A 71,343-nucleotide genomic window follows, 5' to 3' on the forward strand; every position below is an offset into this window, starting at 1 on the left:
GAAAAATTTATTCTAAGATCTTAAATTGAAAGTTTAATACTATAACCATATTAACTTATTTATAATTTACCAATCTTAATTGTCAACTACCATAACAAATTGGAAAGAACCCTGTAAATTAATACGATTCAATAATATTAAACAGAATTTAATACGATTCAATAATATTAAACCTCTGAATTTGGAAAGGGATCGAGAGAACCTTTCGAAAGAACCCCGTAAGAACCTCTTCTCAAATCTTTGTAAAGAACCCTGTAAATTACCAAACAAAACTAATGAAATTTAATACGAGTCAATCATATAAAACCTCTAAGTTTGGAAAGGGATGGCGAGAACCTTTGGAAAGAACCCTGTAAGAAAACCTTTGGAAATAACCTGTAAATTTGGAATGAAGAAAAGTTAGGAAAGGGATGGAGAGCTCTGACTTTCTTTGGAAGAAAATATATTTTCTTTCTATATTTTGGGAGAGAAAAAGAAAGAAGAATGGCGCTGAAATTTGGGATGTTCAAATTGAATTTTCAAATTGGCGCTGAAATTGAACAGTGAAGTACTCTGATTTCGTATATATGTGTATATATATAATTTCGTATACGTGTGTATATATATAATATCGTATATTTTCAGAATATCTATTTTTACCAGAACACTGTTTTTCTATTTTTTATAGCCGCTACAATACGAACCGGCCGAAACAGATCTCCTGTTTGAAACAGGAGAGGATTTCAGTCCATCAAACATTAACTAATTTTTTTTTTATATGTGTTTTTTTTTTTTTTTTTCCCGACAATGGTGGTGACCCAAGGATTTCTCTTGCCGAATGAGGGATGGGATTCAATGATCAAATTTGCCGTAGATAAATTTTCAGACAAATGGTTTATTAAAATAAGTTACTTTTAACTAATGTGAATTACCAAGGGTCTTGTAACTTAATGATACTTTTTTTATTTCTTAAAATGAATGGTGATGATTCAAATTCTTATAGGATCAAATGAGTGCGACAATTTCTTGCCAAAAACAAAAAATAAATAAATTTGAATTATTCCAAAGATGGTATGATGGAGAGGTTGAGTGTTTGAGCATGATAGGAACAATGTGTACGCCTTTGCTTAACTTTCCAGAGAGAGAGAGAGAAAATAAATAAATAAAAAAAATAAAATAAAATAAAAAATTGACTTGCTTTTGCTGCTATCCAGAAACCATATTTAATGTGGAAGGAACCCAAGTACTACAATGAATATAAGGCATCATTGCAATATATATGTGTATTTAGAAAATTCAGATACTTGTACGAAATTTCTTCATTAACAAAATTGGGGAGTACAACTATTGAATAAAAATAGCTAAACTTTGATGAAGGATGTGTCATTTAAACCACCATCCTCCTTTCAAATCAGCTGTAATTCAGCGAGTATATTTTGCCTTTAAGCCAGAAAAATAGTCAGGTCAAAGGAAAAGAAAACAAAACAAAATCAAAAGCCTCAACAAAGAACTAAAAAAAAAAAAAAAAAAAAAAAAACCTCTATTCTTGACCTCCACTGTGTGTATGTGTGTGTGTGTGAGAGAGAGAGACTTTGTTGATAATATTCCATGGGATTAGATTGCACATTAGTCATTGATTGATCTTTAAATCTTGTTGAAGCCAGTGAGAAGAGGCTCATCAATCACCGAGCTCCAAATGCAATCGACATTATCGAGCTCATCAACTTGGAACACCGACGAGAGGTCCACATCAAACTTGTCATGATCTTCATGAAAATTCAGAGGAGACTGATACAAGATGGTGTTGTACGTTTCATCATCAGGGTTTATGGAGTACGACGCAATGGTGCTCTCTAATTCCGAGCAGTCCTCTGTTTTGAAGATCATCATACCATCCTTCAGCCATGGAAAATCGAACACTCCTCCATTACCGGACACACAAGGATCGTCGTAATAGCTCATGTTGTTCTCTTTGTTGTCATAGTCCAAGTACTCATCATCAATGTAACTGAGATCTACCTTTTTTGCACTTTTCGCCGCGTCTTGTTTCTCATCTCCTTCTCTTCCTCTCTTCCTGTTTTCCCTCTCCATTTTCCTTTCTTAAGGTTTCTGCCACACAAAGAAAAACTAGGATGAGCTGAGTGTATAAATCAAGAGCAATCCCACAAATGGAAAAACTAGGATGAAACATGAAAAGTGTTTGGAGGAAAGGAATGTAAATTGTTGAGATATATATATATATATATATATATATCAAGACCTGGGCATATCATATAATATATATATGGTAAGAGTTGTGATAGAAATATAAACAAATGGGTGACTAAAAAAAGTTAGAATTTTGATGCGTTTGAAGTTGAAATGCTAATGATTTCCATGCATATTGTATTGAAAAGATGATCTTTTTCTGTTACCTTTTGTTTCCTCTTTTTGTCTTTGGTTGAGCTGTTTTGTTGGTTTCAGAAGATGAAAATGAGCTTTTTTGCTCACACGCTACGCGATTCTAAGCTAAACCGTCTCAACCGCGCACACACTGCAACATATATATATGCACAAAAATACCCTCTTACACGCCTCTCACCAGTCCCTCTCTCTCTCTCTCTCTATATATATGTTTGTGTATGTATATGTGTGAAACAAAGTGATGGGGTTCCTGTTTTGACGCTTGTTTCTCTTCCGATGATCCCTTCCTCTTTCGAAAATTAAGCATTGAAAGGCCACAAAGGTAAGCGCATTTCTCGTTCCAATTCTTCCTCAAAATTTGCTTCGACTTTACCACTCTTACACATTTGTCCAAACCACCAAAGTAGTCATATCTGTGCATATATATATATATAACAACAGCTAATGATATTATCTGACATTATGTGGCTCTGTCAGTGACCGCTAATGTTGTCAGCCTTCCAACCTAAATTTGCCATAAATCAAGCTTTGTTTTTTATCATGGCACCGTGTAGTACTTGCGATCTTTTTACAGACTATGGTGTTGGAAAAACTTTAGTAACTTTGACGTATATCAAATGTACTGCCAAAAACTAACTCATCAAATCAAATCACTATTTTAGGCATGTGATTAGCAAAATGAGCAACACACGGTTTGGAAACGGAATGGGCTATTTGTAATTTCATGTAAACTTCCATTTGTAGGGAGTAAAGAAGAGAGAGGAAGAGAGAGAAAAGAGACGGAACAGAGATCTTCACCAGAGAGGTTAAATAGTCCCGTACAATTTAATAATTTTTCTAACAATTAAAATATCAAATCATAGCACAATTGTGACCAAAAATATCAAAACATACATAATTGTGACCTAAAATATCAAATCATAGCATAATTGTGAATTCTGTATGTGTGTCCATGCGTCTATGAATTTTGGGAGTTTAATGAGAATGACGTGTTGCCAAATTACTATGAACAAATTGGTCAGAAAACCAGTATAGCAAAAAATTGGAAGGAGTTAAAAAACATACCCAACATTTTGAGAAAACAAACTCGCAACAATTAGAGCTATATGTCATCATTCATTTTACATACCCTAAATACAAGCTTTTGCGCCTTCTCCCCCCCGCCCCGAGAGAAATAGCTAAAAAAATCAAAAGAAAACAAAAATATTAGCTTTAAAAAGAATGAACTAATGTGCCTAATCTTCATCTGCACTTTGAATTATCCCATTGACATCGCAGATCTGTTTCCCAGCTTGGTCTAAGGCTTGAAAAGCTATAGAATTCCCCAACACTACGATGACTTCACGTAAACAATCCAAGAATCATTAAAGGTCAACTTCACTTCAGCATGCCACTTCTGCGCTAACTAGAGCTTCAGGAGGAGTCCAGTCTGGCTGCCAGTTTTACACTCTTTGTAATCCTCTCCAAGCTGAATAAAATTAAATTGGCAGCCAATTCAAAAGTTTATGATTTCCTCAAAGGGATCTGCAAGAGGAAATTGCCAAAGAAAAAAAGAAGAAACTAATAAAATAGGCTTAGACGGAAAAGGTGTGCTGGCATTATCTTCTACTTTTCCCACTAAAACACATTAATAGAAGATCTATTATTTTAAAATGCCCTAGCAGCAATATGTTCTTCCTTCATAAAGTTTCTAGTAAAAGACAAAAGACTTGAAGTTGAATGTTTGTAAATCACCCTTGGTCTCTTCTGAAAGAGGAAATTGTATGGTCCCCAAATTTTAACAGTTAATAAGTATCTATAATAGGAGGTCTTTCAAAAGCGCATTTCAGTTAGGGGAAAAAGGACTACAGAACTAAATACTAATGTGTTCCAGAAAAATCAGCTACAACTTTGTCAAGTTTTAGAATATAAAACATTCTAGAATCACAGTTACCTTTAAGCATCTTTCTGAATGCTCAAGGTATCCTTGAACAAATTGGATAGGATTTCAGAAACAACTATAAAAAATTTGGCCATGCAGGTAAAAAAAAATTAAATCAGCGTATCAAGATAGGAGATGCTAAATGCAGGGCCTAAACTCTAACAAGGCCTTGTTACATGCCTAAAAATTCATCTCTCATCGACAACGGGTTGGAGAAAACATAATTTACATCTATACATACATGAACTGGATAAGAGACTCGAAGCAACAACGGGTTTCTGAGTTATATTAGTATGAAGTTTAAAAGTTAAGTGAACTCAATAACATTAGGGAGAGGAGAGAGAAAGCAGGGGCCGCTGCTTGGTGCATGTTAAAAGCTCATGCTTGTCAGAATGAGGATGTGTGAGCAAATCTAAGAGCAACTAAAGTAAAAAGGAACCTCAATTGAAAAGATTTCAAGAATAAAAGTAAAAAGGGAACCCAAATTGAGGTTCTTTGTAGGTTCTGATTCTGAAGGGGCCACAAATCATTTCTTTTTCATCGCTGGATATACTACTTTCTAATAGGAGTATTTTCATTTTCCCAGTTGTGGAAGTCTCCATGTAGATCAGCTTATGGGTCCAACACAAAACACTATTGGAAATTAATTTTTATCAGTCTACCATAGCAAGTGAGATCTAAAAATAACATTACCATGTTGAAGTGGCAAAAGACAAATATGTGAAAATAACAAAGTAAAAGCAACATGGAATATGATGCAAGTATTATCTTCCTCCTAAAATCAGTATCATGTTAATCAACATACCCTCAAAGCAACAGCCAATGGTGAATGCATGGACTCAAAATGCTGCTGAGCAGCATTTGCATGTTTTACAAGACCTTTCTGAAATGTGGCATCAACTTGTTCAAACATGGCTTTGCAAGATGCTTCAAACGCGGGAATAACTGAAGCTTCAAAGCTTGATTTTAATGCATCCTCCACTCTTTAATTATCAGAAAGCCAGTTACCTAAATCCACAGAAGTAGTACATAGGCATTCATTTCATTGTGTGTGTACCAATGAGCAGTAAAATTGTAAAAATGATTCAAATACTGATCTTGCACACATGATGAATTTGAATAATTTACTCACACCAATATTACTGAAGAAGGCAGATGATAAGTAAATTAAATGCAGGATATTGGGCTGGTGTGTGTCAGTTGATTTGCGTGTGCCATCTGTTCAGCATTTATATCCTAAAAAGTTCTACCCCCACAATAGGTATTGACCCATCTGGCCTCAGTCTCAAGTTCGTCCTTCTCGCCCAGAGGCCCTTAGATCGCCGAAAATGCCGTTCAAGAGGTACGTGGAGATCGGCAGGGTCGCTCTCGTCAACTATGGAAAGGAATATGGAAGGCTCGTTGTGATCGTCGATGTTATAGATCAAAACAGAGCCCTTGTTGATGCCCCGGATATGGTGCGGACCCAAATGAATTTCAAGAGGCTTTCACTCACAGATATCAAGATCGACATCAAAAGGGTTCCAAAGAAGAAGACTCTGATTGCAGCCATGGAGGCTGCTGATGTGAAGAACAAATGGGAGAACAGTTCCCGGGGCAGGAAGCTAATTGTGCAGAAGAGAAGGGCCTCACTCAACGATTTTGATAGGTTCAAGCTTATGTTGGCAAAAATTAAGAAGGCTGGTGTCATTAGGCAGGAGCTTGGAAAGCTGAAAAAGGAGACCAAAGCCTAAAATATATTGTCTTAGTGTGTGTGTTAAATCTTTACCAAGAAGTTACATTCGTTCTTGCCTTTTATTACGAAGGGAAGGATGGGGTGAATAAAGAAAGGGGAAGGACTAGAAGTGGGAAGCAGGGAGGAGGGGCACTAATTATCTTTGGTTCTCAATGAAGATACGAATTATTACATGGAACGTCCGTGGATTAAATGATCGGGACAAAAGAAAGGTGGTTAAAGTTGCTTTGAAGAAGTGGAATGCCATGTTATTTGTTTGCAAGAAACCAAGTTGGCTTCTATTTCTGATGCCGTGGTTAGAAGCCTTTGGGGAAGTAGGTTCGTTGATTGGGAAGCTTTGAACGCCTATGGTACATCAGGCGGTATTCTTATTATGTGGGATCGTAGATGGATGTCTAGAACGAATATCTGGAAAGGGCTATTTTCTTTGTCTTGCGTGTTTTAGATGGAAGATGATAACTTCAGTTGGGTATTTTCTAGAGTTTATGGACCCGTTATTGATTGTGTTAGACCTGCTTTTTGGCAAGAACTCAGTTACATTAAGGAATTGTGGCCGTTGCCTTGGTGCTTAGGCGGGGATTTCAATTCTGTTCGGTCTCCATTTGAAATATCCACAAGGGGGAGGTGGTCTTCAGAGATGACCCAGTTCTCTGACTTTATTGATGGTCACCTTCTTATCGACTTGCCTTTGGAAGGGGCAATTTTCACTTGGTCTAGTGGCAGAGACCCAGCTACTTTATCGAGGCTTGATAGATTCCTGATTTCTGGAGATTGGGAGGAGAAGTTTCCGGATGTCACTCAGTCTGCTTTGGTTAGAGTCACGTCTGATCATGTGCCCTTAGTTCTTGATTGTGGAGGCATGAGATCTAGACGGACTCCATTTCGTTTCGAAAATATGTGGTTGAGAGCTGAGGACTTCTAAGGGAAAGTCCAGTCCTGATGGGAAGAACAACGCTAACTGGCTCTAATAGCTATGTGCTTGCTAAGAAGTTTCAGACTCTCAAATCTGAACTTAAGAAATGGAATAAAGAAGTGTTTGGGAATCTTGAATGGAAGAAAAATAGAGTCCTGGCTGATATCGCTAATCTTTATCGTCTTGATGAGACAGGGCAAGATACGGATTCTCTTCGCTTTAGAAGAGCGTCTTGTTAGGCGACTTTTGCTGAGATTGCTACTATGGAGGAGATATCGTGGCGTCAGAAATCTCGGGCTTTGTGGCTTAAAAAAGGTGACCGTAATACTAAATTCTTTCACAGACTTGCTAACGCTCATAGAAGATACAATAATATTGGGCGTATTCGTGTGAATGGTTCAGAGCTGTGGAAAGAAGATGAGGTGTGTGGGGGTATTATTTCTTTTTATCAGCAGCTCTATACTGAGACTTTGGAATGGAGACCAAAACTTGATGGTTTACACTTCAATGTTATTTCTACGCTGGATAGTGATATGCTTGAGGTTCCTTTCTCTGAAGAGGAAGTTCTTAAGGCGTTATCCAGTTGTAATGGTGATAAAGCTCCAGGGCCAGATGGATTCACTATGCGGTTTCTTAAAGAGAGTTGGGAGGTGGTGCGTAATGAGGTAATGGGCACTTTTCAGGAATTTTATTCTCATGGCACATTCGAGAAATCATTAAATGCATCTTTTATTGCTCTTATTCCTAAGAAGAGTAATGCCTCTGACATTAAGGACTTTCGGCCAATCAGTTTAGTGGGGTGTATGTATAAGCTTATTGCCAAGGTCCTTGTTCTTAGAATGCGGAATGTTTTGGATGGAATCATCTCAGTGTCACAAAATGCTTTTGTTGGTGGTAGACAGATTTTAGATTCTGTTCTTATTGCAGGAGAATGTGTCGATTCCAGGTTGAAGAGTGAAGTTCCTGGTGTTTTATACAAACTAGATATCGAGAAAGCTTATGATCATGTGAATTGGAAATTTCTTCTTTATTTGCTTCGGAGAATGGGGTTCGGAGATCGATGGATAAAATGGATTGAATCTTGCATCTCATCAGTTATGTTCTCTGTGCTTGTGAACGGCTCTCCTGCTGGTTTTTTTCCGAGTTCGCGTGGTTTGAGACAAGGAGATCCTTTGTCGTCTTTTCTTTTTCTTATTGTCATGGAGGGATTGAGTAAATTAATGAAAAAGGCAGAGAATCTAGGTTACATAAGGGGGTTCACTGTTGGCAGAGATGTTGCTAACCAGATTGAGATATCCCATTTGTTGTGTGCAGATGATACCCTAGGTTTCTGTGATGCTGATGTTTCCCAACTCAGGTATTTAAGGTGCATTCTTACATGCTTCCAAGCAGTGTCTGGTCTTAAGATTAATGTTGGAAAGAGTGTGCTTGTCCCAATGGGGGAGGTCTCTAATATTTCCACTTTAGCTGTTGTTCTTGGATGTGGAGTGGGTGCCTTTCCACTCCCTTATCTGGGCTTATCTTTGGGAATCTCCTCCAGGATAGTGGGGACTTGGAATCCGGTGATTAACAGGTATGAAAAAAGATTGGCGGGGTGGAAAAAACAGTATCTTTCGAAGGGGGGAAAGGTCACTCTTATTAAGAGTACCCTCTCATCCCTTCCCACATATTTCTTATCTCTGTTTCAGATCCCGTGTTCTGTTGCTGATCGAATTGAAAAAATTCAGAGAGACTTTCTTTGGAGTGGAAAAGGAGAGGAGTTTAAGTATCATCTTGTTAATTGGGAGCAGGTTTGCAAACCATTGAAGTTGGTGGTTTAGGTATCCGGAAGTTAGTCCTTTTCAATAGAGCCTTATTGGGGAAGTGGTTATGGAGATTCAGTAAAGAACGTCATCGACAATGGAGAAGAGTTATCTCGTGTCGTTTTGGGGAAGAGAGTGGAGGTTGGTCCTCTCGTCCTGTTTCTATTACCGGGGGCGTTGGCGTTTGGAAATTTATTCGGAAAGGTTGGGATTTGTTTTCCACCCATATTCGGTTCAAGGTTCGTAATTGTATGTATGTTAGATTTTGGGAAGACTTATGGTGTGGTGATCAGTTGTTGTCTCTTTCTTTTCCTCGTCTCTTTAGCATTGCCGAGAATAAGCATGCTTATGTAATTGACTGTTATCATCTTGATAACAGTGGAGTTACGTGGGATGTGCGTTTTAGGTGTTACTTTCAGGATTGGGAGATAGCTGAAGTTTGTGTCTTTTTGGACCTGTTGTATAGACAGAAGGATGTTGGCAGAGGTTGTGATGATATTTTGTGGACTCCCTCTTTTAATGGTAGATTCGAAGTTCGATCCATGTTCTTGTGTTTGTCTAATTTTATTGGATATGATTTCCCTTGGAAGTGTATTTGGCGCTCTAAAGCTCCTCTTAGAGTTGCCTTCTTTGTTTGGACTGCTACTTGGGAAAAAATTCTAACATTGGATAATCTACGTAAGAGAGGTAATACCATTGTTAATTGGTGCTGTCTTTGTAAAAATGATGGTGAGTCCGCGGACCATCTTCTTATGCATTGTTCAGTTGCATCTGATTGCTGGAATCTCATATTTAGTATTTTTGGCGTTCAGTGGGTAATGCCTAAGCACTCTTTCTAATTAATTAATGCTTGGAGAAGATGCCATGTTTTTGGTCATGCTCGTGATTTTTGGAGGGTCGCCCCACATTGTGTTTGGTGGTGTATTTGGAGAGAGAGAAATAACAGAAACTTTGAAAGGAAGGAATCGTCTTTTGCAAACCTTAAGTCTTTTATCCTATGCTCTCTTTTCTGTTATGTCAGAGGCAGCTCTTGCTCCTCGATCGATAACTTTTTTGTTCTATTGGACTCTGTTGGTCCATAGGTTTGGTTTTTGCTCTTTCATTTTTGTGTATTAGGGACGCGTTCCCATTTAAACGTTTTTCTAATATATTTTTACTTATAAAAAAAAAAGTATTGAGTAAAATTCATATGAAATTACAATCCGAAAAAAAAAAAAAAAAAAAATCATATGAAATTGATAACTTGCATAGTGTAGGTACCCAGTACTATGAACCTCATGCCACCCTGCCACGTAATTGGGGACTCAACAACGAACGTTCTTTAATTTTTTGTAACAAATTTATTGCATGAACGCCCCTCCCCTTCTCTCCCACCGCGGGAACTTGAGGCGATCTTTCATATTGTCCTCACCACAAAGAAGTGGCTAGGAATATTGATGCAAAGGAGATTCTGTGAATATGTGACATGTGAAAAGCCCATTAGCGCCCCATGATGGGGGCGGGGGATAGCCCTAAGTGTAAGCAACAATAGCACCGCCTCTATAAAGTCAGAATAAAAAAAATAAATACTTCACCCAAACTATTTATATATGGAGTAATTGAAGAACTGAACAACCGATGTTCTATCTAATCCGCATTTCCCCCCTTCCTTCCTGAACCAAGCACCTACAGCAAGCATGAGGTGTTTTTCTGAATTTGTGGGGAGAAATTCATTGGTGAGGCAACTCAGGAGAGCGGAAGTTAAGGTCTGCAACGGAGTCATCCTCAACGAAGAGTTCAGGAGCTTCCATGACAAATTCCAAACCCCTACGTTGCTTCCTCAGTGGGGGACCTCAAAGGGTTGCCAATTCTCTCTTTTTGGGAAAAGTTTGGGTCCGGAAAGGAGTCATCCCCAACGAAGAGTTCAGGAGCTTCCATGACAAACTCCAAACCCCTATGTTGCTTCCTCAGTGGTGGACCTAAAAGGGTTGCCAATTATCTCAAGAACATTATTTAGTCATGTTTTCGGGACAATGACGACATCTTAACTCAACATCATAACTCAAAGCCTTACAGATAAATCTTGATTGACTAAAATTGTTTTCACAAAGACTTCATAAACAACAGAATTTAGTTCTCATATATATAGCACTACCTAGTTTATGATCACACACGTCAGAGAACCAGTCTACAGAATAAATCTCTTTATAGGATTTAAACCTGTTGTGTCTAGCAATTCATGAGCACCATAATTCATGCTCTATTTAAAACCATACAGATAAAACATTACTTAAAAAATAAAATAAATGGACATTTAAACATCAGGAGTAAAATATTATTTTCAAGTTGAACAAAATAAAATTTGGCACCAGTACTGTAAAAGGAAATTCATTTGTTGAACTCTTACCTGGAGAGCTTGTCTGCCAGAAGTTTGGAATTGCGCTTGGATTTGCCTAACCTCTGTAGCTTCAAGTTTTGAATTAACTGATCTCTCTAGTTGATTTACGGCCTTATCTCCAACTCCTTTCTGCAAAATTTGAATGGGGACAATCTAATTAAGAAAATGCCCAAGGTGATAAAAAGTTAATCACATATGGATGTCCCAGTGGAAGTTTGAAATTTGCATTACTCCACAATTGTGTTCTACCACCACAATACATCATACAGAAAGGTACAAGTTAAAGAATTCGGGAGTTACTACCACAATAAGAAGTACGGGATCTATTTTTAAGATTTCATGAAATCAACTTCTTAATATCATTTATGAGATGTAATGGGATCCTTATAACCACGAATTTGCACAAGAAAATAAAAGGAGGAGCAAATGAATTTGATGTGTTAATATGCCTTGATATTTACCAGGAATGACTCTGCAACTGCTAAAGATATGTTCTTTTCAAACAGAATGGAGGAAATGAATTAGATAAGCCTTGAAATTTACCTGGAATGACTCTACAATTGCTAAAGATATGGCCTTTTCCAAAGTCGGAGTAATAGCGCGAGCAACCGCTGATCCTACTGCAGCTATTTCCTTCTTTAGTGTTTTCTCTAAAATGACTGGCAAATCCTTGTTTATATAATTGATGATCAAATTTGTGATCTGTTGTGTCCGGTCTCGTTCTAACTTATCATGTTTTGCATTTTCCTCCTGAAAATGAGCCCACAAAGCATTCATATTGGCTTTCACAACTTTCTCCATGCTCCGGCCAAGAGATGCTTCTAATCTTTTACCTTCTTTGCTAATTGGTGCAGACACCATTACACTCATCTGCTTCTGCATGTCTTTTTGCATGCTCATTAACTGTAATATTAAACAAAATCAGAAAACAGGAATAAATTATGAGCCTATTTTAAAAGCTTTAGGATTTCAACATAAAATCATGGTAACGCATTAATTTTCATGTTTTGCAGTAAAGATATAGATGTAGGAGCATGAAAAACACAAAATTAAGCCTATATTAGTTCAAAGTCAAACCGAAAACATGCTTATGAAGCAACTTTGCACCAAAACATCAACTTCTACTTGGTCAAAAATTTGGAAATAGACTCTTGAAATTCTCATAAACCTTGTCTTTAAACTACTTGCTCACAAGAAGAAATGTCTACGATGTTCCCTGCCACCTCCAGGGGAAAAAAATAGTATTCCTGAGTTTGCACATTAAGTTTTGAGATAATTGGGGCTGAACATTGATACATATCTACACATAGTAACCATTGTGTTTATAATGGCAAGAAACTGCAACAGCTGGCACTTCATGAGCTGAGCATAGTGAAGGTCCCAACTGCCATGAGAAGGGGCAACCACTCACGAATCGTTCCACGCCATCAACTCCATGGTGCATGATGTTTGCCTATGATTTTGAGTTACTAGATACTTCTATGCTCTGTTCGGTAGGAAAGAAAAAAATTGGATGGAATGGAGAGAAGAAGGGATAGATGAGACATTCCTAGGGAAGGGATTGTGTCTTTTCTGTTTTTTTTGTTCGGTTGGATGGAAGAGAAGAGAATAAGGTCACAATTTATTATGTTCGTTATGAGAAAAGGAAAGACAAAGTTTAAAATTGTTTTTACCATTATGTCCCATAATATCTATAATATTGTAATTCATTGAGGATAGTACAGTAATTTATAACTTGTAAGTTAGGATAATATTTAATTTAAAACTTCCTTAATAGTCTACTTTTCTTCCCTCCACTCTTCCGCCCATTTTTGGAAGGAAGAAAGAAAATTTGTAAAGAAGGAAGAAATACACAGCCCTCCTATTATCATTTCTTTCCTTGTATCATCTCTACCGAACAAAGGAAGCTTGTTCCTTCCTTCCTATTTTCTTTCCACACCTCTTTTTTCCTTCCTACCGAACAAAGCACTAGAGAAAACGTAGCAATAAATTTAGATACGCGGAGAAATGCTTTAGAAGAAACTGTTGGCCACAGGGTTCGAACGATCCATCGATAGTTCGATTGATTGAACCCAGACCAGTAAGGGTTGGTCAATGACTTTGATTGAGTGAAGGCCCTGTCTTAGTAAAACTTGGATTTTTCAAAACAAAATGTTTCTATATATTACTTTTTATGGATATAATCATGTATGCAATGCAATGCACTGTAAGCATGAGCAATGAGATGAATGCATAAACAAAACCCCCTGGTTGGAGAGTTTGATCCTCAATGGTCAAATTGCCTTTTTACCCTTATTAAAACCTTGATATCTTCATGAAGCACACTTGGATGAAAGGAAACACCTGACAATCTGTTGATAAAACTGAAATCAATAATGAAAATTTAAGTGCATAAATTTTAAGAGTTAATTACAAATTGAGAATTTTTATGATATTTGTTTAAATTTCAAGTGATGCCTATTCTTAGTAAAATTTTAAGTGAAACCAATTCTTTTAAAGTGATACTTAAATTGCATTATCAGAGGCACTTAATTAAATAAGCACTTGGTTTATTCAGAATCAAGTGTTGAAGTGAGATATCAAACAACACCTAATTAGCCCAACAAATTTTAAAACAATAACAACAAAATTACAAACTCCATTCGATTAATGCAGCCAACCTGAGTCAAAAATTTTCTATTTTTCCCCTAGTTGGTAACCTAAGTCCAATAATACCTAACAAAACTCCTAAGAGTCCAAATCTTCATGATTATAGGGGATTGCTTATCAATTTGGGCCCCCAATCACACAACATTTCAGATAGCGATTCTGTGACGTAATCCTCATCATCAATCTCTTCTTGCTTTTAATTGATTGAACCTAGGTGACAAAATTAAACTTTTCAATGTCTCTAACTCACCAACCTAAACAAACTTTCACATATATTCCAGCTTCATATTAAAATTTAAAACATTTTGAGTCTAATGTATTTATGGACAAATAACAACTCCCTCCCTCCCACCCCCCAAACAAAAAACAAAATACAATAGTCTTACCAACTTTACTAATTTACGAATTCTTTCCATTATATCAGTAAGATCTGGTCCTAGACTATCTAAGTATACCAACTTAGGTGAAAGGGAACAAAAAAAAATTCAAAAACCCAGGCCTTCACAAATCCCAGAGAGAGAGAGGTTAGACATTATTATTATTTTCTAATAATGTGAAGTCCTTGGTTGCTAGATTCATCATTAAAGGAAAACTCTAGTGCTTCAAAATGTAAAGCAAGTTGAAATCACTACTGTCAAAGAAACTGTCACAATGAACAAGCCAGGTTCATCAGTTTTCGGCGCTGGAATAGGACACAGGACAACGAGTTCATCATCTTCAGCTACTCAGCCACCAAAAACTGACATTGGTGACGAGGATTGAGGTTTGAAATGAATGATCTTAAGGCACAGAAAATACCTGAAAATCATGATGATCTTAAGGCACAGAAAGAGAGCCAACTGGGAGCAATGGCAGCAACTTAAGGAAATTGAGAAGCGCTATAGAATTAAAGGTAACAGTAAAACAAAGAACTCAAGTGATAGACAATCATGATGCTACATATCTCTAATCCATAAATATGTAAAATACCTGAAAATTACTCAGTGGGGCTCAGTTTGAATGGGCAAGACCTAGCTTCCATGGAAGACAAGTGTGTAGTCTATCATTATCCAATATAGCAAAAGACTGTTGTCTTTGAGACAAAAATAGACAGCATCCTCTTGAGTTCAAATAGAAAAAGTGTAGGAAAAAAAATACTTCACATCAGAGCATCGAAGATGACGTTCCATCCCTTCCCAAGCTCAGAATATGGAAAAATGTACACTGAAGCTCTTATTTCTGGATGTGGCTCAATATAACATTTCAGGATTCTCAACCACAACCGTTCCTCAAAGGAGCACGGATCTGGCTCAATATACAGCTGCAGCCATCACGAATATCAACCATAAATGTTTCTGGAAGGAGCAAGGGACTACAAATGCAATGTCAGTGCTCGCAACTTAAAACATCACTCCAATTCTCACAGACGAATGAATATGGTACAAAGACTTCACAGTTTATTGGTTCAGAATGTCTATCCTGTCCAGCTTCCATGAGGCTTGATGTTTGACTGTAGCATCCAATTTCCTTGCTCGGTCCCTGCCGTATTGAATTGCCCCATTAAATTCAAAGAAGAATCTCTAAGCTTTTCCATACAAGAACTTCATCTCCTGTGGAAGACAGCTTAGATGTGAAATGGTAGACTTTATGGTCATGGCAGTCCAATACAAATCTTTAATTAGACATTCAGGACATTGCCACACCAATTGAGTATTTGAGAGACATGTAATGAACTAACATCCATTTCATCAATCACACTTCCTTTAAATATATGTAGGTAACAAAAGTCAATTTCTAGCACTACCAATAGTCCCTGCACGAACAAGAGCCATCACGGAAGTGATGAAACCGGTTGGTGTCTCTCAAAATAATTTCTCTCTCCACCACCTTTGATACAAACTTAAACGCTGAGTGACAATCACCACAAACTCTGATGTTCTTCTTGATCCGGATGGTGGATCCGGGCGTTGTTCTGAGAAGGGCAAATGCCAGAGCAAGCTTCTCACTATGGTGTTGCAACTTTGCTTCTCTCTCCTGCTGGTCCACACACAAAAGGACATGGCTAGTGTCGGGGATATAGCCAATTTCCTTGATTCTCCCATATATCTTCTCCCACATCTTACAGATCTCCTCTATCTGTGGATGAGCATCATCACTAGCCACAAACATGTGGACAGTATTCTCAATCTCCACCCAACTACAAGCAGGTTCCTTCTTCACTCCACTCTCTTTCATCATCTTTCTCACTTTTGCTGCATCTCTCCATCTACCAGCAGAAGCATAGATATTAGAGAGCAACACTTGCGGTCCTGAATCATGGGGGTCCAGCTCAAATACACGTTCAGCAGCGTAAGTACCCAGCTCCATGTTCTTATGCATCCTGCAAGCGCCAAGCAAAGCTCCCCAGATGGCTGCAGTGGGTTCAATTGGCATTTCTCTGATGAACCTCTCAGCACGATCAAGAAGACCAGCTCGACCAAGTAGATCAACGATTGTCACATAATGTGAGACCTCTGGTTCTAACTTGTACTTTTTCATCAATTCAAAGTAATATTGTCCTTCGCCCAACATCCCAGCATGACTACAAGCAGTGAGCACACAAAGGAAGGTTATTGCATTAGGTTCAATTCCGACCTTAAGCATTTTCTCAAAGCGTTCAACAGTTTCCTTCCCAAGCCCATGTAGTGCACATGCTGTAAGCATTGAATTCCACGAAACCACGTCTGGTTTTATCAATCTATCAAAGACTTTTTTAGCATCATCGATGCTACCTGATTTAGCATACATGTCAAGAAGAGTGTTGCCAACGAATGCAATAAGCTTTCCTCCAGACTTTATCATATGAGCATGTACCCATTTTCCCTGCTCTAAAGCTCCAGTGCTAGCACAAGCAGAGAAAACACTAGAATAGGTGAAATGGGTCGGTGTAAAATCCTCCCTCTGCATCTTCAAGAACAGCTGAAGGGCATCCTCTCCCTCCGCCTTCCTAGCATGCCCAGAAATCAGAGCATTCCAAGAAACCTCATTCTTGCTTGGCAGCCTTTCAAAAACAAACCGGGCTCCGTCCATGTGCCCACACCTAGCATACATGTCCACAAGAGCACTCCCCACATAAACATTCGAATCGTAACCATATTTTATGCAAAAAGCATGAATTTGCCTGCCGTCTCTATCCCCAGGCACAGCCCCAGCAGCCTTGAGAAGGCTGGAAAAGGTGAAATGGTTGGGCATCAATCCAAGACGCAGCATTTGGGGAAACAAAACGAGCGCATCATGAGGTCTTTCGTTCTGGGAATAGCCAGTAATCAAGGCAGTCCAAGTGACCATGTCCCTTTTAGGCATTTCGTCGAACACTTTGTGTGCCTCATCTAAACTACCGCACTTGGCATACATATTGAGAATGGTGTTCTGAATAACAAGGTAATGCTTGAACTTGGAATTGAGGAAGTGGGTATGGACGATCCTACCTTCTTTGAGCTTGCCCAGTTGGGTGCACCTGTTAAGCAACTTGTTGTAAAGAGTAGCGTCTGGTTCCATAGACCCGTGTTCGATTAGGTCTAATACATGAAGCTCGGTTGTTCCTGTATTCTGACCCTTCCGTAGAAGATCCTTGTCCTGGAGGACACAAGACCCGTCCAATTGATCTCCTTCGTCCGAAGAAATTTCTGGGTCCATGAAAGAAGCGGTAACAGTTGCAGATGTGGTGAAAAGTTGTGGAGAGATGAACATTCCAGTGATAAGCGATCGCGCTGAGGATATAAATCCATTTCCAGGCAAGGTTGGAATTGGATTGCTAGAGAAATACACATACTTTTTCATGTATGCAAGAGTTTTTGGAGAAGGACGATGTCTGTGTTTGTATATATGTGTGTGTCCACTATGTGTATATATAATTACCGATTAGTCTAGAAAGCAAATATGGGCCGAACTAGGCAATACCTTTTTTTTTTTCTTTTTCTTTTTTTTTTTCACACAAATGCACTCTCTTTTTTTTCTTTTCTTTTTCTTTTTCAAAATAAATAAATAACAAAAACACTCTTTAATGTCTTTCTTGTAAAATTAAAATGCATAGTATACAACTACTTGGCAACTAAATTAATATATATATATATATATATATATATATAGATACATATATTTTAGAAAGTAAATAAACCTACAAAACCAGTTAACACTGAAAACTATGAAAATTCAAAACTAGAACTTTAAGAGTCAGTTTGGTGCAATGGAAAAGGGAGAAAATGGGATGGAGGGTGATTAAAAATTTATGTTTGGTTCAAATGGTTGGAAGGAAAGAGAAGATTTATGATACCAAATTTGCCCTTAATTACACGTGAATATAATTTGCAAAACAAGAATTACAGACCTTGATTAGTTGATTTAGAAAAAATAAAAATAAAACAAAACCCATATGTACAAGTTAGCAGTTGCGGCGGCGGCGGCCGGGGGGTGGGGGCGGGGGGAGCGAGTTGAGAGAAAGAGGGCCAGCAGCTGAAGCTTGCAAACGGCGAACCCAAATTGGAAGAGCAGGCGATGGAAACTAAAAGATCGATATAGGTTTTGATTTTTTGAACAATCTGAAATGATGCCCATATGGGTTTTGAACTTTTGATTCTTGCAGATAAATATATAAACTGAAATATATGGGTTTTGAATTTCTGATTTTTGTAGTAGTTTGCAGTTGCAGAGAGAGTTGAAAACGAGAATAGAGATGGATCATGGGAGGCTGAAATGATTTGCCCTAAAATAATTTTTCTTTTTCTGGTGGCCGATCCATGGGCCAATAGGAGACAAGTATATATATATATATATATAAATTTATCTTTTAAAATATAAAAAAACATTATAATAAATTTATTAAAATTATTCTCTTTCCTTTTCTTTTCTTTAATTAACCAAACGTACCAAACATATTGTAAATGTACTTCTAAGTTTCTTTTCAAATATGTTGAATTTAATGAAATTTGTCAAGTAATACTACTTTATTAAGATGTCAGCCATTCTATCAAGTCAAGCCTGGTAGGAGCTAGCATCCTCTTCTGTATAGGAATGGTAGGAGCTAGCATCATGTGCTGTATAAAACGTGTGTTGTACTACTATGGACAACTTTGATCGGATCACTAAAGCACAGCGTATGCATCAACGATTCCAACCGTGAGCTGCAGTCATCACAGCACTTACGCAACACTGGGGTACTTATTTCTCAATTTTAACTCCAAGATTTCCTCACTTGAAAGTTTTGTTGTTTTCTTCTTATTTTCATTTTTCCTTTTTAGGAGATAATCTACCACTAACATGTATTACCACTTAAATTAATCTCATACAGCTAACCCATTATGCAGAGCCTCAGAATTTTTAGATTCTTGAACAGATGATAGTGGAACAATCAGTGATGAATACAACCAAGGAATATAAAACTTCGGCTGCAAACCAAAATGGAAGGATAAAACTTTATATTTAAAACAGAAAATTTCAATCCATTTGTGGTAGTGAAATAAATGAAGAGAGTGAAAACTAAAATCAGATGATTAAATCAAAAAATCTACATACAGTGTTCGAGAAATACAAAAAGGGACTCAGAAATAATGATGGATCAAGGTTCAGTTACATTTCTTTTATAAGATAGAATACACTGTTGCAACATGAGCAACATGATTAGAAAAGTTTAATTTCCGAAAAGAAAAAAAGAAAGAAAAAGAAATGAAACATGACTGGAAAAGTAAGAATAATATGAACCAAAAAAAAAAAAAAAAAAAGAACAAAACAAAATGGAGAACAGGTGACCACATCCATAACCAACCCTACTTGGCACAAATTATCGCAATAGCTCAAGACCATATGGTTTCAGCTTTCCCTTAAACTTCCTTTTTTTTTTTCTTTTTCTTTTTCTTTTTTTTGACAAGTAAAAGACTTCCTAAATTTATGTACAAACCCAAACCTGACCGACAATGCTGCACAAATTAGGGTGACAGGGAGAGTCATTTACAGCTCATCAAGACGGAGTTTATGACGTGCATAAGAAGGCGGATGTTGGATGCTTCAGCAGCAGAGATGGTCGGTAGGCTCCGTTGATGGCCCAGTATCTGATAAACCTGCTCGAAGATTGGCCGCACATGTATTGCAATCATAGGATCTGCTGGGTTTATGGCAACAGCCAAATCAGTCATCCAGGCCAGCTTTCTTGGTGCTTCCTTGCTGATATCACAAGCCAATTGCTGAAGAAGGGCAAGTAGAACTCCTTGGCTCAGAGGGAGAGGAACTTGTGACAAAATCGCATGTAAATCAACCTGGCGAAAGAATGAAAAAAATAAAATGTTAACCGAGAGCTAATCAGTCACTCGATACCTAAAACAGACATCAGAACCAACATTTGTAAAATTGTATCCAATAAACATATAAAATAAATGGACCGGCTATTGAATAATACCCTGAACTCATGTATATAGAAAAATACTTAAATTGCCCCAGGGGTTCAAAATTTGATCTCACTCCCAGTGGACTCCACATCATAAGAGCATGATCCAAAGTCGGATACCATATTTTAATCAGTAGGACATGGATTGGACCTCGATCAATCTGTAACTGCTTGATGAATCGTGAAACATCAGGATATGACTCAGCCTAGCCTAGTCCATATAGCGAGACATCTTTTGCTCCTACAGGCTACAGCATACCGAAAATGGTTTCTCACTACAACCATCAACCAACCAGTCGGAGTCTTTACCTCTCAAGCCTCAACAATAGACTGCCACACCAAGTGGACTTCCCTCCCTCTATACCACTTTTTCACGCTCCTTATACCTTCTCAAGTCAAGTGAGAGAATCAAAATTCAAAAATGAAGATTTGCATTTCGGAGAATACTTGGAAGTATCTGTAGTAATTACTATATGAAAATTTTAAATGCAATTATGTATTAATATGAATATGTTATAAATCTATGCTTTATAGATCTTCCGGTAAAACGCTTTTTCTCAATTCTTATATCTTCTTAAATCAAGCGGGGCCAATCAAAATTCAAAACTGAAGTATGCATATATCTATGTTAAGTGCGTTACTATACGAAAAATTTAATTGTAATTATGTATTATGTACAAGTGCTTTATGTCTCAATGATTTATATCATAGCTGTGTATGTATGCAATAACAATTTTTTTTAATAAGTATATGTATGCAATTACATATATGGCATGTTCATATTTTACATTTCTAAGCTCTCTTTTGAAATAGATAAGAAAATCAAATTTTCAAATTATGTAAATTCCGAAGCTTTTTGAAATCATTTGTTTTTATACTTTACAATATTCATAGATTATAAATATATATGTATATTAAGAATAAACCATTGGTAATTACCTAGTGGGCTCTATACAGACCTAACATTTGATATTATTTGTACAAAAAGTGGCTGTTCTCATAATTCCAACCTGTGTTGTCATGCTTGACTGACAAGTAAAGCATTTCATCGGTGAACTAAGCAATAACCCCTTTCCATGACCAGAACAAGTGAGGATAACAACCACGATTTTGAATATAGATCTCAAGAAATGGCAGATCTATTCCTATAAAAAAACCGAGCAGGGTATTTGGCTTTTTCTATTGACTTATTTCCGTTTTTGAATTTTTAAAATTTTTTGGGATTATTTTTTCCTGGTAAAAAGAAGAAATTTATTACCTAGAAAACAATATAATTGAGGTTAACTAAACTAACCAACCAGTGGCAGGCACTTGGAAAGAGTATACAGGTATCAGCTAATCAGCAAATACCATATGCATTCTATCCGATAATCGCTTAATTGCATATAACTTCCTAAAAAGCATTCGTCAGTAGTGTACGTCAGCATGTACACATGAAAATCAAGAACATACCTGAGAACATAACCAAGATACAATCGACACATCACTTCTTTGCAGGGCTCCAGTGAATGCTTCCTCATATTTGTGCTCAGATATCAATTTGGATAACTCTTTGGTTGGATCCAAAGGAGCTTCCGCCTGTTTTTACATTTAAAACCCTCCCAATTTCAGAAAGAACTGATAGCAGTACCTCATAAGCACAATTATAACAGTAGCACTGGTAAATCTAACACATAGGTAGTGAACCAGTGACCAAATACCTTTCAAACAAAACAAAAAATCAAAGAGAAGAAAATACCATCTCGTGTAGACCGGCTAATGGTCCATTACTCAATTGGGTAACCAAGGGATTTGCAGTGTTTGGGTTTGCACCAGCAGCTGCAATAGCTAACAGCTTGCGTTGACCATCAGTCAATTCTCCACTTAGAGTTTGAGTCACTGATGATGCTGCATTAATTGTATCCTGCAGATTCATGTTGGCATCAACTGTAAAGTCAGAAAACAATCACACACAATGTGGCACAAGCAGCTTGCACACAAAACACATGGAAACTATGGAATCATATGTCAGATGGTACTATACTGTAATCCAATAATTTTTTAACCTTCTGTAATATCATAATGAAAATACCATTAAGCCCATCCACCTGATCCAGCCAAACTGCAAATCCTATGGTTGGAGAAAACATAATTTACATCGATACATACATGAACTGGATAAGAGACCCGGAGCAAAAACAGGTTTTTGAGTTATATTAGTACGAAGTTTAAAAGTTAAGTGAACTCAATAACATTAGGGAGAGGAGAGAGAAAGCAGGGGCCGCTGCTTGGTGCATGTTAAAAGCTCATGCATGTCAGAATGAGGATGTGTGAGCAAATCTAAGAGCAACTAAAGTAAAAAGGAACCTCAATTGAAAAGATTTCAAGAATAAAAGTAAAAAGGGAACCCAAATTGAGGTTCTTTGTAGGTTCTGATTCTGAAGGGGCCACAAATCATTTCTTTTTCATCGCTGGATATACTACTTTCTAATAGGAGTATTTTCATTTTCCCAGTTGTGGAAGTCTCCATGTAGATCATCAGCCTATGGGTCCAACACAAAACACTATAGGAAATTAATTTTTATCAGTCTACCATAGCAAGTGAGATCTAAAAAAAACATTACCATGTTGAAGTGGCAAAAGACAAATATGTGAAAATAACAAAGTAAAAGCAACATGGAATATGATGCAAGTATTATCTTCCTCCTAAAATCAGTATCATGTTAATCAACGTACCCTCAAAGCAACAGCCAATGGTGAATGCATGGACTCAAAATGCTGCTGAGCAGCATTTGCATGTTTTACAAGACCTTTCTGAAATGTGGCATCTACTTGCTCAAACATGGCTTTGCAAGATGCTTCAAACGCGGGAATAACTGAAGCTTCAAAGCTTGATTTTAATGCATCCTGCAAATGCAAATTCCACCCTAAATCCACAAAAGTAGTACATAGGCATTCATTTCATCGTGTGTGTAAAAATGATTGTAAAAGAATTATTCAAATACTGATCTTGCGCACATGAATTTGAATAATTTACTCACACCAATATTACTGAAGAAGGCAGATGATCAGTAAATTAAATGCAAAATATGGGGCTCGTGTGTGTCAGTTGATTTACATGTGCCATATGTTCAGTATTTATAACCTAAAAAGTTCTACCCCCACAATAGGTATTGAGTAAAATTCATATGAAATTACCTTCCGAAAAAAAAAAAAAATCATATGAAATTGATAACTTGCATAGTGTAGGTACCCAGTACTATGAACCTCATGCCACCCTGCCACATAATTGGGGACTCAACAACGAACGTTCTTTAATTTTTTGTAACAAATTTATTGCATGAACCCCCCTCCCCTTCTCCCCCACCGCGGGAACTTGAGGCAATCTTTCATGTTGTCCTCACCACAAAGAAGTGGCTAGGAATATTGATGCAAAGGAGATTCTGTGAATATGTGACATGTGAGAAGCCCATTAGCGCCCCATGATGGGGGTGGGGGATGGCCCTACGTGTAAGCAACAACAGCACCGGCTCTATAAAGTCAGAATACAAAAAAAAAAATTCTTCTCCCAAACTATTTATATATGGCATAATTGAAGAACTGAACAACCGATGTTCTATCTAATCCGCATTTCCCCCCTTCCTTCCTGAACCAAACACCTACAGCGAGCATGAGGCGTTTTTCTGAATTTGTGGGGAGAAATTCATTGGTGAGGCAACTCGGGAGAGCAGAAGTTAAGGTCTGGAAAGGAGTCATCCTCAATGAAGAATTCAGGAGCTCCCATGACAAACTCCAAACCCCTACGTTGCTTCCTCAGTGGGGACGTCAAAGGATTGCCAATTCCCTCTTTTTGGGAAAAGTTTGGGTCCGGAAAGGAGTCATCCCCAACGAAGAGTTCAGGAGCTTCCATGACAAACTCCAAACCCCTAAGTTGCTTACTCAGTGATGGACCTAAAAGGGTTGCCAATTATCTCGAGAACATTATTTAGTCATGTTTTCTGGACAATGACGACATCTTAACTCAACATCATAACTCAAAGCCTTACATATAAATCTTGATTGACTAAAATTGTTTTCACAAAGACTTCATAAACAACAGAATTTAGTTCTCGTATATATAGCACTACCTAGTTTATGATCAAACACGTCAGAGAACCAGTCTACAGAATAAATCTCTCTATAGGATTTAAAACTGTTGTGTCTAGCAATTCATGAGCACCAGAATTCATGCTCTATTTAAAGCCATACAGATAAAACATTGCTTAAAAAATAAAATAAATGGACTTACATGGACATTTATACATCAGGAGTAAAATATTATGTTCAAGTTGATCAATATAAAATTTGGCACCAGTACTGTAAAAGGAACTTCATTTGTTGAACTCTTACCTGGAGAGCTTGTCTGCCAGAAGTTTGGAACTGCGCTTGGATTTGCCTAACCACTGTAGCTTCAAGTTTTGAATTAACTGATCTCTCTAGTTGATTTACGGCCTTATCTCCAACTCCTTTCTGCAAAATTTGAATGGGGACAATCTAATTAAGAAAATGCCCAAGGTGATAAAAAGTTAATCACATATGGATGTCCCAGTGGAAGATTGAAATTTGCATTACTCCACAATTGTGTTCTACCACCACAATACATCATACAGAAAGGTACAATTTAAAGAATTTGGGAGTTGCTACCACAATAAGAAGTACGGGATCTATTTTTAAGATTTCATGAAATCAACTTGGTAATATCATTTATGATGATGTAATGGGATCCTTATAACTATGAATTTGCACCAGAAAATAAAAGGAGGAGCAAATGAATTTGATGTGTTAATATGCCTTGATATTTACCAGGAATGACTCTGCAACTGCTAAAGATGTGTTCTTTTCAAACAGAATGGAGGAAATGAATTAGATAAGCCTTGAAATTTACCTGGAATGACTCTACAATTGCTAAAGATATGTTCTTTTCCAAAATCGGAGTAATAGCGCGAGCAACCACTGATCCTACTGCAGCTATTTCCTTCTTTAGTGTTTTCTCTAAAATGACTGGCAAATCCTTGTTTATATAATTGGCAATCAAATTTGTGATCTGTTGTGCCCGGTCTCGTTCTAACTTATCATGTTTTGCATTTTCCTCCTGAAAACGAGCCCACAAAGCATCCATATTGGCTTTCACAACTTTCTCCATGCTCCGGCCAAGAGATGCTTCTAATCTTTTACCTTCTTTGCTAATTGGTGCAGACACCATTACACTCATCTGCTTCTGCATGTCTTTTTGCATGCTCATTAACTGTGACATTAAACAAAATCAGAAAACAGGAATAAATTATGAGCCTATTTTAAAAGCTTTAGGATTTCAACATAAAATCATGGTAACGCATTAATTTTCATGTTTTGCAGTAAAGATATAGATGTAGGAGCATGAAAAACACAAAATTAAGCCTATATTAGTTCCAAAGTCGAACCAAAAACATGCTTATGAAGCAACTTTGCACCAAAACATTCTACTTGGTCAAAAATTTGGAAATAGATTCTTGAAATTCTCATAAACCTCGTCTTTAAACCACTTGCTCACAAGAAGTTTGTCTACGATGTTCCCTGCCACCTCCAGGGGAAAAAAATAGTATTCCTGAGTTTGCACATTAAGTTTTGAGATAATTGGGGCTGAACATTGATGCATATTTACACATAGTAACCATTGTGTTTATAATGGCAAGAAACTGCAACAGCTGCACTTCATGAACTGAACATAGTGAAGGTCCCAACTGCCATGAGAAGGGGAAACCACTCACGAATCGTTCCACGCCATCAACTCCATGGTGCATGATGTTTGCCTATGATTTTGAGTTACTAGATACTTCTATGCTCCGTTCGGTAGGAAAGAAAAAAATTGGATGGAATGGAGAGAAGAAGGGATGGATGAGACATTCCTAGGGAAGGGATTGTGTCTTAACTTTTTTTTGTTCGGTTGGAGAGAAGAGAATAAGCTCACAATTTATTATGTTCGTTATGAGAAAAGGAAAGATAAAGTTTAAAATTGTTTTTACCATTATGTCCCGTAATATCTATAATATTGTAATTCATTGAGGATAGTACTATAATTTATAACTTGTAATTTAGGATAATATTTAATTTAAAACTTCTATAATAGTCCACTTTTCTTCCCTCCTCTCTTCCGCCCATTTTTGGAAGGATGAAAATTTGTAAAGAAGGAAGGATTACACATCCCTCCTATTATCATTTCTTTCCTTGTATCATCTCTACCGAACAAAGGAAGCTTGTTCCTTCCTTCCTATTTTCTTTCCACACATCTTCTTTCCTTCCTACCGAACAAAGCACTAGAGAAAGCGTAGCAATAAATTTAGATACGCGGAGAAATGCTTTAGAAGAAACTGTTGGCCACAGGGTTCGAACGATCCATCGATAGTTCGATTGATTGAACCCAGACCAGTAAGGGTTGGTCAATGACTTTGATTGAGTGAAGGCCCTGTCTTTGTAAAACTTGGATTTTTCAAAACAAAATGTTTCTATATATTACTTTTTATGGATATAATCATGTATGCAATGCAATGCACTGTAAGCATGAGCAATGAGATGAATGCATAAACAAAACCCCCTGGTTGGAGAGTTTGATCCTCAATTGTCAAATTGCCTTTTTACCCTTATTAAAACCTTGATATCTTCAAGAAGCACACTTGGATGAGAGGTAACACCTAACAATCTGTTGATAAAACTGAAATCAATAATGAAAATTTAGGTGCTTAAATTTTAAGAGTTAATTAAAAATTGAGAATTTTTATGATATTTGTTTAAATTTGAAGTGATGCCTATTCCTAGTAAAATTTTAAGTGAAACCAATTCTTTTAAAGTGATACTTAAATTGCATTATCAGAGGCACTTAATTAAATAAGCACTTGGTTTATTCAGAATCAAGTGTTGAAGTGAGATATCAAACAACACCTAATTAGCCAAACAAATTTTAAAACAATAACGACAAATTACAAACTCCATTCGATTAAAGCAGCCAACCTGAGTCAAAATTTTTCTTTTTTTCCCCTAGTAGGTAACCTAAGTCCAATAAAACCAAACAAAACTCCTAAGAGTCCAAATCTTCATGATTATAGGTTATTGCTTATCAATTTGGCCCCCCCAATCACACAACATTTCAGATAGCGATTCTGTGATGTAATCATCATCATCATCATCAATCTCTTCTTGCTTTTAATTGATTGAACCTAGGTGACAAAAATAAACTTTTCAATGTCTCTAACTCACCAACCTAAACAAACTTTCATATATATTCCAGTTTCATATTAAAATTTAAAACATTTTGAGTCTAATGTATCCCCCCAAAACAAAAAACAAAAAACAATAGTCTTACCAACTTTACTAATTTACGAATTCTTTCCATTATATCAGTAAGATCTGGTCCGAGACTATCTAAGTATACCAACTTAGGTGAAAGGGAACAAAAAAAATTCAAAAACACAGGCCTTCACAAAACCCAGAGAGAGAAAGGTTAGACATTATTATTATTATTATTATTATTATAATGTGAAGTCCTTGGTTGCTAGATTCATCATTAAACTCATTAAAGAAAAACTCTAGTGCTTCAAAATGTAAAGCAAGTTGAAATCATTACTGTCAAAGAAACTGTCACAATGAACAAGCCAGGTTCATCAGTTTTCGGCCCTGGAATAGGACACAGGACAACGAGTTCATCATCTTCAGCTACTCAGCCACCAAAAACTGACATTGGTGACGAGGATTTCTGCTCAAGATGGAACAGAAACAGATCCCAATTGAAGCTAGACTTAAATTCTTTTCTTTCTTTCCTTTTTTTTTTTTTTGGTAGGTAAGTCACATGCTCATCCATTTCTCCCATTGGGGACTCAACCCCTAAACCCTCTATTTGGAAGGAAGAGGAGATGCCACTTATCTTGAACTAGTAAACTCACTTTGGTCACCCTATGCCCCTATCTGTTAATCTCAGAATTCTACATAATATTAATTATCACTCACTCTGACACACACAACCGAATTTAAAGAACTGAAAAAGTATACCTGGTCCAACATTTCCTGCATACAAATAACTGAGACTCACTCACTCTGACACACACAGCCAAATTCATAGAACTGAAAAAGTATACCTGGTCCAGCATCTCCTGCATAGCAAATAAGTGAGACCAGGCAGCATCAGTAGATGGTGCACTTGAACTGCTCCCTTGTCCATTGGATGAATCTGTTGAGTTGAAAGGACTTGGAGAGGGAGAAGTTGGACCAGGGACTTGAGAATTTTTCCCCTTCTGTTTTTTCCCTTTTGTCACTGGACCTGGGGACTGCGAAATAGTCGGGATATTAGTTGTTTCACCAACCTTTGCAGACATATTTCCTGCCAAATCTCGAACTTCATCCTCACCAGCATTAGGTTGGATAAGAGACTCAGTAACGATACCAGCCTGATGAACCCTGTCCATACTGTAAGTTCCCACATGGCAATCCCTGGCCATCTGAATGCTAAGATCGGAGGCTTGGGAGTAAAAGGATTTCTCCTTTTTCTCTGCAACAATTACACGGGGTTCACTCTGGTAGTCAAACCCATTATTTTGGCTGCCTCCAGCCTCACCCACAACTTTAACCTCTACCTCAGTGCTTTCCAGATCATTGTTGACAACCACATCTTGAATCTTTGCCTCTCCAACAATTTTAGCTGGAGTAATTTGTGTGTTTTCAGAGGATGAAGCCATAGATAATATCTCTGAGGGAGTTATCAGGTGCGTCGGGTGTTTAAAAGTCATAGGAGAATTAGGAACCAAAGAAATATCATTTTGTGCACCATTTTCTTCATCCTTCCTTAGATTGTCGCCTGAAGAACGTGAATCAGCCAAATTTTCCTCAACGGTATCCACTCTCCTGTCAACTGAATAGTCAAGTACTGGCTGGTCACCACCAAGAGCAGTGGATGGCAGACTAGGATCAATGCTGTTTAAAGGACTTCTAATATCAGATAATTGTCTAGATAACCTTGGACTTAAGGCAAGAGGTGATGCAGTGTGAAAGCTTTCAGTACTTTTACTTGATGAAGCTGCACTTGGCTTAGACTCCACAGCTGAAGCAGCAAATTCTGGAAAGCTAGTGACCTCAGAAGATGACAGGCTTACTGGACAGCTGGCTATGGGGGCACTTTCAGGGCCTGTGGATAGTATTGGTGGTATTGGAATCGGACTACCTAGAGGCATCTCAGAGGATTTAAAACTGTTAGACAATTCCAAAGTAGCAGAACCATTGAGATTAGCATCGCCAAAAGGTCGAGAAACATTAGAATTTGTTCTCTCAAGTTCCACGCTTTCCAGGGGCGGTGGCAAGCATTGAGACAATTCCAAGGCATACTGCTGAATAGCCTGTGTTTGAACGCAGTATACCTGTACAACATGTTCTCCATCCGGTAAGCTGTCACTTGTTCCGGTAAGACTTAATACAGGCATGGTAACTGTAAACTCAGCAATGTAATCCATCCGGGTCGCAGCAGGATTAGGACCATATTCTATGTGAACAGCATATATAGCATTCTTCTTAGCATTCGCAAGCAAAAGAAGGCCTGATTGGGGCAAGGCTACAACTTGGTTAAAGAATGCATCCTCGATCTTGGATGCATTAGAACTCCTCAATTCCAAAGTCTGAGTACACTGCCACGATTCAGCATCACTAGGCAGTAACCAGCCTTCTTCATGTGCTGAGGTCCATATTTTTATTTCCCGATTAAGTGGTCCCTGCAAATATATATATATATATATATATATATATATATATAAAGGAAAAAATTGAATAATTTTGGAAGAAAGAAGAAAAACAAACAAACATAACATATGCTACCATATCAATGTAATATACAGTTGACAAGAAACAAATTGCTCAACCAACTATTCAATAGACTAAAACACTGGCATGGTCACAAAGTATATTCCATAAAAAATGAGTTTGAAGCAAATACCGCCGTTATAAGAACAATGTGATCAGGTCGGTGAGGAGAAGTCAAGAAGGTAACAGAATTAACAGGTTGATCATCATGTGGCCTCAATACTGCAAGGGGAACTGCTTTACGATCTTCCCATATTTTCACCTGTTGGAGAAGATAAATGGTTAATGAGTTAACCCTACAACAAAAAAGATTAATGAAATTTTTTCCCAGGCTGTATGTATTATCATATCCTAGCACCAAATCCTGTGAAAAACTGACCTCACATCACAGATAAGGATCTTTCCAAGGCACAAAAATGACCATAACAACCAATCAACCATGGGCATGCTTTTTAATTGCCTTACCCATTGCCGCATGATAGAAAATCCCATCCACCATAAGTGGCAGTAATAATTTATGCAACCAATCATGTCCTACCCAAATCAAGCCACATTTGGACAAAAATTTTGGCCAAAAATTCCAGATCCAAACATTCTGTATAGTGGATTCTTGTAACCAGGTCCAAGTTTAAGTAGGCCAATTTGGACAATCAACCAGGGACATATACACCCTTATATATGTGATATAATAAAATCTTAGATATGTAACATGTAATTCTAACAATTCTTATATTCAAGGGAAAATGCAAAAAGCCCCGTTTAACTACCGAGATTCTACAAACACCCCCCTTGATGGAACAGAAAAGCCCCAAATTTTTAAAAGTTAGCATAAATGGGTAATTTGTTACTTGGTGTTAATGGCCACTCAAAATTACAATATCCCTTATAGTATGAAGAAAAATAAATAAACAATATGGTACCGTTTTGCCTAAGGTTTTACGTACACAACCAACAGTCCCCTCCTTTACACTCCTATAGTTTGGTCCCTCCTTTACACTCCTATACGGTCCCCCTTGTTTTACCTTCAATTTATTGTCATTGTGAATTATGGTGGCATGTTAAGTATCTCATGGAGAAAAACTGAGGTGTGGAATATTCTGGTAACTAGTTTATGGAAAAAATTGGAATTTCATATTGTGAGAAAGATTCTATAATAAGACAGACAAATACAGCTATGTTCATTTATCATTATGTGCGTATATATTATATCTGTAATTCTGTAACTAATTCGGGTGGGGATAAGTTGTTGGTGGTTGAGAAAAGGATCCAAAATTCAGTGTAGACATGCCAATGTTCTTTTTTTGTTTTGTTTTGATAAGCAACATGCCAATGTTCTTTTTCCTAATGATTTTAAGAGGACTTAGCATCACTGGTACGTGCATCCTTGGATCCCCCTACATCATCACTGGTGTGGTATGTGCATCCTTGGATCCCCCTACATCATCACTTGCGCCCTTTTCCTTCTTATTTATAGGCTCTATTGGACCTTCCCCTGCAAACCCAAATGAGGTAGACCTCTACATCTAAAAGCAATCAATTGGGTTACATAAAGCAATTAAGATGGGGACCAAGGTGGCAGTGAAGGGTCACCTAGAAAATTTTGATTTAGATGGGGACCATGAGGTTTGGGTGATAACGGAGGATGGATGGTGGATTATTATACACACACACATACTTTATATATATATATATATATATATATATATATATTCCTAAAGAAAATAAGGTAATAAAAAGAGATGGTGGCCGGAGTTCATGGTGAGGTGGTGCTTGAAATCCATGAAAGAGCTTCAAATTTAAAATACAACTACTCATGTTTGTATGTATATGCACCTATAAATATACTAGTTTATGGGTTAGGAAACAGGTTGTGAATGCTTAACACTGCCTTTTGACTCGTTTTGAGGTTACTTCTATTTCATTTGGGAAAATGATGAAGAGGTGATGATGTGTGCTGCAGGTCAGTGTCTAGATCTTTTTACAGTTCATGTTTGACCACTTTTACAGAAAAGGGGGGTTTGAAACCCTAATTTTGTTCTCATTAAATATAACTGTTTGCAAAAACAGATTATAATTATAATCCAACTCTGGTTGTATGGGTCAAATATTACACAAGGGTTGGTTACCTAAAGGGCATAGTCATTATACTCTAAATAGATATCATGTGTGCCGCATGTGAGAAATTCCCATTAAAAAGTTTGACAAGACGGGAGTACTTGCACCTTTTAAGAATCTGCAAGGGTTTTTTTGCCAAATTAAACATAAAAGAATCAACAATGCTTTTTTTTTTTTTTTTTTCATCACAACAACAATGCTTAATTGAGTAACCAGAATAATCTGAACAGTTCAAAGCCCTGGATGGAACTCAAAAAACCAAGAACAAAATAACACAAACCGTGCCATCTGTTGAAGCTGAAGCTAAACGGGTAGTCATCCATTGGCACATTGACAATTCAGTAACTTCGCCATTGTGCTTACCAACAAGCTGAACCCCATCAATCAGCTTGTCAATGGGACATTTAAGAGGTGTCTCTGCTGAAAACTCTTCACCTTTTCTAACTTTCGTGGTATCAATTTTCAGGATATGATTTCCAATGGCTACAACCAAAATTTCCTGTAATAGTTTTGGCATATCAATTACTTGGTAAATATTACTAAACAATACAAATAATTCAACCTATTAAATAAAAAGTAAAATACATAAAAGAATAATTAGCAGAAAATAAAAACATGTTACCTGTTTGTGACAATGCCAACAAACCCGTGGATGCATTGAGTCCCCTTCTCCTTCTATCTGAAGGGCAATAACAATTTTTCCAGTAATTTGAGGCTTTTCTTCCTCATCAGAGCATTCATTAATCTTCCATATGAAAACCCGTCGATCAATACTAGCACTGCAGAACATGCAAGTTAAAATTAACAACTCAACAAATTCAACAGAGCTTTTTCCCCACTATCTGGGGTCGGCTGCATGAATTCTAATTTTCCATTCCATTTAAGGGCACTGCCAAAGTGCAAGTTCGAGTATTCAAATGAATAAAGGAGGAGGTGACATAGAAGAAGAAATAAACTACCTGGCCAAAAGGTGAACATCTTCTGCAAAGAATGCCATATCTGATACTCTCTGCATGGAGAAAGAACATGCATAAATGAGAGACTCGTTTAAACTGTTTAACTTAATATGAAGACCCAATGTAAAGATTTTTTTTTTTTTTTCTGCATCTTATTAAACGTAACCTGCAACAATTACTAGAGCAGACTACTATCAACCTACCAAAACAATTGCTTCCTACACATTCCATAAAGAAGAAAACAGAAGGGGGATATCAAATGATTGTTATCACAGAAAAGAGACCAAGCGACTGACAAAATTATGAGGGAAACAGTAAGGATGCAGTTTTGGATGAAATACACTGCGATAGGACTTGCAAAGTTTACAGTGTTACAAGGCATAAAGAGAACCCAAAAGCAACAAGATACTGTTTAAAATCTGAGTGTTTAAAGCATTGCCAGTTGCAGAGCTGAATATCTAGAATGGACATGTTAGATTTGATAAGCTTCATCTAACAGTGAACAGACTCAATTTACCGCAAATTCACTGAGACACTCAATACATAAATTAGGAAAAACAAAGGCGAAAAAAACCTTCACCATATGAGCTACTTAACCCATTTAGTATTCATTGTCTCAGTTATTATCACTCCCATGCAATGTTGTGAAACCAAACTATTGAAATTTAAGCATCTCAATATCTACCTATACGTATCCAATACCAGAACTGAGGGGGAGAGACAGAGAGGAAGAAACCGAACACTTCTAGAATTACAATCCTATCCATTTTGTACAAATTTACAAATATATAGTTGTTATTTGCTGCCTTAGGATACTTGCCTGCTGCAATAACTAACATAGTACTTTGACAAAATTTATCCATTAGAAATTGCTACCTTGCTGTTAGAATTATGGATGTGGGTGTTGGGATCAACTATCTAATGGTCAGTTTTACCATATTAGGAACCGAAGGAGAAGAAATCTGCTAGGGTTCATAAATATAAACCATTGGCAGTCCTTTTATTCCAAATGTTCTAACATTGCATTTGGAGCATGGAATTTGCACCACAAAATTCAAATTAGAGGAATATTAGTCTTCAATCCTTCAAATCTAATTCCAAGGTGCCGATTCCATACTCCCAAACATAGCTTAAGAAATATTTTATGGTCTGAGGAACTAGATTTCAAAAAGACAACTCAAAGAATTAACAAAAGGAACTTGTGGTTTATTTATTATATGAATCCTGTGACGTGACAAGTCTAGATCCTTTTCTGATGTTGATGGGCGATTTGTGATGGCAAGATGTGATTAATAAATGATGGACCAGCTATAAAGCTGGCGCTAATAAAAAAGTGATGCTAGATTGGCAAGGTTTAATTCAAGTTACCTGACATTAGAAGAGGCACTATCATAAACCTGTCCCATAATGTATTCTTGTCCATGCACATAAGAGATCCTTAGGTCCTTTCTGAAGTTTGCAACACTTTAACCATGTCTCCTTGTTTCAAAACACATACTTTTAGATTTCATCTACGGTTTTAAAATTTTACATGCTTCCCATTGCTATGCAATAATAATCTGTATGTAGCTTAGAGAATAACTAGTAGAAACATCTTGTTCAAGCATTGTCCCATGGGACAAGCAAACTTTATTTTTCTCAAAAATAAGAAAGTAAACAAAAAAATGTTGAGATATTTCCTTCACTTGTTGATCCAAAATAAATATGAACAATTTCCATGCATGTGAATCAATCAAAAGCTCTTATATTGCAATTTGTAAGGTTTTAATGCCTATAAGGTAAACAACATGAAAACTTACATTCTGACTAAAACGGAGTGAAACCCAGTTCAATTAACTGGAAATACCAGTGACAATAAAAATATAAAGCAATAGCAATGGAATTTAAAATTCACATAACACAATAAGTAGCAAATACGAATACTAATACAGACGAGTTGGAAGGCAACCAACCTGAGTGTGTCCTCGAAGCAAAGATCTCAATGCAGTATTTATATTAAGCACCCGAATATTACCCATCTTCAATCCGTAGCATATATAAGTCCCATTGACCGCAATCTGACGGCCAACGACAAGCCCGGGATCGGAAATGTACTTCGTAATCGGAGTAACTTCCAGTTGGGGCTGAAACTCACCGGGCAATCTGACATCTAGGTCGTACACAACATGGTTGCCAATCAAGTGTCGTCCTTTCGGAAGTTTGCTACTTGGGAACCGCATGGGGGTCGGCTGAGGAGTTGAGAAACCGGCCGGCGGGGCTGAGGGAAAAACAGGGGTGCTTACCGGCAACGAAAATTCCGGTCCTGTACCTCCTGCACCGGACGACGACGGTGACGGGAACGGCAAATTGGGCTGCGACGGATCGAGATTGGAAGTGGGTTTTGAACCCAGAAGTGCCATCAATCGAGCACCACCCGGATTAGGGTTTGGTGGGGGGAGATTAGGAGTGGGATAAGAGATGGTCCTCTGGTGCTGGTCTGATAAGATTGGTGAGTAGAGGTGAAATGGCGGTGGAGGTGACTGAGGAGGGTAGGAGTAGGTGGTGGTGGGTGGAGGTGGATACGAAGCCGAGGAAGAGGAGGAAGATGGGGGAAACGGCGACGTATTGGAGATGGGTGGAGGGGGAGGAGGAGGAGAAGAGGAGGGTTTGAAGAGTTTGTGCATGTCGAAGGGTTGTTGATTTGGTGGATTTCCAGGAGACGCCATTGAAGAGAAGAGAAGAGAAGAGAAGAGAAGGTGTGTTCGGTCGATTTACACCCCAAAAAAAATAAGTTTGATTAAAGTAGGATCAAACAGAGAAGTCGAAGTGTTAAGAGTTGAAAGATTGCTCCGATATGATGATGGTTGGATTATTGAGATCCGATGAATTTCACACATCAAACAAACACCCCTTGCCAGACCCTCTTTCTAGATGACTCAAAAGTGAATACAGTGAGATAGTAAGAATATATATATATATAGTTATACATATATAGTTGTGTGCAATCAGTAACGTAATGTGTGTATCAGATTATATAAGATGTTAAGATTAGAGAAGGTGGGAGTGGGACCGTTGCGTTGGACTGAACAGACGTCGCACACAAAGTGGCGGAGAGACGAGAATAAAACATTGCTGAAAGTGAGTAGAAAATTTGATGTGATTATGTGATTTGAGAGTGAAACTATATGCATTTGGTATTATAAGAATAAAAATAAAATTAGAAAAAGTGTTTTATCATGTCAAAAAAAAAAAAATTTAAAACTTTATTATTTGTATTTATAAAAAATGTAAATAAAATTGTCTTAAATCAATCATTTTTTGCATGCTGTTTTATGTTAAAAAGATTGGGAAAAAAATTATTAATTTACATAATTAAAATTCTCCATTTCATTTTTTTTTTTTTTGGTTGGCTTTCACTAAAAATGTCAAAAATAGGAAAGATTTTATTTTTTAGAAAATAAACAATATTTCACTCAATTGAAGAGTTACTAGTGTTTTCTTTATGGACATCATACATATTTTTTAAAATAGAAAAGATTTGATCATTTAGAAAATAAATTATAAGAGAATGATATGTGATCGTACATCTGAACACGAAGATATTAGTTATGAAACTTTCAACAGTTATCACTCATTTAAAAATAGTGTAATTGTCGACGGTGGAAGTCTATATCATCACTCTAATTCATATTTTACTCAAATTGATAGTTATTAATAAACTAGCAAACATATCTCACATTTGTAATCTAACGGTTGGGTTATTCTAGTTATCTTAATAAGAACTTTCGCACTCACCAATTTTTAATTTCACTAATTTTAAAAAAAAATTGTGAACAACCCATATAACGTGTGTTGTAATGCTAATTCTTTTGTATTATTGTATTCGTCATAATTCAGTACAAATTTATGAAGGCTTGTGTATGCATAACATTTGTATTATTCTTCACCTGATTAATGCATTTATATACATTTATGCTACACCTTGATATTTAAACATCTTCGAACTTGTCCATGATTTGGTGATCCATAAAATCCTTAATATTTAGAGTGGACCAGCTTTTTAATAACAGGATATGCAGTATTGACCATGGAGAAAATCATCATCTAACACGCAGGACATGTTTCATCATGGAACACGCAGGACATGTAAAAAATGTGCAAGTTTTATAGGAAATAAAATGTTTAAGTTTTATAAGAAATTTTTAGAGGAAAATAAGTAAAAACTGAATAAAGTTTACATATTTCTAATGCATGTTTACGTGTCTAACGGTAATTCTGGACCTATGTAATAACTTTTAAAGTTTTATTGAGCTTTTTATTTTTGCTTGCATAACCAATGGTCCCGGAACCACGGTGACCTTTACCTTGCCATGTCATCATCCATGGTGAGATCACTACATATGGCAAGATCAACGGTTTACCAAGTCCCTTGGTTACTGAAGAGGAATAAGGGGCCTTGCAGTAACGAAAACCACAAACTGTGTTTTAAGAAACCCATACATACGCTAAAACGTATACCTAACAAATATTTACCACCCAAGTTAGCTGCCATGTAGATATAAAGTACTGCAATTATGTTGATCATAAACCAGGACATGGGTTTTCAAACTTGACATTCCCTTCCAATACAACTACCAAATACCAATGAATGTATCTAAGATCACAGTCACATTTACAATCAACAAATAGAAAAGAAACCAAGATTATACAAATATATCAATATTTTTGCTTGTCCACATATTGTGCATCCAGTGGCAACAGTTTCACAACCAAATGACAGTAACACACAGTAATTTCATTCACTCTACAAGTAAATCTCAACTGCAGCAGCCTCCAGCTTGAGAAGAAGAGCCATCCCTTGCTCCAGACGGCCCTGGGATTCCACCATAACCAACTTTTATTCCATATGACTGCAAAAAGAGAGCAATAAAAGTAAAGTATCAGTGGCACTGTTACCAGCTCTAAATTAATCACAGCAGTAAAAGTGCCTAGAGTTCTTCTAAAAGTGCACATACATACAGGTCAGGAGGAAAATTGATCGAGGGGAACTAAATTATTTGCCTTCCTATCTAACTAGGGCGGTGAAGGTATTTGGTCTTGATTTTTTAAAGAAAAAGATTAAAAATTATGGAGGTCAACTCCAAAACCAAAAGCAGTGGATACAAAATAAGCACAATTTTGGCAGTGGTATTTGTGACCATTTTTCACCATATTCCAAATTCTAAAAGTAATGTAAACCATTCTCACCAAAATGTAAACCATTCTCACTAAAATATATAAATCATTATGATTTTCACGATAGCAATCAAACAACAGATTTCACAATCTGAGACATTACACATACTGCAACAAATAGAACCAAAGTGAAAACTTTAAATTAATTTCCAGACAGTTAAATATACCACAAGTAAAACAGGAAAAAAAAAATATATGTACAAAAAAAGAAGTTGAACTTCATTACCTCATTTGAAACATCAAAAACTCCATCCTGAATCTTTTTGTATATTGTTGCAGCTGTTTTTATGAATGCCTACAAAAAACTTCTTATGAATGAGAAAACTGTGGGAAAATAAGCCAATACTCAGTTCCATAAATGCTGAAAAAAACAGATTTCTATCAGGAAAATTTTCTCCAGAATAATTGAAGTTTAATCACCTCCTCAACGTTCTGAGCCGTTTTTGCTGACGCTTCCATGAAGATCAACCCATGCTCCTTGGCAAACTGCTCACCTTCCTCTGTGCTCACAGCCCTTCTGTGAGCAAGATCACACTTATTACCAATGAGCATGATCGTCATGTTTGCATTTGCATGCTGCCTTGCATCTTCCAGCCAGCTAGCCAAATGGTTGAAGGTTTCCCTCCTAAAAGAATTAAACAACTAAAATCATTTTAACATCCCAGACGCTATTTTGACCCTGTTATAAAAATGACAACAAAATAGCTAAAAGTACATGATACGGAACATATGTATACATTAAAAATTCCATGTTTTGTATTCACTCCTGTATGGCACTTAACTAATTTCTTTGAGTCAGGCTGAGACATTCACTTAGTTCATCATGCAACTACTTTCATGAGACCTCACCTCACCACATAAAGAAATTGCCATGAGCACTTGCCTATTGCTGCATATCTTTGACAATATTGGTTTTACTCAGGGAAAAACATGGACTCTAGGAGACTTCAAAAAAGCCATCAGGTATAGTTGCGCGGAAAAATTGGTAGTTTTCTATGCCAAGGGTCTTGAAAATATCTGTATATCTTAAATCAGATGACAAGGTCTGGATCTCAAAATGGCGTCTTATTGACATTCAACAACAATGTCGCAAAGATGAGCAAACTATTCGACGATATCCTGAAAGTCAAGTGAGGATGAATAGTGGCTGGAGAGTGGAGGTAGAGGACCTAAGCCTAACTGAGAGGGACAAGGAGGAGCCTCAAAATGGCCATGGAGATTTAGAGGAAGGAGAGAGAAGATACAGATCTTTCTCTTGGAATGTTTCCCTCCTAATACCAATACTACCATCAACGCATCTTGTTCGACAATGATGGAATGACTCACATCGTACAAGAGCCATCCACTCACAAGCATTGACGTAAATTGTTTATAAGCCTACACTCCCACCTTTGTGCCCCCTCCCTCTATCTACTCACAATAATCTTGACACCATGTGATTCCCATGTTGAATTCACAATAATTACATGATCGTGGGACATCATAATTTGGTCATGTGTTTTAAGTTTCCTGGTAGACTGAGTTGGCAAGAGCTATACTAATGTTACCAGCGATTGACATAATGTTGTAATTATTTGACAACATCAATGCCAATCAACCTCACCTCAGCCACTTAAGGTTGCCTCAGAGTTGACATGCTTAGGCCTGTAAAACCGCAAGCCTCTTTGACCCCCTACCCCATGTGAATTATATAGTATTTTGATGTCACAATCTCGCTACTTGGATCCTCTTGTCTAGTCCAAATCCATGATAATGTGATAGTGCAATGTCTACCGAGGTGTGTTATGATTTGGCCATATATTAAGATCAAAGGTATCCCAAGTCAATCAAGAATTTGCCAAACTATGGAATTTACTCAACCATAATACATTACACGCAAGAATAGAAAGTAAACCTGGTGATGTCATAGACTAGCAGTGCACCAGCAGCCCCTCTATAATAGGACCTTGTGATAGATCTAAAGGATTCTTGACCAGCCTGACATTTATAATGGAACCTTCAGCATAAACTTCTATGAGCAATAGTTACGAGATTGAGTAATTATACAATATCTCAGCAATGAAATCAAATATCGGAGGAAAATCGCATGATTACAAATAAATAATATAGAAAATGAAGCATAGAAATACAATATCATCTAGGCAGAATTTGATACAGGGAAAATGACCACGTTGCAACAAATTATAGACAGTCACTCACATTTATCCATTATAATAAGCAGCGTCTACCTATTCCTCATCCCTACAAGACTTAAATTGAGTTGATCATGTACTACACATGGAGCAAAAAGATGAATCGGCAATCCTACATTATCACATAATTCAGATTTTGGGTATAAAAAAAAAAAAAAAAACTTTGGAAAAACAGAAAAAAATAAAAAAATAGAAGTGGTAAAATATAATACAAACGGGAGCCATTAAATTTATAAATATACAAGGGCTATAATCTTATGTCACCCAAGCATATTGAACGTCATTAGTTGGTGCCACACAAAGGCAAAAAACATGTGCAAAGTTCCCATGCATAGTGGATTTTACATTATAGTTATTTTTGTGGATGAAGAGAAACTTGTGGCTTTAAAAGCATGAGGCATGTGAGTAGAATAGACATAGCAAGGAAATGGAAGCAGGTGAAAACAATAATCCAGGAGAGGCATGGATCATGATGATTTAGCATGAAGAAAACGATCAAGGTAATTCTGAAATGCAATTTTATAGCTCAATCATCTTCACCACATAAGAAAATCTGAATGGAATTAAAAGATGTCAAGCATATAATAACTAAAAAAATGCCTGTTAGAACATGGTGAATATTTCACAACCAAGATAGTTATAGATGAATTTACATTTGAGAATGACAAAACTTAGAATCAACCATAAGCAACCAAACTGAACCTAATGCGTTAGATTTAATTTAAACCAGAGAACTTTTATAGAAACATTGGTGTTTCAAAATTGCAATTATAGAGAAGAGAAGACAAACCGTGTCCCATATTTGCAGCTTAATGGGTTTGTTGTCAACCGTAATCATCCTGGCACCAAATTCAACACCAATGGTTAAATCATGCACTGGCTGGAAACGCTTGTCAGTAAATTGAAGAAGAAGACATGATTTCCCAACCCCTGAAGAAGAAAGGATCAAAACATGCATATATTGCACCATCTCTTTTTTATAATGGGTCTTTGATAGAAAACCAAAACAATACAGAATAACATAAATAGCAATTTCCTTAGAAGGAATAGCATGAAAATTGGTCCACAGCGAAGCGTCAAAAAAGGGAAAGCAAAAGGTTTGCCTTTAACAAAATTTGAAGTTCAAATTTTGTCATAGTCCTAGGATAAGGTCATAGGGCCAAATGCAAAAACTTATTACATTTTACTTGCTAACAACATCAGACCTAAGATTCCATCAAAGCATAAGATTTTACATGTCACCACCAAAAAATATTCCATGTCATAAAATGTAATGAAAAAAATTACCTTATGCTTGCAATCAATTAAAGATTGAGAAACCTCTTCCCCTCTCCAGCCGGCCAAATGCAAAAAACTTATTATGTTTTAGTTACTAACAACATCAGACCTAATACTCCATCAACCATAAGATTTTACCTTATGCTTGCAATCAATTAAAGATTGAGAAACCTCTTCCCCTCTCCCAAATGCAAAAAAGCTTATTACGTTTTAGTTACTAACAACATCAGACCTAATATTCCATCAACCATAAGATTTTACTTGCACACCAAACAGTATTTCACTATTTCATGCCATACAATGTAATGAAAAAATAACCTTAGGCTTGAAATCAATTATAGATAGTGAAACCTTTTCCCCTCTCCAACCAGATAAGAAAAGTTTAAACGAGGAATATTTTGCCAATTTGCAGATTTGCACCTCTTTTGTGTTGAAGTGACCCATTGTTCTCAAGCCAGCAACATTTCCGATGATTAAAACAAAACACCTTATCATTCACAACCACTACTCACAATCTTTCTAAAAATTTATTTCTTAGTTTGGATCACTAATTCTTAGATCCAATTTTTGGCCATGAGCCTTTATGGGTACAACATATAAGGGGCAAAATAAGGTTAACCAACAAAGTTCAACATTCTTTTGCATGCATCAGTGTGTTTCAACTTTCAATCACAATTCACTGGAACCCAGTTTGGACATTTCTGAGCTGACCAATTTTCTGTTGAAAAGATGCTCATGTATAATTGGTGCACCTATTAGGAAAGATATATCCATGTTTCTTATCCACCCAAATGATTCATCTATTTAGGTTTTTCATCGTCACATGCTGTAGCAAAAATTCACCATATTGCTAGTTTTGATAGATATAAATTGCCCTCTGTTTTTCTCTGTAAGTTAATTATAAATAGGATAAATGTACCAACGTGCTAGATTGGCAAACCTTATCATTTCAATCACCCTCACATTTGTAGAAGTCCATACAATCATAGCAAATAGAAAAGAGAAAATCAGAGTTAAAAAAAAAAATTGAATTATAATAATTAGAAAAACATTGCCTGAAGACGCACATTTTACATCAAACAATTCCAGATCGTCTGCCGGAAAAAAAAAAAAAAAAAATGCAGGTATAACAAAAGAAAAAAAAAAAGTTGGAAATTGATTCTACAAACACAAAACAACTTCTTCTTTTTTGGGAAATTGAAACACTAAAAAACTTGATAGAAAGAAATAACCACATAAAGCAAAATCTGATCCACTATCAGTCTATCATATATTTCAGGAGCCTGGATCCCCCGCTGTAACCCCCTGTTGTAGTGATGCTATATATTTTTCAACACATTACATCTGCTTTTCAACACATTGATTTTCAACACATTACATTTGTTTTTCAACACATTAAATATGGTTGAAATCAATAGATGTAAATGGTTGAAATCAATAGATGTAATGGTGTTGAAAAACCTACAACACCAAAAATTACAGCAGATGATCCCCAATCATATACCAGAGTATTATACAATCACATTAGGACACAAATGTGGAAAGATCATAGTCCAGTGATCTATTTGTCCAATCGCTTGAATATGGAAGGTAAGATGAGCATAAACGTAATCTAAACTCTAAGCAATACAAACATGACTACACATCCAAATCTTCTTGAAAATAAAATGAACCCTCAAAAATCAAATCTATATCAAACACCTGCCCAGATTCAAAAAGAACATTCCAATTCTACAAGAAGCACATCTTAGTATATACCCACCGACAGAAAATGAAATGAACAGACAATAACAAAATACATAATTCAAAACGAATCGGTGCTCTCTTGATCACGAACAAGAGTAGATGGATTAATAGAAGAAATCAAAAATAAAATCAAACATCAAGAACGTAATAATTCAAAGAATATCAGTTTTAACAATATAAACATGTATATGTATATGTGTGCATAGTTACCGGTATCACCGATGACGATGTACTTGAAGAGGTAAGCGTAAGACATGGCGATTGAATTGCCGAAGACCCGATTCGAGAATTCAGGTCTGGTAGAAAAGATGCGAAAGAAAAAGAAAGTGTTTATTATAGATGATGTATATGTATTGTTGTTGGTTCTTGATGATGATGATGATGATGATGATGATGATGATGATGATTTCTTGATACAGCGAAGCAAAAGTTCAGTTCCGTACACGCTGTAATTGCACCAAATCTCCGACCACCACGGAAAACAACCGCCCCCAATTTATATAGAGTATTGACGGCGCTTACTAATATGCGCTATGAGCATTCATACGCATCCCAACAAAAAATCTTCTTATTTCTAAGTTTTATCTTCAAATTTTAATTTAGTGTCACATTACTCACCGCCACCGCCACGCCAACAATAAAGTAAAAAGTTACCACAAGTTGATTTACTCTTATCTTTTCATCATAAAGTAAAAAATTGTACAATATATTTTTACTCTTATCTTTTTCACTTTATCGCGACTTTTCAAATAAAATAATATAATGGACCAAAAAAGTAAAATTGTCCACCCTAAATTTTTTGAATCAATCAAGAGAGGTAAGTGTGTGTAATTATGCTATATTTTAGGAGAGGTGAGTGCAATATTCTTAATTTATATTTAATTAAATTACAATACTAAACTCCCTTGAGATTTGGACAAGTTACACACGAATAAAATGTTCAACATTTATTGGTTTGACCTCTTCTAAAATTTTACCCATGTGACACTCATAATGTTTTATTTTCGATAAACCTGTTAGACCAAATTTTATAAAATGACAATTTTATTTTTTTCCTTATATGAAAACCTTGCCATTTCTTGTATGAAAATTAATGCATTGTCAATTTTTTACACTTAAAGTCACTTTCTGACCGCTACAGACATATTTAGGGAAGGTCAAAATGATAAACTATGTATGGTATATCTTGTGTAATTTGTTCAAATCTTAAGAGATGTTAATGTAATTTACCCTTTTAATTTTATAGGAATTTTAATTCTAATAATAGAAGATTGTGTTTGAAATGGAAAGATTTGAAGATATTTAAATTTTAAACTAAGATTTTTCAAAGTAACAAACGTTATGTGGTATATTTTGAAATCACATAAAAAATTAATAAAATTTCATGCAATTTGTAAATTGTTCACGTAAGCCAATTTAGCTAGTTTTATTCTACCATATTGAATTGTCTTGAGTTTCAATTTGTTTCAAAACTAAAATTGGGATTTCATTTCAAATTTATTGATTTTTGAAAATCCAAATCTCAATGTAAATTTTATCTCAATGTTAGTTACGAAAAAAGTCCCTTCACAAGCTTAATACACATGCAACATAATTTCAAGTCATAGTTAGGAATGTCAAAATGTATGTTTAGAAGAAGCCACCTTAATACTGCTAAAGTAGCTGAACATTTAAAAATATTGAACCCCCAATAATTGATCTAAATTTCCAAACTAATAGAAAATTGTCTCCTTCAATGAGAGAGGGAATGAGAGGGGTGGAGAGACATTCTAGAGAAGAGATTGTATATTTTTTTCTATTTGTTCAGTTGGAGGGAAGAAAAGATAATAAGAGCATCTCTAATCGATATGTCAAATCCTAAGTAGCTTATTCGACAACTAATTTTTGCACGAAGAATTTGGCATATCATCAAATATGTCAAATTTGGCATATCAAAAAGGTGTATGCCAAATGAATTATTTCTATTATTTTAATATATGGGTGAATCCATATATCATTAAAACTTGCATGAAGATATGCCAAAATATTAATAGAGATATTTCCAAATATTAATAAATTAATAAATTTGACATATTGGGTGGAGATTTTTTATATAGATATGCCCAAATTTCATGTCAATTTGCTACATCATATCTCAAATGAATTTGACATGTTAAATTTGCTTTTATATAGATATGCCCAAATTTCATGTCAATTTGCTACATCATATCTCAAATGAATTTGACATGTTAAATTTGAAAATTCGGATGAAGATGCTATATGGTTACAATTTCTTACGTTGGTTACGAAAGAAGGAAATACAATTTCTTTCCTCCACTCCTTCCGATTTTTGGAGAGATGAAAATTTGTAAACAATAAAAGATGACACATTCCTCCTATTATTCTTTCCTTTTTCGTTTATTCTCTACCAAACAAAGAAAGTTTATTCTTTCTTTCCTATTTTCTTTCCACACATGACTAGCATTGTGATTTGGATACACGTGTCTGTTGGGAAACGTGCAAGTTTTTAAAAACTTTTCGAGGGATTTTGATTCATAGATCTTGATTCATCACATAGAGACAAGTTTTATGCAAAAATAAAAATATGATGTATCATTCAATTAATGGATTGAATACTTACATCAAAGGTCTGAGTAAACCTTTAAAACTTTCCTCTAAAGTGAATGTTCTCACTTATTGTAGATCCCTTAGCAAGATGCCTTCTCCTTGGATCTCCATCTTCTTGGTAATTATTTTGCCTTTAGGAATCACTCATATGCCCCCATGAATGACCTTGGAAAACTAGGCTTGTGGGAGCCTCCATTAGATGAGAACATAAACCCTAATTTTCTAGAGAGAGAAAATTTATTCCTTTTTTTCTTTTCATAAAAATCACCCCCTAAAATATACATAGACCATGTATATTTATAGGCAACATAAAAATAAAGAAAAGGAAACAACAAATCCTTCTCCATCTCTAATTCATATGTCTCAAATCTAATATGATTCCAATATCAAGTTGGGCTATGAGTGAGAATCCATTGGGCCTATTATTTTATTGGCTACAATGAATTAATAATTGGCCCAGTCCATGGACCCAATTCAATTAATTCATAAATTAATTTCTACTCCACTAAAAGAAATTAATTGAACTCCAATTAAATAATAAATAACCTCTAAGTCAATATTGCACTTTGACCCCTCTATACATATTAGTTATCGGATAAATATAGCCATCAATCCGACTACTTAATTAATATATTTATTTTGGTACCTTTGATTATTTCTGGCTCGATCACAATAAAACATTTGTTTGACAAAAATAATAATTTAAATAAATAAATATATAATAAATCATTTTGTCTAAAAACACACGAAGGCCTTCGAATTTACTTTGTGATCAACCATAATCAATACAAAATAAATACAAGTAGCAATGATGCAAATATTGAAAATATAACCCTCTAACTATTAATTACATAACTACCCAAAGTGTCGGTCTAAGGATCCCGAAGAATCCGCCGAACAAATCAAAGTAATTATTAATTAATAAAAGAGTCTATACTTTTCTCATGCTTAAGAGTCAAATGCCATGACGGTGATAGGGAGTAATTGCATACGACGGCTCTCGCAATATATCTCAACCTAACGCGGATCCAGTTCAAGTCTTAATTAATTATGAGTCCATCCATAATTACCGACTATGAACAATTTATAATTACTATTTATATATCATGCATTGATTGTCATCACATACATATATATAAATATTTCTTGTAATTAACTGGACACTATCAATTTCATAGTGAATCGAAACATAATACATTGAATTCACCAATTATATAAATCATAAATATTTCAGATATGTCAGGAACATATGTCAATACAATCCAGATAGGAATTTGCTATGCCAGGGCATATAAATCCCAACAGCTCCCACTTGCCCTCATAGCCAATTCAAATTGCACCTAACTCCAATGTTATCCAGATGATGATCAAAATTATTGATCAATGACACCTTTGATAATGGATCAACAAAGTTGTGTTCCAATGCAATGTTCTAACTACAAGTGCATTTTCTTGCCGGACAATATCATGTAGAACATGATACTTCCTCTCAGTGTATCTTGTTCCTCTATGGAACCTTGGGTCATTGGTTTGGACTACTTCTGCACTATTGTCACAACATAGCTCAATAGGCAGGCTAGTATACTCCACAACCTCTAAATCAGTGAGATCAAACTAATAGGCTTCCTTTGCCGCCTTTAAGGCTGCAATATATTCCACCTACAGGTTTGAGTCAGCAGTTGAAATCTGCTTAACAATCTACCAACTGATCTCCCTTCCATTAAGTGAACATACACTAAGTCATGAACCTCATAGTATCTACTTCTGATTGAAAATCAGAACTAGCATACCTGACTAGGACCATATCATTTACATCCATAAATGAGTATGATATCATTGATTCTCCTTAGGTACTTAATGATATTTTTCACAACAGACCAGTTGTCAAGTCCAGTATTGGACTGATCTCTACTGACTATCCCCACCATGTAGCGGATGTCCTGTTTGGTATAGACCATGGCATATATGAGACTCTCATATGCCGAAACATATTGTTCCAGTCTCATTTGCTCAATCTCCTTTGATAGTCTTGAAAATTACTTACTAGAGAGAGCCATCCATATCAATAAAGCAAGAACTCATTCTTTGAGTTATGCATACCAAACCTGGTCAAAACTTTATCAATGTAGGATTATTAAGATAAGCCTATTTTCCTTTTAACCCGATCTTGCAAAAGCTTGATCCTAGGAATATAGCTTACATCTTGAAAATCCTTCATTTAAAAGTAATTGAACAACTACCTTATAATTGATGACAAAACTTCCACGTCATTATAAATGAGTAGGATGTCATCAATATATAGAATTAAGAAAAATAATGACATTCCCTTGTACACTCATGATTTATTCACTAAGAAATCTTCTGGTATCTTTTTGTAGATTAACTTGCCTTCCATAGGAATCACCCTACTAGAAAGTTCTACAAGATCCCAGAATTTATTAGAATACATAGATTCCAACTCTGATTTCATAGTAACTCACCAAAACGATCTGTATCCACATCGGTTCACGCTTCCGTGTAGCTTACTGGGTCCAACTCATGTTAATAGGGATGTCCATAATGGTCTCACCTAAAAACATGATTCTGTCGAATTGGATGATAATCCTCCCACTACATCAATGTACCGATGCAAGAATCTGTATAGTAGATGATGCTAACGCATCAATAGGGAATTCATATATTATTCTCAATCTCTATAATAAGTGTGTTCACATGTGGTACATCTGGTACTCATACCAAATTCTCTAACATTATGCTACTAGGTATGTGATTCATAATATGATTCTCCTATAGATAAACAGTGAGTGAAAACAATTAACTTTTATCTTTGAGATCATAAAATAATCCATCCTAGTGACATTTAGAGTAGCTATCAAATCTAGCATGCCTATGATCTGCTTCCAACTTACTTGTCCATATCAAGCGCACATGTGCAAGACTACCCCATATGTGCATATGATTCAAACTAATATTTAGTCAAAAACACAGCTCAACGGTATCCTTGAGACAGACTAAGATGGAATGCAGTTCATAATGCGCATCGATGTCATTAACGCTAAACTCTTAAATGAAAGAGATAATGTGGCATTACTGATCATAGATCTAACCATGTTAAGTGGAATTCTGTTATTCCTATTTGACACCTAAATTAATTTAGCGTCAATTGCGGAAAACTGGTACACAACACCCTCATTGACCATATAGTCTTTGCACTATCCCAAGAAATACTCAAATACTCGATCAGATCGAAGTGTCTTGATAAGTTTACCTAATCTGAGCTCCACATCAGTCTTGACCCTCTCGGAATATACCAAAAGTATAAGACTTGTGTCGCAACAGGTAAATTTATCCAAAACGTGAGTAATCTTGATTGGATGTTCATAAGACTACACGTGTACGTGTGTACCGACTCCAATTGTTCTTTATGTCTATTTCATTTGGCTGATTAAGCCCTTAGAGTTATCTATCCTTCAAAACAAGATTCACAAGTTTGGTTTAGGCTCCTCTGCCTCACTAGGTAATAAACCTTCTTTAACCAATCTTTAAATCTCATTTTGATTGATTACAACCCAAAAATAGACACCAAAAATACAATGAGTCAGGAATAACAAATTTTCTCTTAACATTCAGTCTAGAAGATGCAACATTAGTTTCTACATCCTGCAAATCTTAAGAGCTTGTGATTATAGTATATTAACCATCTTTCAATACACCAGAAGCAATCACATATCTATTCAATTTTATAAAACCAGTTTTACAAAATAACGATCTAGTTTTTATAAGCCAAAAGTGAAATAAGAATGAGATTGCGTTTCACTTCTGTGCATAAAGATAGTTCTCTAATACTAATATCCTCATACTCTCTAATTTCAGATGTAATACTCCCACTGACTTAACTACAACCTTGGCATCAGATCAAAAGATAAATATATACCCATATCATCAAGGCTTCTGGATTCCTGAAATCCTTACAATAAATTGCAAACATGTTTAGTGGCTCCAGAATCTATCCATCAGGAATCAATAGATACAACCACATAACATGGCTCAATGATTAAATATATATTTTCCTATGCCACGTCATTGCTTAGACAGTTTGTCCTTTAGTGTCTTAGTTAACGGCAAAAGAAACAGTTTCATTCGCCCTCAACATACACTGCCTTATTCCCTTTAACCTTTTAGATACCTATGTTTTGTGCTAGCCTAGTCCTATTATCATCCTTCTTCTTTGCTTTGCCCATCCACTTGGGCCTAGAAGAAGATGGTATAGACTAGGTTAGATTGATAGGAACGCCCATACTCTTGATTATCCCTTTATCTGTTACCAATTCTATAAGAATATCAGCGAGTGTGAACTCAAACTGATTCTTTATTTAATTCACTCTAACAGAGTCGAACGAGTTTGGTAACAAGGCAATAATCATGTTAACTTGAAACTTACCACCCAAGTCAGCCTTATTGATCTCCAGCTAATTTTTAAACAATAAACAATCATTTTTCAAAATTCGATTTCATACTGGAGTTCCTTAGGCTATCTTGATGCTATTCAAGTCTGACATAGTACTTTGGCATACTCTCTATCTAATCTCACCAAAACATCTTATTAAAATTTTAACATGATGCTTGAAGAAAATAAAATAATATAAATGTTAGCTTTGGAGTATATTCGAGCTAAACTCTAGAATATTGCACCAAGTCATATCATTTGCCTTATCTAATTTATTAAAAGCATTAATGTCAAATTTGGTATCTCAAAGTAAAAGAGATAGGTATAGGAGTAATAAACACATTTTGTACCCTTACGTTGTGAATAAAATATCTAAGTTCATTTTCCAGTCATTATAAATAAGGTCCAATATCATAGAATATGTAAGCAAGTAGATAAACTGGATTAGACATAATTAATCTGAATATAAATGCATTCATACAACATGCAAGGTGAATTATTAATTCTGTCATGCATATTTAAAATTAAAATGAGTTTGTTAACCACATAATATAATAAATCTCAATCGAACAAGAGATCATTATCATTATTGGTGAACAATCCCTTTTAATTAATGCGGGTCCCTCAACTCTGTAGCATAATAAATCAACCAATCAATATGTCAATAACTTATCCTGTTGGAGGAGTTCATTATTACTATTGTTGATATTCATTTACTATTAGGTGAGCACTTCCATTAAAATAATAATATGTGGGTCCCTTAACCACTGCATGAAAAATCGAATAACCAATACGCTAATAACTTATTCGGTTGGCGAAGTTCATTATTGCTATTGGCGGGCAAATCCCATCATTTCCATATCTCTTAAGACAATGCCTTGTCTATCTATATGAAATGACTCCCGATTATGTTTAGCCTTTCTAAAATCACCTAGTGTAGACCACTCCGTTGGGGAGCTAACACTATTGATTTTAGATTGAGTGTATAACATTATTAATGCTCTAATGAAAAATAAAACATTAAATATGTTGTCATTATAATCTAGACTCTTTAAATCATGCGTAGGGCCTTATTTTTAAAGATCTAATTACAATGAACATTTAATATTTTTATTTTCATGAGACAACCATTCTTGTAATATTAAGACTCTTCAAATCATGCGTGGGGCCTTATTTTTGAAGATCTAATTACAATGGTTTTAATAACGAAGGCCATGGGGCAATGTATAAAAATCCCCGCTCCCACTCAATTTTTAATCATTCATAATTGGGGTTTTCATTTTATTCATTTACATGATATAATGCATGCAAAACGTCTTGATTTTAATCCAATTAAATTTAGAAAATATTTGGACTTTAAACGATTCACTAATATTTAACTTGAGGCACACTTCAAAAATAATTTACAAAAATAATTTTTCGTTTCCCAATAAGTGCCCTCAAATTAATTAGTAATCTAATCCAATTAATTTTCATAATTTAATTAATATAAATCAAGCCATTTAAATAAATATCATGGATCCAATGCATGAACAATAATAATTAGCAATTAATTATTTCATGCATCACATACAACAATAAATGACAGATAAAGCAAATTAAATGGCCAATGGATTCAGCTTTTAACATTTAAAACCTATTCTTGCTGTACGGGCATCCTTCAACTGTCTGTAAACACCCATAGGAAGCTTGTACGCGTCAGGAGAAGCAAAACGCCGCTTGAAACGAGCCCGGAGGACCTCACACGCGCTGGCACGCGCCTAGGGCAAGCTGCACGTGCTCCCACGCGCTCCCACGCGCCGGCACGCGCCTGGGGCGCGTGGAGTTCAAGCTCCCTTGGCTGGCGCGTGCAATGCACGCGCCAGCATGTGCACTCTCCTGGCGCGTGTGGAACACGCGCCAGGCTCACCATCTTGACGCCACACCTGATCCGGGCCACCTCCGACGCCCCTTCTCGCCGCCGGCGAAGCTCCGGCCACCGGAAAAACGCCGAAAAAATTCCAAAAAATCCGGAAAAATGCCAGAAAATTAAATTAATATTATTGAACTTTCAAACGGCTAAATCAAAGCCTTAATTACATTCATCCAAAGATAAAATTACATTAATTTAACCTATAAGCTTCATCCATGGCCCAACCATACATCATCATTCATTCACAATTATTCATACATCATTATGTATCAATATATATCAACATATTAAATCATACATCAACATACATCAATAAAAATATATATATGAATATAATTTTGGATCCATGAATGATGATTTTCATAAAATCATGATCTCTAGTAATGAATCAAACCATGCTCTGATACCGCTGTTGGGAAACGTGCAAGTTTTTAAAAACTTTTCGAGGGATTTTGATTCATAGATCTTGATTCATCACATAGAGACAAGTTTTATGCAAAAATAAAAATATGATGTATCATTCAATTAATGGATTGAATACTTACATCAAAGGTCTGAGTAAACCTTTAAAACTTTCCTCTAAAGTGAATGTTCTCACTTATTGTAGATCCCTTAGCAAGATGCCTTCTCCTTGGATCTCCATCTTCTTGGTAATTATTTTGCCTTTAGGAATCACTCATATGCCCCCATGAATGACCTTGGAAAACTAGGCTTGTGGGAGCCTCCATTAGATGAGAACATAAACCCTAATTTTCTAGAGAGAGAAAATTTATTCCTTTTTTTCTTTTCATAAAAATCACCCCCTAAAATATACATAGACCATGTATATTTATAGGCAACATAAAAATAAAGAAAAGGAAACAACAAATCCTTCTCCATCTCTAATTCATATGTCTCAAATCTAATATGATTCCAATATCAAGTTGGGCTATGAGTGAGAATCCATTGGGCCTATTATTTTATTGGCTACAATGAATTAATAATTGGCCCAGTCCATGGACCCAATTCAATTAATTCATAAATTAATTTCTACTCCACTAAAAGAAATTAATTGAACTCCAATTAAATAATAAATAACCTCTAAGTCAATATTGCACTTTGACCCCTCTATACATATTAGTTATCGGATAAATATAGCCATCAATCCGACTACTTAATTAATATATTTATTTTGGTACCTTTGATTATTTCTGGCTCGATCACAATAAAACATTTGTTTGACAAAAATAATAATTTAAATAAATAAATATATAATAAATCATTTTGTCTAAAAACACACGAAGGCCTTCGAATTTACTTTGTGATCAACCATAATCAATACAAAATAAATACAAGTAGCAATGATGCAAATATTGAAAATATAACCCTCTAACTATTAATTACATAACTACCCAAAGTGTCGGTCTAAGGATCCCGAAGAATCCGCCGAACAAATCAAAGTAATTATTAATTAATAAAAGAGTCTATACTTTTCTCATGCTTAAGAGTCAAATGCCATGACGGTGATAGGGAGTAATTGCATACGACGGCTCTCGCAATATATCTCAACCTAACGCGGATCCAGTTCAAGTCTTAATTAATTATGAGTCCATCCATAATTACCGACTATGAACAATTTATAATTACTATTTATATATCATGCATTGATTGTCATCACATACATATATATAAATATTTCTTGTAATTAACTGGACACTATCAATTTCATAGTGAATCGAAACATAATACATTGAATTCACCAATTATATAAATCATAAATATTTCAGATATGTCAGGAACATATGTCAATACAATCCAGATAGGAATTTGCTATGCCAGGGCATATAAATCCCAACAGTGTCCACTGTGGGATATGCATTCATGAGTTGAATTTAATTTTGACCTCACCAATATACTTTACCATTTGACCTATCCAATGGTGATTTCTCAGAATATTTTCGTCTCTGCACCCATTCTGTACAAAAATAACAACAAAAATTAAATCTATCCAGTCTTTCCCTTCCTTTACCCTCAATAAACAAATGGCTTTTCAATTGTTACTCTGGATGGTTGCCTACTGCCCACTGATAATTGTTGAGTATTGCCATGATTTTTGTGATTCATGAAGCACAAGACAACAGACCAAGCTTTTTTTGTTATACAATAATGAAGGGTTGAGATTGAAACACACAACAATGTGTGTTTGTTATGACAACTAGGATTGTTTAAAAAAAAATAAAAAAACATAACATCTATAATAAACTTTAGAGCAGAAGCTCTGAGAGGTGAAAATAAGGAAAATATAATAATAATAAAAAGTAGCATAACTCAAACAATTAAATCATACATACAACATATACACATAAAAAGGTCCTAAATTTTATATATCAAAGTTCATGACAATTGACAACAAATTTACTCTAATGTATGTAATATTTCTTGCCTAATCTATCTATTTGCATTGGTCTTGCACAAAGCTATTTTGCAGCACCTCAAAGATGACAAATCAATGATTCATCATTTATTATTTTAATCATTTCCCTAATCACTTGCTTTATAATGTTTATTCCCTCCTCAAGTACTGGATAAAATTCTATCTAAAAACTAGTGGAATAGAGGCTGTGAGGCTTTGCATAAAACACACAAAGCCTCAGTAACCAACAGTGATTTCCCAAGAACTTGTGTCAGTTGGAATTGTCAGAGTCAAAAGATGATATTCACTTTTGTAATTGAATCCTTCTTCTTTGAAGTTTAAAGAGCAAAACTTCGGCTTTGGATCGGAAAATGCTCCAAAACAACCAGCCCCTCTCCCCTTGACACTAATTCTGCAGGTGGAAGAATCTTTAGAAACTTCAATCGACTCAACAGCCCCTCCGGAATTGTACATATTTATTAATCCAATAGGTGCAAACTGAATATTTGGATTGTAGACCTGTAAAAATCACAACATAATTTGTTTCCCTTAGTCAAAAACTCTATATAATATGAATTAATTACACCATCTGGGAGAAAGAAATGTAGGAATGCAAGCGACTAGCCAACCTTTATAGGCGATACAGTTAAGACATCGCAGTGCAAGGTTTTTAAGGTGACCTCCATTGATTCTTGCTTTCCCAGTCGAGTCAGGGAGCCTGAAAGTGTACAGATGAATTAGAGGGTTGAAGAAGAACCATTCAGTCCAATATCTGTACTCATAAGTACAGTAAACATTTTCCTTTTCCATATCTGATATTCATGTGGTCACATAATTAAATATGATTGCAGAAATTGAGCACCAAAATGAGAATAGTTATTGAAGCTTATGCAGCTGTGACTGTGAGTACCACTTATACTATGACCAAGAAACTACGGTTTGAACAAGAGTGCAGAAAAATAGCTATCCGTGTTTTTGAATGCATGTCCCAAAACAAAGAACATCCCCAACACTAGATTTAACATTCCAAGAGAAATTTTCTTATAGACTATATAATTCAATGCATCGCTGATTTTAATCAAAATTTAACAGTTCAATTAGCTTCAAGAAGTGTGACTTGTGCACTATAATGATACGTAAAATTACTATCCTTCATATCCACTTATGGGATCATTAAAGAAAAAAACTCTCCCAATTTGAACTACATAAGCACATCTTGATTATGTGACTGCATAAGCCAACTCCTATGTCACCACATTTTATAGTACGTGTCATAACGCCTTTTTGTTTTCAGTCTGCGTACTATAAAATTATCAGCACTCCTTGTAACATTGAGCAAGTCTAATTGTACCTGAATTGAAGGAAAAGACAGCACAATCTCCCATCCATGATTGCCCTGAAGCTTCTTCAAGATACTCAATATCAGCGGGAGAGACCAGTCCAGATAGCTCAGAACTGACACTGCTCTGAACAGCCTTGTCCAGACAAGGCCAGCTTCCAGCTCCTTGACAATTGAACACGCCAATAACTCCGGTACATTTGTTCAGATTCCAAACCTTCAGAAGGCTGAGGTTTTTTATTTGAAACAGATTAGAAAATTAGAACACAGGAAGCAAATCAAACACAAATAGAATTCTGAAGGATACCTCTTTCCATCCATAACTGGATCTTTGAATAAACAATCTCGCGATGGCCTTCCAGGGTATTTAGCTCTCAGCACTGACCCATCGGGAAGAACAAGCCTTCTTAGTATCTTGAAGTCATGCTGGCCTGGTTTATCACTGTTTTAAATGATGGTGCTTGAGAAACATTTCAAGGAAAATGAAGCACAAGAGGAAAAACCTTGGCATAAAGATTACTTAGTAGGCAAAAATGGCCTATTTAGATATTGAAAATATAGGCAAACATGTATGCATATTTAACATTGTTCGTTAGGCCTCTCTGAGTATAGCTATAAATAAGATAGCCTCACCTAACATAGACTCCACAACCTCCCACTGCACGAGCAACTGCATGAAACTCAGCTGCCTCATGGAGGCTCTGAAAGGTGTTAAAGAAAAGAACATAATTACCAGGATTGTTAAAGAAGGCACTAGGAAAAACTGAAAAGGCTAGGTCATACGTAGAACATGTCCCAATCAGGAACGACAACTTCTCCAAAGAATATGCTGTTATAGGCCACGGCAGCTATGTGCAATGTCTGTGTGGTTGGGTTTTTGGGATAGTAATCATCAGATACACGCGTAATAGCACTTCTTTTTGTGCTGCAACAGGAAATGAAGAACACAATCACTATTTCAAATGCATACTATATTTTGTACTGAACTTCAGCAGGAAATTGGGTGCACAAGTTTAGTACTTGTAAATTGTGTCTGTGCTCTGACCCATGCAACAGATTATGCTATTGTCCTGGAAGTTGGTGGCTATGGACTTTTCAAGTGCTTGTTGGAAATGTCTAGTAAGTGAGACTCGGCCTCCGGAACCAGTTGCCACAGTTTCAAGTATGTTCTGTACATCAACCTTAACACCATCCACTCCCTGTGACACAAGATAACTGTGCAGATCATCATAAAATTCTGATATTTTTGCTGGATCAATTGTACCGACACCATACATCTCCATAGCATCCATAGATCCATCCCTCATATTTGAAAGGTTCCCTGGTGATTGTACCGGGAATTGTAATTTCGGATTATACTTTTTAGTTCCCGGAGCATCTGGACGAAGTCCACCCCAGTATCCCATCAGTGCATGCCATACATAGACATACCTGAAAATCGTGGGAAAAAAAAAAACAAAAATAAATCATCATATTGTTAGCAATGGTAACAAAGGAATCCAAGAACTTCCAATCCTTTTGTCGTCTTAGAATTCCATCAAAGTAAAAGAAAAAATAAAAATGGAGGACAGGGTCCCCAGTAAAACCATACTTAAGGCCGAAAATCCTCTTTATTTCTGAAACGAAATCCTTAAGACAAGCAGGTGCTTCGCTTAAGTCCTCATTTGCTTTTCTCTGGAACTTATTGTTTTCATGTATGCTGACTAATCTGGCACCAAACCTGCAGTTTGGATTTAAAAGAATTAGAGGTTAGAGACACGCCTTTTTGAATTAACAAGAAAAATATATATATTTTGAACTTACAAGTTACTGCATACATATGTGCTTTTCAGAATTAAGAAGAAAAGAAATGGACAAACTTACTGTGACCCTTCCACAAAAGGTTCCCCTTCTTTCTGGAACTCATTAGTTATATCTTGCCACCCATCATCAATTAACAAAAATTTTGCTGGAGTGCCTCCTTCAGATAAACTGAGATATAGGAAAATATATTTTAAAAAATGTTAGGAAAACTAGTTTGTAATTAAAAAAAAAAATCAACAAGGAAGAGATGAAATGTAGAAAGAACACCTAAGAAAATAAGTAATTCTAAGAGATACATCTATCCATAGGAGCCTTTAGAGAATTCTCAGCCTTAAGATACATTATGGATGTTATGCGCTATTAACACCATTCAGATAGTATCGAATTCACTATATAACTAGTTTGTGTGTGTGTATTTTTTATTTTTTATCATTCTCTCTCTCATTTACCTTGGACTTTTAGGACCTCAAGTCCTAGGTAAGATGCCATTCTGTTCAAGTAATTAATTGGGGATATGAAAGCTCAAATTAAATTATAAAATCATGGTTTTGTTGAAATATTTCTTGGTGTGCTGTGCTTTCAATGAGGTTACAGAATCAAACAAGCAGCCTAACAATGACAGTTTTACTACCATAGAGTACTAACTCAATTAGTATTTCATGTACTAATGCACTTTTAATGTGTATATTTTCATAAGATAATGCACAGAATTGAGAACAATAACTTTTCTGAATCTATTGAAAATTTTCAGAAATGGTGAGAGTATATATAGGGGGCTGCATTTACCTTTTTAGGCCATCTCTAATTCCTTGAGGATTAACATCCATGTAGAAGGCATCCCAAGTACACCAACCAAAGCAATCTAGCATTCCCGGCGTCTGCATCAGAGAAATGACAAAGAAACTTGTTACTGATGCACACATCTTTCAGCAACATAACCAAATCCCGAGACTAACTTGCCTGTTTGTTTTGCCGAAGGGAAAAGGTACCACTATACTTCTCCAAAATCCTGCATATAATCAAAAGTCAATAACCAGTTCATGCTCATATAACAGTTGAATTAGTTAATATCCCACTCATCATGCCACTCAAATCCAAGCTTACTAATTGGAAACCGGTTAGATTTTAGCTGCCATCAAAGTAATTACATTAAATTTCACCAATCATTCAAGGTCAAATAAAATTTCATGAAATTCATACGTTGTTCAGAGGCCCACGTACTTCATAGATTCCTTGATCAGATCAAATGGATTGTTTCCATAACTCATAAAAACTGCATTTAGAGACTCTGATGCAACTACAGCAGGGTCACCTATAGAATGCAGAACCAGCTTATATCATTAGACTGAGGACAAAAGCTTCATCAATTAAAGATAAGAGAATGAGGAGAGGGTTGGTTATTAAGAACAAAATGTTCCTACACACATTTTTATATAACATAGATAAGATCCTGTCAACCAATGGGCATTAGCCCAAATGGTATAGTATCTCTTCTCCAAAGGGGAGCTAGGTTGAGTGTCCAAGCTCTGGTAGGGGCAATATTGTGGGCGCGTGTGCGTCTGCTTGAAGTTTCAAAAAATAAAAAATAAAAAATAAAAATGATTCTGTTCATGCTCTTTACTACAAGGTTCACCCAAGTGCAAATCTACATGTTTTAATGATTTATAGTTGGACCATTAAGATATCTAGGAAGTCTATACTGAATTGCAGTTTACTTCATACAATGATCAATGAAGTGGAAAGCTGAAAAAAAAAGAATGGAACCAAATATGTGAACTTCTTACCACTTTCAACACAAAATTCGAGTTCATCAGCTGAATTTCCCTGCAAGCTGCTTCTAAATTTGCCATCTAGCACGGGCAAGAATAGGATATAAGAGGTAGATCCATTAGGCACATCAGAATCCGATTCTTCCCTTGCTTCCACCAGCAACATCTGAGTTTCAATGGGAATATCTCTTCCTGAATTTCCCATTCGAGGTATCACCCACCAAATTTTAAACCGAAACAAACACAACAATCTGGCATCCCTGCATCAAACAAGCATCATAACAATTTCACTTATTTTTAATTTTTTTTTACAAGACAAAATATGATAAGTGGATGGATTTAGTTCCATCTCCAAACTAACATATTGCATCTGCTAATTGATCCTTTTGATTAGCAGAACCTCAAATTGTTCCCATTTCAAATGGGATAAAATTTTACAGAGTTATTATATCAATCCGAAGCAGCATAATTGGCTGAAATAGAGAAACTTAACTCAGCGTATAAGTAATATATGTGATAATCTTTGTCAGTGCATTAAGTAGATGGCTAATGCAGCAAAACATGAGCTACAGTGATGTAGCACCGAAGCATGAGCCTATTGTGCTTGTTTAAAAAAAAATCGACGAGGAGGAAAGAACATTAGTACTTACTGAATGACACCAAGCTTAAATACATGTCGAGAGCTGCTTGCAGTGGAGGTGGCACCTATAAAAGCTGATGAATTAGTCCATGGTGTAATGACGACGTTCTCTGGCACGCTTGTCAGTGTTTCAGTGCCATTGATGCTCAAAACCCCATCTTTTACTACTGGTTTTGCATTGACAAACATACTATGTTTCCATGTCTTGTGCAGATGCAAAGACCCATGTGAGAATTTCCTTTGATTGGAGCCCAAAAAGGAAGAGAAACTGGCATTGAGTTGCAGAGTGCTCAAAAGAGGAGACATGGCCACAGTCATGGTGGGTTGGAGTTAGTGTGGTTTCTGATGCTTTGTCAGTCCAACGTTGGTGCAAAACAAACGACAATCAACCGACCATGTATGTACTGTAGGAGATGGTAAAAGGACTAGGAAATGGTAATATACTAGACAGCACACACTACTATGAGTGATGTTAGTTTCCCAAATGATAGGATCGATAACAGGAGGGACATTTATATATGAATGATCACACTTTCTTTATTGGTTCACCACATTTCAATTGGATGCTTACCTAATTCCTTTATCATTTCTGATCTTCTACAGGAGTAGAATGTCCTCTCATTTTTGGAATAGAACGTCCTCTCATTTTTTTTGTGACAATTATGCCCCATCATGGGACATATAATTGTATCCATTGTAATTCTGTCTTCTTGTTCAGAAGGGACAAAAATTGTTAGCTGCACTCATTCTAGGGAAAAAATCAGGAAACGCCAATTTTTAATTGGAAAATGACAAGAAAATACAGAAATGATTTGATAAGGTCCACTGCTTAATTCTGTCAGGCTGTAAAGTGTTGGGAGTGTCTGATGACAGATTACTAGAAAGAGAGAGGGAGAGGGGTTTGGGGGTTGAAGCTTTTAATCTCTTGTTTTTGCATACTGAAATTTGACACCATATAAATATAAATATTTGTGTTTATTGTGTGTGTCGTGTTTACTTTTCTATTGGTTTCTTGATTACAATTAAGAAGAAAGATTAGTGAAGGTGTTGCAAAACATATTATCTTGAAAACTGGCACAAACCCAGTGAACATAAGCAAACAAGAGAGCGCGCATACACACATTTTTTTTTCACACTAAAAGCTGCCACACACATTTAAATGTATTCTCATCCTTGTAAATAAAGATTTATCAGTCAAACCATTTAAAAATGTGTATTGAATTGCACAAGGTTACTTATTATGAGTTCTGGATCCACTGCTCTAGTAAAGCAGTGTGATCAACAAATATATCCCTTCTAATTCTCTCTACTAGTCTAACAATTATCCCTGAACCAAGAATTAAAATATTAAAAAATAACCCAAAAATAACACTTATTCTAAATCCTGTTTTTGCTACTATCTATGGCCTTCCCAACCAATGTCAAAGGCTTCATCCTAATGTTTATTCTAGGCCTCAGGCAGCAGCAACCACGATCGGACTCCTCACATAGTGTTTACCATCTGACCATCGTAACTCTCCAAATACATAATCTTTTGCTGCATCAGCACTTTTAGCTTTCAGAGTCAACTCAAAGCTCTTCTCTTCTCCAATCTTGTCGAATTTCAGAACGCTGGGCTCAACCGAAATTGAAATTCCTAGTGGTTCACGAATACGAGCAGTATAGGTGCCTGGGGAGCCAACATTCTTGACTCTTCGAGTCAGTGTGACTGAGCCAGAGAGGTTAGGGACACTTATCGAAGGGTAGTTGAAGTTGAGGAGATTTAAAGACTTGGGACATGTATAAGGTGCCTTCGAAAATAGTTGAATCATGGTTTGGTTATAACCATTGCCGCAAAGGAAGTCCAGGTACTCATTGACAGTCAAGTCATAGACCAAGCCAGGATCCTGGGCGCGATTTGGGCGAATGTGTCCAGCACCATAACTAAAAGGTGTCGCCTTAACATAAGAACCATTGCGCATTGGATTCAGAGTGTTGTCTCTTGTTCTTGCTGTAGACAAAGCATTAGTAGAACACATTATTAGCTAGGAATTATATAATTTTATTTTCAACTAGAAAATTCGGGATATTAATTTACCACTAGTCATGATTGCTGATTTAATGGCAGCAGGACTCCAGTCAGGGTGGAGTGTCTTCAGTAGGCCTACAACTCCCGAAACATGAGGGCAAGACATGGATGTACCAGAATCTACATTAAAAGGAACCCTGCGTTTATCGAATTCTTGATCTGTGGGGCTTGTTGCTTCAGAGAAGGCAGCTATGATATTAACTCCTGGTGCAGTAATATCTGGCTGAATCATCCAAAAACTGGGAATGAGTTACAATGAGACAAAAAAGGTAAACAAGCAACAACTTGAGGTCGGTCAAACCTTTAGGATCTCTGGTGTAACAGTATTAGGACCCTTGGAGGAGAAAGAAGCCATGAATGGAGCTGGCTTTGTATTCAATTTCGTTGCTGGATCAGTAATAAAACCCAGTGGATTCCTGTCAAAGTTATCGTACTAATTAAGTAAAAACTGAAGAAGTTGGTGTAGCCAGAATTTGTAAGTACACAGAGGGAGAGAGGGTTACTTGGTAGAATTGATGTAGGAAAAAACAGCAACACCATCTGTATAATTGACATGTGATGCCGGAAGGACGTGAGCATCAGCTATAATTTCATTACCACTGGCCTCATCATTGCAAAGAATCATCCCAACAGCCCCAGCCAAAGAAGCTTGTTGGCCCTTATCCACTCGCGCATTATCCCCCCTAAGACAGGCCAAGATCTTACCCTTCACCTTCTCGGTGTCCAGGGTTCCCGGCTTACATAGAATCCTGCATTACCAAAGCAAATAGTAAGACACAGCAAAATGCACACTGCAGCCAAATGGGATACTTGCATTTTTTTTAGATTAAAAGATAAAAAAAACTTTTCAGAAACAGATGTTCTTACGCTTCCTCAGCAGATGCATTTGCAGCTTTGGCCTGTGCAGCACTAATGAGGGGATAGAATCTATCTTCTGGAAGTGCTTTAGAAATGCTTGTTCCCTGGCATCAATAATCAATAATCATAAAAGGGAATAAATAGAAAGTTGACCAAATGAAAATAAAAAATTATTCGGATAAAAAAAAAAATCAAACCCTCAGGCGCAGTCCATTGCGAAGCTCAACATAAGTCTGGAACTCGCGGTCCAAGGTGCTTGCTCCAACAGTTATAATCCAAGGGGCAACATTTGTGACAGTTCCATCAGTAGGTCCAGAATTCCCAGCTGAACATACTACCACTATACCACTCTTAACAGCATGGAAAGCCCCAATTGAAAGGCCATCATCGAAGTAGTCACCAGCGTCTCCACCAACCGACACTGAAAGCACATCTACACCATCGTAGATGGCCATATCGAATGCTGCCAAGATATCAGAATCATAGCATTCGCTTCCATTGGCCGGAGGCCAGCATACCTTGTAAGCAGCCACTCGAGCTCTAGGCGAACCACCTTTTGCAGTTCCATTGCCCAAGCCGAACACACTTGCTCCAGAAACAAAGTTCCCTCCTGCTGTTGATAGTGTGTGAGTTCCATGCCCTTCGAAGTCTCGTGCAGAGGCCATAGAAGCATTGAGTGAGCCTGCATTTGCAAGATAGCCCTTGTTGAAGTACCTAGCTCCAATTAGTTTCCTACAAATTAAACAGTATATCAGTTGCTGAACAGTATCATATATCTAAAGAGTATTAGATAATACCCAAAAAAAAATGTTTTTAAAAAGAAAAGAATGATAACACTATATCTATACAAGGTGGTGGATCTACACTTTATAAAACTTTATTATGAAAATTCTTCCTGTGCTTTATTTTTAAAGGTAGAAAAAGCAATCCACCCAGTTTTGTTTATGCACAAAAAGTTGCTTTTTTTAAGGCATTCATGCATCAGCAATATAATTGAAAGTATCACATCGAACTGTAGCATAATAAGACTATCAAAAAGTATTATGTTCTCTACTATCACTATTGCTGTGTTGGGTTCTTATTCTGAGGCATGATGGCTAATAACATGTTAAGACCAATATATGAAAGTTTTTGAGTCAATATTCTGCAGAAATTGAAAGCATTGGACTTGACTAAAAGCAGTAAGAACTATTTCAAAAAAATTATACTTCAAATCAATAAAAAGTTTGTTTTACTGAGTCCAAAGCTAAAAACCTATATAATAAGAGATGGGTCATATTGAACAAGATCTTTTAGCTATTTTTATAGAAAGCTTGACCACTTTTAGCAAAATTGTTTTCATCCACAAGAAAAGAACAAGCTAGCTATGCTGAAGACTTTGAAGAAGAGGAAGATTAAATATTAGTAGTAACTGTTGTAAGTAATCATAATCAGCATTATTGTTCACACCATCTCATTATAATAGAATTAATTGTTGGTAATTGTTATTATCATTATTATGATGAAAAAGAAAATAAAGAGTATACCTATTGCAGGGGACTCCAGCATTGGTGTCATTCTGACAGATTCCTTTCCACTTTGAAGGAATGGGCCCAAACCCTTTATCACTGAAGCTCTGTGATTCAGGCCACACACCTAACAAAGTCATGATAAGTTGTTAATCTTATGTTTTAAGTTTGAAATTGAAAAAACAAAAACAAAAACAAAAAAAACAAAATTAATAGAACAAAGAACATAATTGGAAAAGAAAAATGAATTGAAAGGATACCGGTGTCGAGATTTCCGATGATGGTGTCTTCACCATATCTGGCCTTTTCCCACAGAGAACTAGGATGAACCACACCATCCTTTTCCAGCATCATAAAGTTCCATGAATGGGTTGTGTGCAATTTTCTCCCTCGGTTCAAGAAAACTGACAAAACATCGGGATGCTCTACATTCATTTTAAACATGTTCGTTTAGTACACATACTGATCAATACACACACACTACACACACACACACTATGCAGCATGTTATATACCTGCAATAGCTGCTGCTTCCTCCTCTTCAAGAATAGCTGCAAAGCCATTGATATTTCTTTTGTAGTTGTAAAAGATTGCATCTTTGCCCTTCTCTTTACTGTGTGAAATAAATTTTGGCATAAAAAAAGAGTTTGAAAATATATATTCCATAAGAACATAAACTAAGTAGATCATTGATTAAAACTACCATTTTATCAATTCACATACCTTCCCAAGAATGAGCCAAGCAAATCATAATGAGAATCTGCCACCTGTTGAAGATCGGCCGACGTAAGCCCTGTGCCATGTGAATGTTCTCCCAAGTACACTATGTAAGACTGTCTCAGACACCCGAAAAAAAAAAAAATTAGAAAGAAAAAAATCAAAAACAGTCCATGAAAATTGAGAACTAGAGAAAAAAACAAAAAATCAGTTAGTGCCGACCCATGCTAGTGAACTCTGACAAATCAGTCGAAAACAACAAAATTTCAATTAGAAAAGAGATATTTAGGCAATGTGTACCCTTTTGATTGATAGAGCTGGTGTTTGGAACAGAGAGAAAAGAATGAACAGAGCAAGGAAAGTTGGGAACTTCGGATAAAAAACCATTATGCTTTTCTGTTATTGGAAAAAAGAATGTGATAGTGATATTATTCTAGTATTGTGCTCAATTATTGAGCACTGTTTGGGTGGAGAGAAAGAGGAGCAAAGGCACCCTCTTTCCCCTGTTTTTTCAATTATATAGAAGAAGAAGAAGAAACTCTGTTTCTCTAAGCTTAAGATTGATATGTATAATATTATTACGATATATAAGTGAAACCAAATTCTAATAGCGAGCAAAGAGGTAAGTGGAAAAGTCCTATTGTAATTATAATTATAATTATATTCCCTTTCACGGAAAGTATTGAGAGAGAAAGAATTGATTCTGAAAAGTTCTTTAATTTTTTAAAATTATAATTGAGATTGGATATGATTAGGATATATACATCTATTTAAATTTAAGATCAGAGAGAATAATTGACAACCAATCGTTATAACCTCAAAACTCTACAAAAATAGGAAATGTTGTGATTAGTTTGGCAATGGGAGAGGACTCCAAATTATACGGGACACATATATATATCATATATATTATTTTATGTACATATATATAGAATATCAAATAGGAAGGGAAAAAAAAAAACCATTAATGCAAATATAACGGACCCTTTGAATATCGAATCCCGCGTTCTGGGTAGATCCATTATACATGAAGAAATTGAAAAGTTGGTTACATGCATCAGTATTTTATTTTATATATATATATATATATATATATATAATCAGGTGTGACCATCACTTGCCCGACTTTTTTTTTTTACCACACCATCACTTGTACTACTTTTTTTTTTTACCACACCATCACTTGGTACTTGGAAAATGATCACCATCATTGAAGTTTTAAGATTGCAATAAAAGTGCTATTTTGTTGTCATGAACATAGAGACCTAGCTTGAGAAGACATGTTCCAGAGTATCAGGAACTCTTAACATTTGGCACATGACTATAATGCTTCTCTAATTTATTTTCTCCATATTTTGTTATAATTTATTTTCTCCATGTTTTGCTTGTCAGTTGTTAATGAAGAATCAAGTAAATATTAAGACTATTTGATTTGTCACTCAGAAAATAATTTTTAAAAATTCAGAAAATAAAAAAATTATTCATAAACAAACCTTAATAACTTTGATTAGGCGCCTCTATTTTTTTTTTTTTAATTTCTTTCTTTTTACTAAAATAAAATTTAATTTCAAAGGTTAAACAATTTAATTTCCAAAATTTAAAGATTGATGATTTGTAATGAGGTAGGTTAAACAATTTAATTTTCAAAATTCAATGATTAATGATTTGTAATGAGGAAGGTTAAACAATTTGATTTTCAAAAGTCAAAGATTGATGATTTGTAGATATTGAAGATACTGCGGTATGGGTAAAGTGGACTAGTGGAATAATTTTCTGAGACGTTATATAATCAATGTATATCTCTAAAATTGAGAAGTACATGCGTTATTACTGCAAGTGATGGAATATCGATTCAATATTTAAAACTTAGGGCTTAGTTTGGATAAATGGAAATAGAAAGAAAGGAAATGAAATGAAATGAATATTTTTTTAACTTTTTAAGAGTTTGGTTGGCAAGGAAAGAAAATTTGGTGGGAAAGTAATTTTCCATAACCAACCAATTTTCCTAAAAAAAACACACAAATTTTTTCCTTTCTTGAAAAAATTATATAAAATTTCAATTATATCCCCTTTTCAATTTCTAAAATAAATTATGTTTATGCATGAATTTTGGTAAGAATATTATAATAATGATCTTTCTCTCTACATATCTTACAAAATTTTATTATTTAGATTTTTATATTACTTTCATTTTTAAAAAACAAAAATATTTATTAAATATAAATTTATTTTTTACTATTGTCATATTTAATAAAAAAAAAAATTGAACAATTCATATAAATCAAAATATTTTCTATTAACTTCCTTGAAGCAATTTCTTGCTAAGCAAATAAATACTAAAAAAAATTATTATTTTTTCCTTCACTTCACTTTCTTTCATTTTCATTTTTCATCAATGATTTCTATATAAGTTATATAACCAAAGAATCCCTAAATGTTATTTATTTTTTCTTCTTCTTTTCCTAACAAGAAAGAAAATTATAAATATAGAAAATCAGAAAAACAAAGCCTCTTGTTGTGCTACAACTAGCGCAATATTAACAACTCCAAACAACTCTTTGCGGTACTCAATTTACGTTTTTGAGTAGAATATAGGTTAAACTGCAAAAAAAATTACTGTTATATAATAAATGTGCAAGAAACATTTTTATTTTTTAAAAAGTGGGATATAAATTAATGTATTTTAAAATTTTGAAGTAAATTGTCCTCTGATAGTCAATTTTAACTAATTTTTTAATAAAAATTCCAAAATACCCTCAAGGACATGCTTTCCATTTTTTTTTTTTTTATTTATAAAAATCCCAAAAAAAAAATTATAAAAATCTCAAAATTTAAAATCAGTGTTTTTTGTTTTTATTTTGTCCGGAAGGCATTTTAGATATTTCAGACTTTAAATTGAAATATTATCCTTATTTACTCAATTTAGAAAATAAAGGAATTTTTTTAACACCCATTTTTTGCACTCTACCCAAAAATATTTTCCTAAATGAGAGATGCAAATGGTGAGATCAATAAGACTATGCAAAAGAAAGAAATAAAATAAGTAGCAATTATTGGTTAAACTAAGAGACAATTAAGTAAGATGTGTCATTGAGTAAGAATTTAAAAAAATAAAAAATAATTGCACCGCTAAGAAAGACTAATACGGTCTACATTGAAGGAAAGGGTATGACCAAAATTAAGTGCTTGATAAAGTAAAAATCCCCTGCAGGCCTTAATTTGCTTGAGAGTCGAGACAGTAAAAAAAAAAAAAAAAAAAAGTTACTATAAATTTATCCTAATGTTAGAATGACAAACAAAATATCTATCTCTTATTAGTTAATATTAGTTAACTGAAATTGAAATTTTTTATTTTTTATTTTTTTATTATTATTATTTTTTGTATGCATTGTATCTTCCGCCCTGAAATGGCCACATCTATTAGAATAGTTTTAGATGATTACAAGGGAAGCAATTTAAAAGGTCCTTCAGGCCTCCAATTATATCCATCTCTGTTTGTATTAGGAATCCTTTCGGGCACTTTTATTCGTGTCCCCAAGTTGGGGCACTTACTGTCTTCTCAAAACCACCCACCTTCATTGGGTGTAATCCTTCAACCTTCATCATGTGTGGCTAATTTCTCGGTAGTGTTATATATATATATATATATATATATATATATAAATTGTTTTTTTTTTTAAAGGTCTCACACCAGTCATGCAAATGTGAGGTTGTACCATCTGTGCCATAAACACTGTAAGTTGTTACATAAGCCATAAGTCAATGGGGGAGCCAGAAAGACAATAATATACCCTTAGTAATTTATTTTCTTTTATTATATATCCTTAAAAAATTACTATTGCCCCCTTGAAATTATTGAAAATTTTCAATATGGCCTCCCTCACATAATATCATAGGTTTGTCCTGACCCGTCAAATAAGTAAAAATGTTTTATTTTAATAGATTTAATAACTATGTGTGAGTATTTAATTAAATGGTACCAATTATCATGTCATTAATATAACAGGAATAATAATGTATTTTTCATGGTCGGGAAGCAGAATTATGTGAGTAGGGAGAAAGTATTTGACGCGCACGCGCACCGTGCATCTAACTATACGTGGGCACATATTATACGCGTAGCCACCGGTCTTTGTCACCGGCAGGATTGGTAGGCGAATGGCAACCCCCATTTGCCTACTAACCAATTAACCTAAAAAAGAAAAAAACGTAGTATGAAATTAAACCAGGCTCTGAAGAGAATCACTAGTAGTACAGAGAGTAGAGTCAAGATTATGCCGGTGAAAGCCCAAAACTTGTCCAAGACCAAGAGGGTTGATCAATTGCATGAAAAAATGAATCGCCTAAAAAGAGGATGGACTATTTGATACATTCATAATAAGCTATTGGAAGTAGACAATAATAAAAGTAATATGCTTAAAGAAAACTTGATCTACAGTACTAAATAGCACCCCATCTATGAATAGTCAGTCCCTTTTTATGATGATATGGCATATGGCACTGTTTCATTAGTGACTTGACCATATCCTTGATTGAAGAAGAGCCAAGACAATGTTTAACATTTATTTATTTGCCTGGTTTTTGGGAGATGATTTTGGCTTATGTTAATTAGATTTGATTAATCTCTACTCTGCTCAAATAATTATTAATAGCCAGCACATCCGAGATATTACAACAATCTAAGCATGTCACGTATAAATAATACAAAAAATTACATTGTGGTTTGGCATAGAGAGCCTACATGTATGGTGAAATTAGGTAAAAAAAAAATTCGCTATATCAAATATTACAAGTTTAAGCCATCAACCCCTTTATCAAAGTCCTTTGTTCCCACCCTCCAAACCTTAGACGCAATAGGACCTACAACCATTATTATTATTTGGATGAAAATAATAATAAATATAAAATAAATGAGGGAAAAAAAAAAAAAAAGTAGGCTAATTTTGTTAGAGGGGGGAAAAAGGTCCAAAGTAGGCTAATAAATTACATAGGCAGGCTTTGGCACTATCTTATGGAACTATTTGCTGCCGTCTTCTTCAGGACCCGTCTTAATTTCTTCATTCCATGCATTTTCTACTGTTCTATTCCTTGGCTCCACCCTTTTTCATTAATCCACCTTAATTGACTAACTCTTTTTTAATTCATCCTTTACTAAACTTAATTAATTTGCTTGAGAAAGACAGATCTAGACAGAGAGTACTTATGAATTACTTTTATATATATGTATATATATATATATATATATATAGATATATATATTATATTTATGCTGTAACCGGCTGAGATCTAGCAAGGAGAAAGAGGAACATACCATATTCTTAGCTTGTTCCTTTTTTTTTTTTTCTATATATAGTGGTACATTTTTTTGACATTGTCCATATTAATTTGATCGATCAGCTCCACAATTGAACTGTAAGTACCTCAATCTCACTTCTGTGCCTTGCACTTCAATATTGTTATATAGTTCATGAGTGTGGTGTGTGTGTGTATATATATATATATTTTGATCTGCCTGGCTCCCTGCATGCCATATAAGAAGCTAGCTTGTCAAAAGTGTTGACAACCTTCCTACTTGGCATCTAGGGAGTCAAGCAGGCCCAACACAGATGATATATATATATATACACACACACACACACACACACACACACACATATATCAAGTGTATTCAATTCTATCAATACATCACGTACTGCATGTTCATCTGCAACCGTGGCCAACAATTGTTCATCTGCAATAGCAGCTCTCTCAACTGTTGGTCCATCTCGCTCACCGGAA

General features: G+C 35.6%; 7 protein-coding genes across 11 annotated transcripts; 1 reads left to right on the forward strand and 6 right to left on the reverse strand.

The window, feature by feature from the left end:
* Positions 1–606: 606 nt before the first annotated feature.
* On the reverse strand, positions 607–11,265 carry LOC132312683 (uncharacterized). Of its 2 annotated transcripts, XM_059811149.1 has the most exons (3): positions 11,140–11,265; positions 5,109–5,311; positions 607–2,088 (listed from the first exon to the last, which is right to left on the reverse strand). In XM_059811149.1, exon 3 carries the CDS (start codon positions 2,068–2,070, stop codon positions 1,624–1,626), a length of 447 nt encoding a protein of 148 aa, XP_059667132.1. In that variant the 5' UTR covers positions 2,071–2,088; positions 5,109–5,311; positions 11,140–11,265; the 3' UTR covers positions 607–1,623. The 2 variants fall into 2 exon arrangements, with proteins under 2 accessions (XP_059667132.1, XP_059667139.1); XM_059811156.1 differs by lacking the exon at positions 5,109–5,311 and having other exon boundaries at positions 11,140–11,248.
* Positions 5,577–6,093, forward strand: LOC132312697 (large ribosomal subunit protein eL14y-like). The gene has a single exon (XM_059811169.1). The coding sequence runs from the start codon at positions 5,632–5,634 to the stop codon at positions 6,034–6,036; it is 405 nt and encodes a 134-aa protein (XP_059667152.1). The 5' UTR covers positions 5,577–5,631; the 3' UTR covers positions 6,037–6,093.
* Positions 11,266–11,892: 627 nt separating the features above from the next.
* On the reverse strand, positions 11,893–17,838 carry LOC132312666 (pentatricopeptide repeat-containing protein At3g24000, mitochondrial). Of its 2 annotated transcripts, XM_059811141.1 has the most exons (3): positions 14,749–17,838; positions 13,421–13,481; positions 11,893–12,033 (listed from the first exon to the last, which is right to left on the reverse strand). In XM_059811141.1, the coding sequence occupies exon 1, from the start codon at positions 17,575–17,577 to the stop codon at positions 15,559–15,561; it is 2,019 nt and encodes a 672-aa protein (XP_059667124.1). In that variant the 5' UTR covers positions 17,578–17,838; the 3' UTR covers positions 11,893–12,033; positions 13,421–13,481; positions 14,749–15,558. The 2 variants fall into 2 exon arrangements, with proteins under 2 accessions (XP_059667124.1, XP_059667116.1); XM_059811133.1 differs by lacking the exon at positions 13,421–13,481.
* A 1,424-nt stretch (positions 17,839–19,262) lies between these two features.
* Positions 19,263–36,057, reverse strand: LOC132312705 (enhancer of mRNA-decapping protein 4-like). Of its 2 annotated transcripts, none has more exons than XM_059811181.1 (12): positions 35,028–36,057; positions 33,079–33,128; positions 32,742–32,898; positions 32,400–32,618; positions 30,138–30,266; positions 28,297–29,916; positions 25,077–25,436; positions 24,542–24,661; positions 22,889–23,059; positions 21,912–22,076; positions 21,626–21,751; positions 19,263–20,045 (listed from the first exon to the last, which is right to left on the reverse strand). In XM_059811181.1, exons 1-12 carry the CDS (start codon positions 35,778–35,780, stop codon positions 19,737–19,739), a joined length of 4,179 nt encoding a protein of 1,392 aa, XP_059667164.1. In that variant the 5' UTR covers positions 35,781–36,057; the 3' UTR covers positions 19,263–19,736. The 2 variants fall into 2 exon arrangements, with proteins under 2 accessions (XP_059667164.1, XP_059667172.1); XM_059811189.1 differs by lacking the exon at positions 35,028–36,057 and adding an exon at positions 34,444–34,999.
* A 1,593-nt stretch (positions 36,058–37,650) lies between these two features.
* On the reverse strand, positions 37,651–44,049 carry LOC132312719 (ras-related protein RABB1c). Of its 2 annotated transcripts, none has more exons than XM_059811210.1 (6): positions 43,716–44,049; positions 41,272–41,320; positions 40,184–40,266; positions 38,710–38,914; positions 38,516–38,584; positions 37,651–37,964 (listed from the first exon to the last, which is right to left on the reverse strand). In XM_059811210.1, the coding sequence occupies exons 2-6, from the start codon at positions 41,317–41,319 to the stop codon at positions 37,872–37,874; spliced, it is 498 nt and encodes a 165-aa protein (XP_059667193.1). In that variant the 5' UTR covers position 41,320; positions 43,716–44,049; the 3' UTR covers positions 37,651–37,871. The 2 variants fall into 2 exon arrangements, with proteins under 2 accessions (XP_059667193.1, XP_059667184.1); XM_059811201.1 differs by having other exon boundaries at positions 41,272–41,411.
* Positions 44,050–54,807: 10,758 nt separating this feature from the next.
* Positions 54,808–60,962, reverse strand: LOC132312732 (probable galactinol--sucrose galactosyltransferase 2). The gene is made up of 14 exons (XM_059811222.1): positions 60,425–60,962; positions 59,790–60,034; positions 59,227–59,317; positions 58,966–59,014; positions 58,792–58,883; positions 58,066–58,173; positions 57,794–57,922; positions 57,223–57,633; positions 56,986–57,127; positions 56,836–56,903; positions 56,510–56,644; positions 56,215–56,429; positions 55,493–55,581; positions 54,808–55,382 (listed from the first exon to the last, which is right to left on the reverse strand). Exons 1-14 carry the CDS (start codon positions 60,730–60,732, stop codon positions 55,101–55,103), a joined length of 2,364 nt encoding a protein of 787 aa, XP_059667205.1. The 5' UTR covers positions 60,733–60,962; the 3' UTR covers positions 54,808–55,100.
* A 558-nt stretch (positions 60,963–61,520) lies between these two features.
* On the reverse strand, positions 61,521–66,082 carry LOC132312738 (subtilisin-like protease SBT5.4). Its single transcript, XM_059811232.1, has 11 exons — positions 65,866–66,082; positions 65,572–65,681; positions 65,364–65,461; positions 65,109–65,273; positions 64,867–64,975; positions 63,538–64,072; positions 63,350–63,444; positions 62,986–63,231; positions 62,784–62,898; positions 62,492–62,705; positions 61,521–62,404 (listed from the first exon to the last, which is right to left on the reverse strand). Exons 1-11 carry the CDS (start codon positions 65,950–65,952, stop codon positions 61,869–61,871), a joined length of 2,310 nt encoding a protein of 769 aa, XP_059667215.1. The 5' UTR covers positions 65,953–66,082; the 3' UTR covers positions 61,521–61,868.
* Between the last annotated feature and the right edge of the window lie 5,261 nt (positions 66,083–71,343).

The sequence above is a fragment of the Cornus florida genome, unplaced genomic scaffold (assembly GCF_030987335.1).
Source record: "Cornus florida cultivar Cherokee Brave unplaced genomic scaffold, ASM3098733v1 CherokeeBrave_3.0.0_Hap2_Chr01, whole genome shotgun sequence".
Classification (NCBI taxonomy): domain Eukaryota; kingdom Viridiplantae; phylum Streptophyta; class Magnoliopsida; order Cornales; family Cornaceae; genus Cornus; species Cornus florida.

Excerpts from the sequence above, each read along its gene's own strand:
- LOC132312683 (XM_059811149.1), bottom strand. The coding sequence starts at position 2,070 with ATGGAGAGGGAAAACAGGAAGAGAGGAAGAGAAGGAGATGAGAAACAA.
- LOC132312697 (XM_059811169.1), top strand. The coding sequence starts at position 5,632 with ATGCCGTTCAAGAGGTACGTGGAGATCGGCAGGGTCGCTCTCGTCAAC.
- LOC132312666 (XM_059811133.1), bottom strand. The coding sequence starts at position 17,577 with ATGAAAAAGTATGTGTATTTCTCTAGCAATCCAATTCCAACCTTGCCT.
- LOC132312705 (XM_059811181.1), bottom strand. The coding sequence starts at position 35,780 with ATGGCGTCTCCTGGAAATCCACCAAATCAACAACCCTTCGACATGCAC. Across the intron at positions 25,437-28,296 it reads TGCAGGAGATGCTGGACCAG|TTAATGAGCATGCAAAAAGA; the intron begins GTATACTTTTTC and ends TTAATGTCACAG. Across the intron at positions 22,077-22,888 it reads CATTGGCTGTTGCTTTGAGG|GATACAATTAATGCAGCATC; the intron begins GTACGTTGATTA and ends ATGAATCTGCAG.
- LOC132312719 (XM_059811201.1), bottom strand. The coding sequence starts at position 43,761 with ATGTCTTACGCTTACCTCTTCAAGTACATCGTCATCGGTGATACCG. Across the intron at positions 40,267-41,271 it reads AGCTGCAAATATGGGACACG|GCTGGTCAAGAATCCTTTAG; the intron begins GTTTGTCTTCTC and ends TATAAATGTCAG. Across the intron at positions 37,965-38,515 it reads TTTTTGATGTTTCAAATGAG|TCATATGGAATAAAAGTTGG; the intron begins GTAATGAAGTTC and ends CTCTTTTTGCAG.
- LOC132312732 (XM_059811222.1), bottom strand. The coding sequence starts at position 60,732 with ATGACTGTGGCCATGTCTCCTCTTTTGAGCACTCTGCAACTCAATGCC. Across the intron at positions 57,634-57,793 it reads AAGAGGATTTTCGGCCTTAA|GTATGTCTATGTATGGCATG; the intron begins GTATGGTTTTAC and ends CACGATTTTCAG. Across the intron at positions 56,645-56,835 it reads GGTTGTGGAGTCTATGTTAG|TGATAAACCAGGCCAGCATG; the intron begins GTGAGGCTATCT and ends CATTTAAAACAG.
- LOC132312738 (XM_059811232.1), bottom strand. The coding sequence starts at position 65,952 with ATGGTTTTTTATCCGAAGTTCCCAACTTTCCTTGCTCTGTTCATTCTT. Across the intron at positions 62,899-62,985 it reads TCCTACATCAATTCTACCAA|GAATCCACTGGGTTTTATTA; the intron begins GTAACCCTCTCT and ends TAACTTTGACAG. Across the intron at positions 62,405-62,491 it reads ATCAGCAATCATGACTAGTG|CAAGAACAAGAGACAACACT; the intron begins GTAAATTAATAT and ends CTTTGTCTACAG.